Below are 57995 nucleotides of genomic sequence, written 5' to 3'. Positions count from 1 at the left end.
TTTTTAAATTAAATTAATTTTTTTTAAGGGATGTAAATTTCTCCTCCGTTACGGATTAATTTTTCCTTTCCAGTGGAGTAAAGTCTCTGCTGTGAGCTGATCGTTACCGCCCCCCCGTCCACATATTGATCAGCGGAGGCCACTTTGTCATCGTGTTGACGGCGGCAGCTGGTTTCCTTCCAGTTGTTTCCTGGTATCAAACTCGGAGTTGTTGACGAACAGCGGATCAATGTCTCAAAGGTTGTTTCAGTGCTCTGCAGGACACTGACCTGAATTCAGCTCAGACTGCACACATCTGCCCCTCCGAACGCTCACCGCTCTACCTGCTCAGGTAAAAAACTTTACTTTCTGTGAGAAAAATGCAAATATTCTGAATTTACATCATATGTCAGGAGGAAGGTTCAGTTAAATGTGCTAAAATAAAGTAAATCAAGTAATTAAGGGAGAAATGTGTTGTGTTACAGTTCAGTCTTAAACTTAAACTTCAGTCCTTTGACTTGTGGGTTTGATATTTAATCAATATTTAGTATAATTTACTGCATATTGGTGTGATGAGGCTTTTAAATCAGTATTTATTGTTCTCTTGTCTCTATTCCCTTCATATAGAGCAGGGATCTGAAACTCCGTTTCCCTGCTTCAACACACCTGATTCAGATTAAATTGACCTTTTCAAAAGACTTTACTGTTTGTTTTCGGTCGAACGTTCAATCAGGAAAACTCATTACAAATCGTTGAATTACAGGAAAAGGCGGATCAGATTGAGCAGAATTAAACTGCAGCCACAGCAAAGCTTAAAGCTTCTCTGTCCAGGATGAGGGCTGCTGATGGGCTGCTGTTTCTGGCATTCTTGCCCTTGATTTCTTTCGCCCAACGTCCGGACATCTGCAGCGCGAAACCCAGAGACCTCTCTCTGGAGCCGCGCTGCATCCACCGCAGCCCTGACCTGGAGGTCACCGAGGCTCCCGAGGACCCGCTGGAGGTCCCGGAGTCCACCAACCCCAGAGTCTGGGAGCTGTCGAAGGCCAACAGCCGCTTCGCCCTGTCGCTATACAAACAGCTGGCTCTCGGCAGGACCTCCGAGAACAACATCTTCATGTCGCCCATCAGCGTCTCCACCGCTTTCGCCATGACCAAACTGGGAGCCTGCAACCAGACGCTGGAGCAGATCATGAAGGTCAGAGAGCCTCTTTATCAGTTCCATCTGAGTCAAAACTCCTTCAGATACTGAAGGAACACAAGGTCACCGGATAGGTTTCAATCATTCAACCAAGAGCGAGTATTTATAGGTACTGTTTGCAAACCCTGACAGTCCCACCCAGAGTTAAACAGCCAGTAGCTGAGAGTGAACTGTGCTTCTGCAACCAGAAAGTTTCAGTTCAGGTCAGCGATATAATATTTTATTAATCCCTGAAAGGAGATTATGTGGCTAAAGTATAAATTATTCTCAAAAATAGAAAAACAAAATAAACTCGGGCTGCAAACAGCACGTCGGGGTATGCGTTGGACTCCGTCAAGGGTCGAGCAGGATGTGAGAATCCCAGTCAGGTGTAGTACCACCAGCAGTTTATGGCCACCAGCAGGTGGCGCTATAAGCCTGTGTAAGTTTGGTCATATGTATGCGTTCTGGATGGAGCCCAAGGGCAGCCTATGAAGTTTGGTGAAGATCGGACAATGTATGGAGAAGTTATAAGTGACTTACTTGGCCACCAGTAGGTGGCGCTATAAGCTTGTGTACGTTTGGTCATATGTATGCGTTCTGGATGGAGCCCAAGGGCAGCCTCTGAAGTTTGGTGAAGATCGGACAATGTATGGAGAAGTTATAAGTGACTTACTTGGCCACCAGTAGGTGGCGCTATAAGCTTGTGTACGTTTGGTCATATGTATGCGTTCTGGATGGAGCCCAAGGGCAGCCTCTGAAGTTTGGTGAAGATCGGACAATGTATGGAGAAGTTATAAGTGACTTACTTGGCCACCAGTAGGTGGCGCTATAAGCCTGTGTAAGTTTGGTCATATGTATGCGTTCTGGGTGGAGCCCAAGGGCAGCCTATGAAGTTTGGGGTAGATTGGTTAATGTATGTGGGAGTTAAAAGCTTCTTTGTTTTTCATGGCGAGCAATGGCCAGTCGTCGAACTTTGAGGCGTTGCCATGGCCGCACCCTTTAAGGTTTGAGAAAGATTTCCATAACTTTTAGTCCCCCATGGCTTTAGAGTAACCTGGCCAAGTTTGAAGCCTGTAGCATGAAATGTGCACGATAGCTCTGTTAGCTCATAGCTGCTGTGTTGTTGTTATTGGCGGCTATCGGGGGGCTTATAGAGGGCTTTATACACACTCGTCTACTGGGATGATGTCATCGACGCCCGCCGCTGCAGCACAGCTCATTTACTCCGGTAAGAACGTCCATCTTACTCAAAGTCGTCGTTCACGTCGTCAAAATCTGATAAATCTCCTGCCATGTTGCACAAAACTATCAGCAGCAAACTCTGTGTGAAGTTAGCCGACTGTCACAGAGCACGGAGTGAATAAACTGTGCTGCAGGGGGGCGTGTGGATGAAGTGGTCCCAGTAGAGTGCCTGTGTAGAAATCCCTCCGTTAGCTCTCCTATAGCTGCAAGTAGCCACATAACAGCAGCTATGAGCTAACAGAGCTATAGCACACGTTCATTCATTCATTCTTCTTAAAGTATTGGTGAAATAAAGACAGATAATGCCTTATTTAGAGGCTGCATCCTCTAAGCCCCGTTCACTCCGTTATATGGATCTCCAGTTATCTAAATATCTTCTGAAGGACGCCGACTTTCACCAAACTGTTCTCTGTGAGCAGATGAACGTATTTCATGCCAGAAATAAGGTTTAAAAATACCGGAGTTCCCCCTTTAAGGTTCACAAACTTGTTCAGTGTTGTTTTAAGGCTCGTTAGTTTAGTAAAGAAGAAAGCACCAACCTCTCTAAACCTGTGCAAACAAACATGGCCGACCAAATTTAAGAAGAAACAATGTCTGTTTCTACCGTCCAATGACCTCAGTTGAGCTTCCACCTCAACAAATTTGCGTTTGGCAGCATCAACAGATGCCATGATTTGGCTGTGAAATATTCCACCATAAGCTGGTTTTAAGCTACTGAAAATGGTAGAAAGGGGCTCAAAAGTGTTCATCTTGCAGCATAATGGCGACCGCCGCCGCTGCTGGTTTCAGGACGAAAACTATTCTGAGAAATTAGCTAACCTCAGGCGAAACCACGGCTACCGAAAGTAGTGAACTGCGGTATCTCAGCCCTCGATTCTCGATCTTGACCTTCAGCATAACCTCTCCGTCTCTCTGTGTGGACGGGCAGCAGCTTGCCAATGCCAAAGGCAAGGCACACATATTACTATTGCTCATACTTATCATTATTATTATTTTTCCGCTTCCGTCACGAATTTTTTCGATGATTGATTTCGAAGATCGATGCTCGAAGGCAGTTTCAGGACTGGAGATGTGCTAAAAAATTAGTTGAAAACTTCTCAATTGTTGCTTGAACTCTAAGAGACACGAAACTTTAAACAAATCTGCGCGTATTTTACACAAAAATGTAGCGATCCGGTGATTTTTGAAGTTTCTGTTTCTGTATTTATCAGACGCTTTTATCCAAAGCGACTTACAAATGAAGATATAACAGCTTTATAAAAAGCTAACAATAAGCTCCATAGAAGGAACCCAGGAGTCCGACTCTGTCAGAGGGGACAGAGCAGAGATAGGGTGCAGGCATAGAAGGAAGAGCAGAAAGATAAAGTGCAGAGATAGAGGGGGGAGGGAAGTACAAGGTAAGTGCTGGGATAGGAGATGCTCTCTGAAGAGCTGGGTTTTCAGGAGCTTCTTGAAGATAGACAGGGACGCCCCTGTTCTGGTAGCGCTCGGTAGGTCATTCCACCATCGTGGGACGACACATGAACAGAGTTTGGATTGTCTTAGGCGTGGTGTAGGAGCTGCTAGACGACAATCCTGGGACCAACGGAGGGACCCAGTTGGGACAGAAGCCTTTGCAAGAGCATTCAAGTAGATGGAGCCGTTCCATTAAGCTCTTTGTAGCTAACATCAGGGACTTGGATCTGATGCTAAGGGCAGCCAGAGGAGCTCAATGAACAGAGGGGGGGACGGGTTCTTTTAGGCCTAAGTGTTGTAAAATAGAAATTACAGCCAGTGTGCATTCAAAGTTTGTTAAAAAGATAAAATTAAAAACTTCAGCTGTGCTTCATGCTTGTCTGCAGGTGTTTGAGTTTGACACGATCAAAGAGAAGACGTCAGATCAAGTCCACTTCTTCTTCGCCAAACTGAACTGCCGCCTGTACAGGAAGAAGGACGAAACCACGGAGCTGATCTCTGCGAACCGACTCTTCGGAGACAAATCGCTCAACTTCAACGAGACGTACCAGAACATCAGCGAGACGGTGTACGGAGCCAAGCTGCTGCCTTTAAACTTCAAGGTGACGCCCGACATGAAAATGTCTCCGTTTAAACCAAAATGTCAAGCTTCACAAGTGTTAATAACTGCAGTTATTTCCTTTAGCATGATCCAGAGATGGCCAGACTCACCATCAACGACTGGATCTCCAACAAGACGGAGAACCGGATCCAAGACACGCTGCCTTCAGGGGTGGTGGACACCAACACGGTCCTGGTTCTCGTCAACACCATCTACTTCAAGGTATCTGAACACCTGAAGCTGCAGCTCAAAGAGAGGTTTTAATGTTGTTCTCTTTAGCTAAACCACTGTCACATGTACAGTCCTCTTTAAAACTCCTGATCAGCCTTAATTTATCTGTTTCCTCTGACCTTCAAAGTGTCCTGATCAATAGTTCTGCAGCTTTCTGAAGCTCTTTCAGAGTTTTTCTTTGGACATTTTCTGCTTTTTCTCTCATTTTCAGTCCTTGTTCCTGAGCATTTTCAGTGTTTTTTCTTTGTTCAGCCACTTAACTCTGAGCTATGAACCATTCAGGCAGAAAAAAGGCTCCTAACTCAAGGGATGAACCAGTGTTGTGTCGACACAGAACAGACAACTTAGCAAAGAAGCCATTTTAAACTGGATCTTTAGGCACTTTGTTACCAGCAGCCTGTCACAAAGACCCATCATTTGTTCCCATTTCTTTAGCTGCATCTATGAAAAACAGCAAAGAAAACACAGTTTGACAGACAGAAAATAGGATTTCTGCAGCAACAAGGTGATTCCCAAAGAGCTATTAGCTGAAAACTTGGCATATCTCAGCATGGTGTGCAGTGTGTCCTTAAAACATTTGAGGAAACTGGACAAGTGGAGGACAAAAGAAGAAGTGTCAGGCATAAAAAACTATCTCCAGCAGATGAACAGGATCTGAAAGTGATGTCCTTAAGAAAGAGGAAAAAATCCAGCTGTGACCTGACAGGACCTGAGAGATGCATCTGGACCTTCAGCTGATCCATCTACTGTTGGCCCAAGCCTCATCAGAAATGGTCTCCATGGAAGGGTGGCTGTCAAGAAGCCGTTCTTAAGGAAGGGAAACAGGGAGAAAAGGCTGAGCTGTGCCAAATGACACAAGAAGTGGACTGAAAATCAGTGGCAACAGGTCTTATGGAGGGATGAATCCTCCCCAGAGCCCGGACCTCAACATTATTGAAGCAGTGTGGGATCATCTGACAGAGAACGGAACAAAAGGCAGCCCACATCCAAAGAAGAGCTTTGGGATGTCCTTCAAGAAGCCTGGAGAACTATTCCTGAAGACTCCTTAAAGAAATGACAGAAAGCTTGTCTCACAGGGTTCAGGCTGTGTTGAAGAATAAAGGAGCTCAGACCAGAGATTCACTTTAGAGCTGCTGAGAACTGATAAAAAACTCTGTTTCTGCCTCAGATTCTGGATTTATGTGTAAGATAAAACCCAGATGTGTGACCTTCTGTGTGACCAACATCACGTTCTGCCTCTCAGGGTCAGTGGAGGAACAAGTTCGACAAAGACAACGTGTTCACCAGCAACTTCCAGGTCAGCGAGAGTCGCAGCTGCCAGGTCAGCATGATGTACCAGGAGACCAAGTTCAGGTACAAATATTTCCCCGACGATAAGGTGCAGCTGCTGGAGATGCCGTACCGAGGAGAGGACATCACCATGGTGATCATCCTGCCGAGCATCGGCACGCCGCTCAGTGCGGTAGGTCGGCGATAACTGATTTAAACTTGTTAAAAATGTGAATGATTAACTTTAAAAGCAGGAACCAGTGAGTTGAGCAGAATTATTTATGAAAAACTGAACTTTTAACCTTGTTATTTCTCATATTTAATTCAATTCTGCTGATAAATGTTGAGATTTTTTGTTAGATTTTTGTTTAAGGTCTTCAATAGTTTTTTCCAGCTGCGTCTCTTGGCCAAAGTTAAAATGTTTTTAAGCCTCCCTGCCCTAATAAGTTCAAGGATAGACTACAGCAATGGACTTTATGTCGGCGTCTCCCAGACTTCTCTCAGTCGCCTTCAACTGGTGCAAAATGCTGCTTTTAACCAAGACTAACAGACCTGTGCACATCACTCCTGTTCTTAACTCCCTTCATTGGCTTCCTGTCCTTTATAGAACTGATTTTAAACTTTTAATGTTTGTTTTTAAAGCTCTTAACAGCCTCACCCCATCGTATTTATCTGAGCTTTTAACTGTAACCCTGGCAGAGCTCTGAGGTCAACAAATCAACTTTTGCTGGAGGTGTTCAGGTCAAAATACAAGCCCTGGGGTGCCCCCAGGCTCTGGACTAAGCCCCCCCCCCCGAGATGCATCTTATTTCTGACCTGGGCCTCTTTAAATTTAGGCTAAAAACCTACTTATTTCAGATGGCTTTTAATACCCAGTAGTATGGTGACTCTTTTATATTATCCTATTCAATTTTGCTGTATTTTATTGCGTTTACTGTTATTTTATTGTTTTGTACTTATTCTTTTCTTTATAGAGTATAGAGTCTTTAGAGTTTCGTTCAAATGAATTAACCTACAAATCGGTTATTTTTTCGCTGTGGGTTATAATTAATGTTAATTGATCGTACTGCTGCTCTCGTGCGTTCAGGTGGAAGCGAGTCTGGACCTGAAGAAACTGAACGGCTGGTTTAACCAGATGAAGGAAACGACCGTCGCCACGTTCGTGCCTCGCTTCAGGGTGGAGGAAAGCTTCAGTCTGAAGGACAAGCTGTCGGCGATGGGGCTGACCGACCTGTTCAGTGCTGAAGCAGCCAGCCTGCCAGGTGCTTTCAGCTGATCCGCCTCCTCTGATTTCAGAGTAAAGTCCTAGAAACATCTGAGATACCGAGCAGAACCCCGAAGCTCCCAGGACTCGAGCTATCAGAGAGTGGGGAGTCATACATATGTATATATTTAAAAAAAATATAGATTATTTTTACGTATAAATACTATTTTAATTATTTATCCATAAAATTTACATTGCAACAATATAATTTCCCTTTCTACATCATTTTGGAGGCTTAATTAATGCCAATGTTTAGCGTTCATACATTTTTATTTAATGTTTTTTATCAATAAACATATTTAAATTCTGTATTTCTGTAAATATCCGTAAATATTTCTCTATAAATACTATTTTAATTATTTATCCTTAAAATTTACATTGCAACAATATAATTTCCCTTTCTACATCATTTTGGAGGCTTAATTAATATCAATGTTTAGCGTTCATACATTTTTATTTAATGGTTTGTATAAATAAACATATTTAAATTCTGTATTTCAGTAAATATCCGTAAATATTTCTCTATAAATACTATTTTAATTATTTATCCTTAAAATTTACATTGCAACAATATAATTTCCCTTTCTACATAATTTTGGAGGCTTAATTAATGCCAATGTTTAGCGTTGATACATTTTTATTTAATGGTTTGTATCAATAAACATATTTAAATTCTGTATTTCTGTAAATATCCGTAAATATTTCTCTATAAATACTATTTCAATTATTTATCCTTAAAATTTACATTGCAACAATATAATTTCCCTTTCTACATAATTTCGGAGGCTTAATTAATGCCAATGTTTAGCGTTCATACATTTTTATTTAATGGTTTGTATAAATAAACATATTTAAATTCTGTATTTCTGTAAATATCCGTAAATATTTCTCTATAAATACTATTTTAATTATTTATCCATAAAATTTACATTGCAACAATATAATTTCCCTTTCTACATAATTTCGGAGGCTTAATTAATGCCAATGTTTAGCGTTCATACATTTTTATTTAATGGTTTGTATAAATAAACATATTTAAATTCTGTATTTCTGTAAATATCCGTAAATATTTCTCTATAAATACTATTTTAATTATTTATCCTTAAAATTTACATTGCAACAATATAATTTCCCTTTCTACATAATTTCGGAGGCTTAATTAATGCCAATGTTTAGCGTTCATACATTTTTATTTAATGGTTTGTATCAATAAACATATTTAAATTCTGTATTTCTGTAAATATCCGTAAATATTTCTCTATAAATACTATTTTAATTATTTATCCTTAAAATTTACATTGCAACAATATAATTTCCCTTTCTACATAATTTCGGAGGCTTAATTAATGCCAATGTTTAGCGTTCATGCATTTTTATTTAATGGTTTGTATAAATAAACATATTTAAATTCTGTATTTCTGTAAATATCCGTAAATATTTCTCTTCAGGGCCACAGTTTTTGTTCCTTTAAACTGATTCCAGTCAAAGTTTTGACGCAAACTGTATGTTTATGATGATTTAAAGTATTTTTTTAAATAATTCTGAAGCGTGAATTCAATTTAGAGCCATCTATGTATGCATGTTGGAGTTGGAGGACATTTAATCCACTGAATAAATACAAATAATCCAACATCTTCTTTAATTCTGTCCTCGTTTCAGGGATCCTGGAGGATGGCAGTGATGGTCTCTTCATATCTGACGCCTACCACAAAGCCTTCCTGGAGGTCAGTCAGATAAAGTTCATGTAAAGTAAAAGGACACAAACATGTTTTGGTTGGTTGTGAACTCGTGGGCAGATGAGTAATGCTTTTTACATACAACTCTTCCTACGTGCTGCTTGATAAAACACGAGACTGACTTCCTCATTGCTCAAGTCCAACCTGATGTGAGTCATGTGTGAGTCGGCCATGACGCACCCGATAGATTCTTCACGATGCACTCGTGAACTTTGAATATCCAGGGATTATTTCAGCTGAGTGGACAGTTATGCTGAATGTTTAGACCCCTCTGACCCCCACCTAAAAACTGTGTAAGTGTAGGTTTATGTGCCCAAAACATCACCAAACAGCAGCCATTTTAGCCTCGAAGACTAAAATTTGCATTTGAAATGTTGCCAAAAGGTTACTGATGTCAAAATAAATCGTAATTCATCATTCAACATAGATTTTATGACACTAGGACTCAGTCTAATATGAATTTTCTCTGCAAAAAGTCTCATTTTTCTCATGACTTAAATGATTCTTTTAAGTTCCTGACATTGGCAGAAACAGGCATCCAGATAACTCCATCTACATATCATCACAATTTAACTGATGTTTGCTGAGAGACTGTGTGTAATACTGTTAAAAATGTGTTAAAATGAGTTTACATCACCAAACAGCAGCCATCTTAGCCTCAAAGACTAAAATTTACATTTGAATGTTGCCAAAAGGTTACTGATGTCAAAATAAATCGTAATTCATCATTCAACATAGATTTTATGACACTAGGACTCAGTCTAATATGAATTTTCTCTGCAAAAAGTCTTCATTCTGAGAATTATACCTAATTTGATGTCTTTAAATGAAGGCATGAGGAACACACATTTACACATAACGCTGTCATTTAGACTGATTAATGATGTTCTACATCTTTTATCTTAACATATACATTCGTGAGGTGTCTTATTCAACAGCAAAAAAACAACAACTATCCTCTTCTGTCTCTAAATGTAGTTTAGATCATAAATATTGAAAGTTTCACATTGTTTGAGGATAGCTGTGAAGTCATTTTACATTTTCTCATGACTTAAAGGATTCTTTTATGTTCCTGACATTGGCAGAAACAGGCATCCAGATAACTCCATCTACATATCATCACAATTTAACTGATGTTTGCTGAGAGACTGTGTGTAATACTGTTAAAAATGTGTTAAAATGAGTTTACATCACCAAACAGCAGCCATTTTAGCCTCGAAGTCTAAAATTTGCATTTGAATGTTGCCAAAAGGTTACTGATGTCAAAATAAATCGTAATTCATCATTCAACATAGATTTTATGACACTAGGACTCAGTCTAATATGAATTTTCTCTGCAAAAAGTCTTCATTCTGAGAATTATACCTAATTTGATTGTCCCCTCTGACCCCCACCTAAAAACTGTGTAAGTGTAGGTTTATGTGCCCAAAACAAAGGTTCATCCATTCTGTTTCACTGTTAAAAATGTTCGTCATGCCATGACTTAAAATGAGTTTACATCACCAAACAGCAGCCATTTTAGCCTCGAAGTCTAAAATTTGCATTTGAATGTTGAAGACTTGACTTTTTAATGAATTAGCAGCTGTGTTTGACAGGATAAATTGTGTTTTTTGGTTTGCAGGTGAATGAAGAGGGCAGCGAGGCGGCAGCAGCCACTGCTGTGTTGGCAGTCGGACGCTCCATCAACCTGAACCGTGAGGTTTTTCAGGCCGATCGCCCGTTCCTTCTGATCATCAGAGAATCGACTATAAACACGCTGCTGTTTGTCGGCCGCGTGGCCGACCCCTGCAACCAATAAAAACTGTCCACCAGGCGCTGCTGCCAGCAACACTGCTGCTTTATTAGTCAAAATCATCCAATTACACAAAGCTGAGTCAACATTTTACAACTCAGCAAACATTGAGAAACAATGGCTGTAAATTATATTTTTACATTTACGTGTTCATGCCGATTATACAGAGATTATTGAAATTATTGTTTGTAAGTTTTATGGCCAAAGAAGGACAAAATAAACTGTTTCTATCTCTTTAAAGCAATGTTCAGATCAAATTTGGACTTTCCAGCATCTTTATCAAACAATCCAGATCTTTTTGTTCACCAGGCATAACAAAAATGTAGTTCGATGCATTGTTCAATCATTCGAGAGGGATTTCAATTAAGAGTGTATAATGGCAGTAACACACAAGTGAGTAGTGAAGACGCACAAAGGAAACACACCAATAAGGACACGATCCCTCCTCACTCACAGCCAGTTAGCTGTACATAAGGTTTCTACCTGCAGCGCCACACCAGAGACTTTCAGAGTTAAGCTGCGATAATCAGGTAATTACAATTTCTTGGTGTATTTCAGTCTCCGCTAATTCCCATTTAAATATATTAAACATTTAAATGGGACTTTCTTACCTTGGTGTCCCTACAGAAGCAGAAAGTCTTTCAGTATTTGTGAGATTACCGTAAGATTTCTGTGTTGCCAGGTGTACGATAATTATCGGATTTGTACGATAATTTTGCCCTGTGTACGATGTACGATCAATAATCCCAAAAAAAGGCCAAATATGCGATAATTTGACCATTCTGTGAACGTGTGGTTGAAATCGGTCTGTGTCGGATGTTTTTGTGAACCCTGAAGGCGTTTCCATTTCCATGTGACAAGTTTTAAGCTAATCGTGCTTTTCTACGTGAGCTACATGCATTCGTTTGCCTCAGAAGTTCCTAACAGCCTCCAGGCCTCATGATTTGGCTCATTAGTTTCCACTCGTCATTGTTTACGGGGACATTTAGCCTAACGCACCTGCTGATGCAAAGCCGTGAGCCTGTTAGATGCTATTCAACACTGGAGTGAATTTAGCGCATCAATAGTTTGGTATTTTGGTTATGACGGGTGTACGATAATTTCCCTAAAAATACGATCATTTTATGTCTCTGGTACGATAAAACTACATTTCCCACCTGGCAGCACTGGATGGCGATGCTTTTAGAGCTCTGAAAAGGTTATTTAGCAATATTAAATGTAATATATTTAAACATTTACTGGGTAATAATTGTAACATTTAAATATTCAACATATATGGATAGGCACACATGGTAAGTGTCCAAATTTCCAGATACATAACTTTGAATATAAAAATCTCAACACTGTCCCAACTCTCTTCCATGGTTTCCCTGTCATTATTAGGAACGGTACATTGCCTAATCATTTTCTAACATCACCTGAGGCTAATGGACAGCGCAAGCGGTTCAGCGTTCCCTGTTGTGGAACAGTAAGATTAAAGATATGGAAAAGCAATGCTTTCAACTGCTCAAATGCTTCATTATTTAGTCTTTTTACATCAATTCTTCACTTCTAAAGTTACAACACAGTCGCACAGTGGTTTGTGAAGCTTGAGTAACACACTTTTTGCACATCTCGTCACCAGAATAAGAAATCTTCTAGCATTTTGTTAAAGTGAAATGAAAGCAGTGATTACTGGTTTGAAAAGGTATAAAAGTCCTCATTAGATGGCTGACATGTGTTTAAGTTACAATATTTTGACTAACGTTCACTGCTTGGTAAGGTTTAGGCATTAAAAACAGTGTTTTAGGTTTAGATATAACAAAAACTATGGCAACAATAGACAACAATGGCTACTACAAATTAGGCATAAAAATTTGTGTTTAGGTCTAGGCATAATTAACAATTAACAAGTTGTATTGATTAAAAGCTGCATAGTTAGGTTTATGCATTTAAAAAGTGTTTTTTCATTGAGAACTACATAAGCAGGTTAGGGTTAGTTCAATAAAAAAACACTTGGTTAGGTTTTAGGTACTAAAAAACACTTACTACACAGTTAGGTTTGGGCATTAAAAAATACACGTTGAGGTTCAGTCTTAAGGTTTTGGCATTTAAAATAATGTGTTTAGGTTTTGGCATTAAAAACTTCATGGTTGGATAAGGGTTAGCTATTAAAAACCACTTGGTTAGGTTTTAGGCAGTAAAAACAACCTGGTTATGTTTAGGTATTAAATTACTTTATTTTCCTTAGTATAAACCGTTTTACAACATCTATCACGTGATGCTAATCAACTTTTTCTGGCTTACTGGGTGACAAGTTCTGCCACATTAGCAACATATTCAAATGTCAAAATACGTTACTTGATGTCAAAATAAATCGTAATTCATCATTCAACATAGATTTTATGACACTAGGACTCAACCTAATATGAATTTTCTCTGCAAAAAGTCTTAATTCAGTCTTGTATGTACCACAGCTTTAAATGAAGGCATGAGGATTAATACAAATTAATACCAGAACGCTGTCATTTAGACTGATTAATGATGTTCTACATCTTTTATCTTAACACCTAAATTCGTGAGGTGTCTTATTCAACAGCAAAAAAACAACAACTATCCTCTTCTGTCTCTAAATGTAGTTTAGATCATGATCATAAATACTGAAAGTTTCACATTGTCTGAGGTTAGCTGTGAGTCATTTTACTTGGACATTTTCTCATGACTTAAACCATTCTTTTATGTTCCTGACATTGGCAGAAACAGGCATCCAGATAACTCCATCTACATATCATCACAATTTAACTGACGTTTGCTGAGAGACTGTATGTAATACTGTTAAAGAAAGAGACGAGCCGCTGCTGCTTGACACTTAAAGTGCTTTATTTCCTTTGAAGGAGATGCGACCTGTGAGTGATCTAGTGGTCATCGTGAAAGAAGCTTCTTCACATTTTTCTAAACTAATCGACCTTTGGCCTCACACCCTCCACCAACATGATTTAGCAACAAAGACATGCAACATAAAAGATCTTCACATAAAACCTTTCAGGTTTGTCTACTACAGAGCTTGTTAGGTACCTCCTTTAAAAAATGTACAGCATTAAAACGTAATTTGCTAAACTCCACCTTTTTTCTCTGACTCATTTTCTGCTTCGATATATTAGGATATACTTTGAGGAATCAACAGTTAAGAGTAATCTCATTAAGCAAATAGGTCTAAATAATTTGATTTATAATTAGGCATGTTGCGGTCAACGTTATTGGATATTCTTTATGCTAAACACTGAATTCACACGTTATAAAGTAAAAATAAAAAATACAAAGCAAGTTGCTTGAGACTGCTGATGAATAAACATGAAAACAAAGTTTGGCATTTCGTAGTAAAGCAAACACTTGATCAGAGACGAACTCGAGCCTCAACTGGCTCAGAGAAATGATGAAGCCCAGAGGAAGATGATGATGGTGAGGTTTGGCTGTTTTTCACAGTTTGGAAATAAAAGCATTAGTGAAGTGAAATGAAGAATCAACGGGGCGAAAAGTCGGATTTTGAGTAGCGAGTTACGAATTATTTCGACATCACTTTCTTCGTGAATTTATGTTCGTCTTTGTTTGGACAGCATTGTGCTCCCTTTTGTCCTTTAATAAACACTTTACAATGTGTGTATAATTGTAAACAATTGATATTGATGGTACTGGACCTGGTAGGAATGATAATGATGGGAGACGTTCCCATATTTCCAGCATTCATGTTATTGGTGAAAAGACTCAAACATTTTCTAAAACCTGAAACAAACTAGTTGTTAAACTATACGTTAAGTTCAATATTACTAACTACTATCCAGTTGTGAGGGTATAAAATATCAATTACAGTTTATTTGCTTTTGCCTTCACTTACTTCCTTTTTAGCTCTGGGTCGGATTTATCAGACCTTTTAATGAATAACTTTGCCAATGAATGCTGCGTACGAACTTCTCACCAGAATTTGGTTTGAACGCCTCCGTGTTTCAGTTAAACTACTTAATATTTAACAAAACCGTTGTTGTGGACACTGGATAACATCACAAGATCTAATGTTCTGACTTAAAACAAGGACTGATGTTCGAGAACCTCACAATGACATTTTTTCTTATTAATTTTCAGCTTTGCCAGAAAAAGAAAGTATAGCATTGCAAAAATTTAATTTGTTATCAAGTTAATGACTCATTAACGTAACTCTGATCCGACTTTTCTCCCCTGTAGATTCCCTGAGCAGGACCAGACTGGACCTGCTCTGAGCAGCTTGTTTCTGACTGTAACTGGCTTGAAATGATGTGTTTCTGACTGAGATGTTCTTATTTCTTCCCGACACCTCAGTGCAGAAAGGAGAATGAAACTAATGAAAACATGAATAAAAACAAAAAACAAGAAGAAGAAGAAGAAGGCTGATCTGTGCATCTGTGAAACTGCAACAAATCTGTAAAACTTACTACCTATAAAAAACTGAGTTAATCTGTTTGCTCCTGGAGTTTTTCACCAGGAGAAAATGTTCAGATCTTTGTGTTGAGAACTGGGCAACATGTCTGAAAAACTTAACTTTGTAAGTTTGATAAAACTGATTTTCAATAATTATTTTTGAGATATTTTAAATACAAAAAGACTGAGCCACAATTAACAGGATTTATTTTATAGAAAACATACCAAGAAATCAAAGACTAACAGTCTAAAACTTCCTAGCTGCGTTAGCTTGCAGGAAGCTAACAAGCTAACGAAATATACGATAGCTTACTCTAATAACCATCTTGACAACAGGGTAACTGAGGTATTATGTTATATAATCAACACACCCAACCTGTGTTATAATGATACAAACTGTGAGGTTTTCAAAGTGACACCAATAAATCGTGAATTCTAAAACCAAACAGAATTAACATTAGTTTGACTTTAGTTCATCCAACACGACTAGATATTTTCCCTCAACTTTTGAAGTACACAAATTATACGAGCTCAGATGTATACAACATCGTGACAGAAATTTTACTTCAATAGTTGCCTTCGAGTCTTGTTTTGCTGTTTTGAATTATGAGCTCAACATTAGTAGGTTGATTTGGATTTAGTGTGAGCCAGTTGTGACCAGTTTATACTGGTTCAGAGCTGGTTCTGGTTCTTCATAACACACTGGAAGCTGATTTAGTCCATTTATAAGCTAGCAAAATATTACATTTCTTCCAAGAAGCTGGAGGTGATTAAGATAAAGTTGAAATTGTGTGTATACTGTAGACCTATGACGTTATTTGCAAATTTATGCAGAAAATCACTTTTCAGCCGCAGTTTACACATTTAACTTAAGTCAACTTGAGGTGAAACTGATAAGGTACCAGATATCCGTACAATAACACACAACATGTCCTTGTGGATGAAAATAAAATGAAAGGTGAAGGTTAAGACTACAACATTAACACTGATCAACTAAAACTATGATGGATTAAGCTGAAACCTGCATTTATTGTGGCTGCAGTACACTTTAAGAGGTCTTATGGTTTTTAAGATTACAAATTTTTGTTCCATATTGCCCAGCCCTAGTTTCTGTGTTTTTGCCATCCTCTGCTGTTACCTACAGGGATGTATTCATTTACAGGTGAGTTTAATTTCTGCAGCGTGCAAGCTGCGCTGAGGTTTAGCCGTTAGCGTTCTGCTACGTAACGAAAGGAAAACATCCACTTGACTGAACAACAGAAGAAAGTCTGTATACCTGATAGATCCTGGTTAAGCCTGAAGTGTGAGCATAGCGGTGGCTCTTGCAGTGGGATCTGAGAGCAAAAAATCTAGTCACTTGGAGTGAGGAAAGAGCCGCTGGCTTCACTTGCATAAAAACGTTTACTGTCCACTGAAAATCTAATTCACAGTCCTGTAGAAAACAGTAACAGCCGATCCGTGCGCTACCAGCCAATCCTCCATACATCTATTACATTATTCATATACAAAAAAAACAAACATCTTAGTAGTTTAAATATGTCTATTTCTGATAATATGTGTAAATTTGTCATTGTTCAGCTTTTATAAAATGTTTTTCAACCCCAACTCTCTCTTGCTGTTAAGTGCTGAAGTAATTTTGGCGTTTCTCGGGGCCGACATGGCGATGCAGTCTGTCCTTTGGTTGCCAGGTGGTTCAACCTGCTTCCATCATCAAGCAGGTGAACTTCAACCTCCGAAGGTTTTTTTTCTTCTTTTTTAAAATGTTATCTTTAAGTCCAGCTCCTTGGTCTGGCTACTACATCCATCTGGTCTGACAGGGTTCTGGCTCCTTCTCCTGTTGGTTTCTGATCAATGTGAACTCCGATCAATCTGTCATCAATGAAGCACTGTCTCTACTGCACTCTCAGTTAAAACAAATGTATTCGGGTGTGTTTAGAACCATTCACTGTTTACAATGTGTTGCACTGAATATGCTTGCCAGTACTAATCAAAAAGGTAGTAGTGAGTGTGTCATTACAAAGTTATTTCTAAAACAGCCTTTAACATAACTTTGATTTAAAGAGGCTAATTACTTAGCAAAACTGACATAAAAGTGCTAATTCACTCTGTCTTCATTGTTTAAATACAAGTCTCTTGTTTTATTTCATTAGTTGTTGGCAACAACAGTTGACTACAGCTTGTAAACTTGAAAACACTAATTGTTGAAAAACAGGGAGGTTTAGGCATAAAATGATTTATCATAGATTTTTAAAACACCTGAAGCTGTCTATTATAATATTTTTCTCAAACTACTCCTTCAAAAAAATGAGCCAAGTGTCTTACAAACAGTAAGTCAGTTAGCAAAAGAGTATACAGCAACAAGTTACATCATTACTCAGAAAAATTTACGAGCTAACTAGCTTGTTAGCTATGATTCCAGTTGCGCTAGCCGACGATTCTAGTCAGCTACTGCAAATTTAACAAATAGTTAATATCAGAAAAGTAATATTAGCCAACAACCTCACAATTGTCAAGTAAGTTAGCCAGTGAGTAAAAGCTCCGAATCACTAGCATACGTTTTGTTAGCAAGATAATAAACTCAGTTAGCCTCTAAGCTGATTCTCCGTTTTGAAGTTTGCAGTTTTTGCCAATTCTGACATTAATATCGGTTGGTGTCCAACTGATGTTAACGTAATGGTGATTTTCTTTGTTTTACTAAGCAAATTTAACACTAACTGATGTTAAACAGCCAACAACAATTAATCAGCAGTAGTTAAATATGTTAGCTGATAACTATGTTAGCTACATTAGCACTGGGGGTTCTTGTTAGCAAGCTTTCGACCATAATTCTACTAATGTTACTGTCTTGTGTGTTTGCTGGGTGGGGGGTTATGTATATTTGCATATAGAAACGTCTATAATATAGTTTGATAGGTGCACTCCTGATAGCTTTAAACTGCTGTGATACAACTATTATTAAAAGTTCATTTTCAGCTCGCACCAAAATGTTAACGCCATTGATCATTACAAAATAATACATAATAAATCTGAAGAAAAACATTTAGCCTGGAACCTATTGTTAGTTTTAACTTCCCTTCGTTGTTGACAATGGGAAATATTTGAGGATTATGCGGTTATAAGCCACAACATTAAGACCACAGACAAGTAATGTGAAAAGCATTGCTTAAGTTTAGGTCCTGGCATTCAAGTGGATGTTAATTTGGCAAAAACTTCCCAAATCCAAATCTCATTAGCCAAGTCCTGATAAATAAGATAGGAAACCTGGGGAAGATTCACAATAATTGGCACATGGTTTTAATGTTGTCTTGCTTTTTGGTGTACATAATGTACTGTAGTAAATTATATAAACAGGCTGAACTGAAAGAGACTTTTGAAGTGGAGTGCAGTAGATTTAATGCATCATTAACTGTGACAGCTGTTTCTGGTCGGGTCTGGACACTGCTTCCTCCTCTTTAAGCTTTTGTCCTCCATCACACATTGTCAGAGCAAGAAATTTTATGTGAAAAACAAACAAAAGAAAAAAAAACAATAAAGACATGCTTGTTTATAAAAATATCTGAGAAGACTGACGGAGATCTCTGTGTGAGTGGATCAGAGTGCCCCCTGGTGGTGGCGTGCTGTGCAGCAGCTGTATTGCGTAGTGATGAGAGGTAATTGAGCTGTGTAGCTTATCTGAGGCTGTACACTGTCCAGTTGCTGTACGTTTGCTCGGTCAACATCCTGATCCCGTCTAATCTACAAGATACAAGATACTGAAGTGTAACTGCCAATACTCAAAAGTTATTCGGAAAAATTTGTTTACAGCCAAATTAGCTAACCCAGTGTGATCGGAGTTCCTATAAAGATGATGTCTTCAAATATCCCGTTTTAAAAGCTCCAAGCTTTTCCTAATATATATATTTAGCTCGCATTAAACATAATAGCAGCATATTTTCAGAATTTTGCTTTCTTCTTGACAGATTTGGTCATTTTTGTGATGGACGATGAGATGAGATTAGCCTGAAGAAATCTCAAAATGCGAAAAACAGTTTTTGAGCTTTCCAAAGGAAATCAACCGAATCAAGCACAATGTTAAAGAACAAACAAACTCCAAAGTTTGACATTGTGGAAGGCGACGATTAATAATTTGCTAATTTATTTAGATATTTAGAAAAAAATTGCACCTAATTTAGAAGAAACAGAAGTAAGGCGTCAACAATCAAACTATTGGGAAACCATTTTAACAGTGAAAGGGAAAAAGCTCATTATTAGCTCATTTTGGACTCCTACTCATCCAACATTAGCTGCTTTTCTTGATTTTATCTTACTGTTAACTGAATATTTTGGAGTACTGCCTCGACAAAGCAGACATCTGTGGCCTCCCGAATATGGAAATGGGTTTTTAAACCTAATTTTTCACTAAGTTTTACACTTTATGTCCTTGTTAAAGCCACTAGTTTTAACATCCGACAAAACGAGACATTTGAAGTCAACATCTTGGACTCTGACTACATTTTAGACAAACAGGTTAAACTCTAGCTTGTGCTCTTACAGCTTTATAAACTGAATGAAATGTCGTATTTGTGAAACTGAGGACTACAGTTGCCGTGACATCTTCTATGAGGTATGTAGTGTGAAACTGTGTAGTAAGAGACTTAATCTGTCTCGAAATGGGACAAATGACAGAAAACGTGACTAAAATCAGAAATTCCGATCACACTGGAATTCAACTTTTACGGTTGAATTTTCACACTGAACCGCTTTGTGCAGCGAAAGATCTTCGCCACTGTGGCACTTAAAGAGCGAAAGGATTGTTATTGTTATTATCATTAACCCGACTGCTCCAGATTGTCTCAAGGCAAATACAAAGGATTTGAACCGTTAAACTGGCACTGAGTAGTTTGGCAAAGTCTCCACCAGACAGAGTGTTGTGATGCTGCATTGTGAACCTGTAGATATAAAAGTAGAAATCTGTAACATAAACTAGACGGAGGAAAACGAGAACCACTGAACTGTGTGGTGTATGAGGTTGTTGGAGTGTGTGGCATTTCTTCATTGTAGCTTAATCTTTTCTGTTTGGTTAGTGAAGGTAGATGCGGTTTAAAGCAGAAAAGTCTCGTTTCGGACTCTGAGGTGTCCGTTGACTTCAGGGAGTTCGGCATCCTGTTGGTTTCAGGTACAACAGGATCAGACTGGCGCTTAGGGTCTGTCCCCCCCACCCTGACCTCAACCTTACCCTTCTCCTTCCACTGAGGTCAGTCAGGCCCTGTGGTAGAGACCGAGGCTTGGGGACCCTCTCCATAGGGGCCTCCACCACTGCCGCTCCCACCGCCGCCTCCTCCACCTTCGGGTTCCTCCTGGCTGGGAGATGCCTCGTCGCTGGGGCCTCCCCTGGATGTGACGGAGGCGGTGGTGGTCTCTGGAGAGGCGCTGTGGGCCTCTTGGGGGGCACAACCTGGGTGGTTTTTGCGGAAGTGTTGGTTGAGGATGGCCTGGAAGGGGAAACTCTTTCCGCAGACGTGGCAGTGGAAGGGCTTGTTGCCGGTGTGCTTGCGGATGTGGTACTCCAGCTGGTCTTTGCGGGTGTACTTCTTCCCACAGATGCGGCAGACAAACGGTGTGATGCCCATGTGCAGGCGCATGTGGCGGTCTAAGCTTCCTTTCTGGTTGAAAGACTTGCAGCAGTAGATGCAGGTGAGCCGAGGGTTGTAGCGGAACCAACGGTCTCCTACCTGCTCCCTCAGGTATTCCTCGTATCCACCCATATCAAAAGCTGCGTGCTCTTCACCCTGAAGGGTAAAATAAAATGTCACTACAGCTGAAACCAGAAAAAACTGGATGAACCGACTCATTCTCACTTTAAACATAAAGGTATGACCTTTAGAATCCATTGGCAGGAATTAAATATATAATTTACAGTTGTGTTTTAACCACCTTTATATTGAAATGTGCTGTAGAGATAAGAAACTAATCAAAAACAGTCTCCAGAATTGGTCTTTTACATTTTTCACTGCCACCGTAATTTGTCCCAGATCATTGGCCTCAGATCAGCTGAAATACTCAGAATATTTAAGTCCAGGTTGAAGAAACATCTATTTTCAGCTGCATTTGAATAAGCTTGAGTTTCAAAACAGAATCATATTTTAACTACTGATTTTATCTTTCATATATATCATTTTATTCTGATTCTATCTATTGTTCTTATTTCTTTCTTTTGTTTAAATTTTAAATCATGCTTTTTATTTCTTCTGTTTTAATGTCTTTGTAAAGCACTTTGAATCACCTTGTCGTGGAATTGTGCTATACAAATAAACTCGCCTTGCCGAGAGACTGTAAGGATTGAACTAGTTGCATTGTATAATTTCGCCACTAGATGTCCCTAAAGTCACGGTGAACAAGTGAAAAACCAAAGATAAGTGCATTGAAAAAAGGAAAATATGATGGTGTGTTTGTGCTAGCGGGGTAGTTCTGGTGACATTTCAACAGAAATTAGCCACTATTTGTCCAGCACGATAAACACGTCTCAGCTTCCTTTCGTTCTATGCTAACTTCCTTCCGTTCTCTGCTAGCTTCCTTCTGTTATCTGTAAGCTTCCTTCCGTTCTCTGCTAGCTTCCTTCTGTTTTCTGCTAACTTCCTTCCATTCTCTGCTAGCTTCCTTCTGTTCTCTGCTAACTTCCTTCCGTTCTCTGCTAGCTTCCTTCCTTTCTCTGCTAGCGTCCTTCCATTCTCTGCTAGCTTCCTTCTGTTCTCTGCTAACTTCCTTCCGTTCTCTGCTAGCATCCTTCCGTTCTCTCCTAGCTTCCTTCCGTTCTCTCCTAGCATCCTTCCATTCTCTCCTAGCTTCCTTCCGTTCTCTGCTAGCGTCCTTCGGTTTTCTTCTATCGACCTTCCGTTCTATGCTAGCTTCCTTCCTTTCTCTGCTAGTGTCCTTTCATTCTATGCTAACTTCCTTCCGTTCTATGCTAACTTCCTTCCGTTCTATGCTAACTTCCCTCTGTTCTCTGCTAGCTTCCTTCTGTTCTCTGCTAGCTTCCTTCTGTTCTCTCCTAGCTTCCTTCCGTTCTCTGCTAGCGTCCTTCCTTTCTCTGCTAGCGTCCTTCCATTCTATGCTAACTTCCTTCCGTTCTATACTAGCTTCCTTCTGTTCTCTCCTAGCTTCCTTCTGTTCTCTGCTAGCGTCCTTCGGTTTTCTTCTATCGACCTTCCGTTCTATGCTAGCTTCCTTCCTTTCTCTGCTAGCGTCCTTCCATTCTATGCTAACTTCCTTCCGTTCTATGCTAACGTCCTTCCGTTCTCTGCTAGCTTCCTTCTGTTCTCTGCTAGCTTCCTTCCGTTCTCTGCTAGCGTCCTTCTCAGCTAACAAGCCAACTGATTTACATTAAAATGCTAATGTGAAATGTTCCCTTGTGTTTGTTCCGATCAGTGGACTCGATATGTGAACTGGCTGCTTTCTGCTGAGATGCTGTAGCATTGACGTGCTAAGCTAACTGGCTTTTACAATGGACGCACTGTACAGTATTTTCTCTTTTCTTTGAAATGCTCCCAAACTTTAGATATCTTTTGCCTTTTTCTCAGATTTTGCTCCTTGTTGTTTTCTCCGGTTTCCTCCATCAAATCAAGCTGCTACAAACATTGTGCGACAGTAATAACTGTCCGTGTGAAACAGGGCGACCGCTGAGCAGCACATGTTGGAGTTAAACGGCGCATCGAAGCAGATAATTTGGATCGAGGAGTTTCTGTAATTTACAGAATACTCTGTAACATAATTATCTTGTTTGGAAACTGTAGCTCATTCGAAGTGCTGTCACAGGTACTTATTTATAACGTGTTGATAAACCGTTCTCACCTGGTTGGGTTGGTGAAGGAGCTACAGTGTTCCTACCTGTGAGTTCGGCTGTCGCAGCTCGTCCGCCCTGCTCGGAGACTCGCTCTTCGCCCTCTGACGCTCTGTGAGGACGACCACGCTGCCGGTGGGGCTGAACCTGGCGCATAAACACACATCATCAGGGGTCTACTGACGGGCGTGTGACAGTCGGAGGCGTCATCGAAGGGACTCACCTGTCTGTCTCGCTGAAGCTGGAGGACGGCTGTGCGCTGCGGGCCCCCAGCGGCCCCGTCACCAGCGTGCTGCGTCCGGATGTGTCGATCATCACAGTGGTCCCCTCTTCCACTGGCCCCCCTTCCTCCTGATGCTCACCAGCTCCGATCCACTCCTCCATCCTCTCCGTTTTGATCCTGACTCCGTCCATTCCACCGCCCTCCTCGGCGCTGCCGCTCCTCTCTGGCTCGCTGCTCGTCTCCACGTACCACTGACCGGCCCGGTTTATGCGGAGGATTGGCTCTTTGCCCACTCGACTGCTGGTGGCCCCGGGACCCTCAAGCCCGCTGTGTTCCACTGTCGGCGGCGGGCTGAGGGGCTCCTCTGCTGGGCTGACCGCTTCACACGCCTCGGCGCCTCCCCGCGGTCCGAGCAGCCGTAGACCCCCGTGATGACCCGCTCCTCGCACCACAGCCTCCAGGGTCCTGCTGCTCCTGGAGCCCCTCACCTCATCCTCCTTGGACTCCTCGTCCAAGTCTGCCAGGCTGATCTTCAGGTGGATGCCCTCCAGGATCTGCGTGCAGCGGTCGATGATGTGCTGCATCTGCAGGAAGCTGGCCGCCGTCAGGTAGCTGATGATGTCAGCGAGCTGCAGGCAGAGGCGGCCAGTGTAGCAGAAGGTCAGGAGCTGCTCAAACACACACGGGTTGCGGATAACCGTCAGCGACACGGTGCTCATCTGGCTCAGAGACATGTGGTCACGGAAGTACGGCGAGCTGGCGGCGAGGACCACCTTGTGCGCCCGGAAGCTTTGGCCCTGAACGTTAACCACGATGTCGCAGAGACGGCCCTGAACACGCAGCTGGTTCAGGTGAGACAGGACTGAGTTACTGAAGTCCGGGATGTCCAGCTGGATGCTGCCGGAGCGCTCCATGCTGCAGCCTGCAGGGACCCAGAACCAGACCAGAACCGACCAGAACCGACCAGCCCGTAGCACAGTCTGTGGATAAAAAACATTTTGTTTGTCACATGGTTGAAGACCAAAGTCATTTTTGTTTTTAACCTTTATGATGTGGACAAGACAGCATGTTATAACAATCAATGTAACCTAAAATTTAACCTCTGCTTCCATCTGGATTTTGGTCTCATCAGGTGTAAACAGGTCGGTTCTGGAGTAGCTTCACATATCAGGACAATAACAATAACAAGAAAATCTGGTGTTAAACTCAGTAAATCGAATCCAACCTCAGAGTTACAACATGTTACCCTGTCGGTGTCATTATTTATGGAACAGAAACTGAGACAAAACACAAAAGCAGTGAGTGAAAAACTAAGTGAACCCCTGATCCAGCAGACTCTGACTGGACCATTGCAACACCTTGATTCTTTTCTTTTTCCCACATTCTGCTGTAGATCTGCTGCTGTGTTTGGGATCTTTGTCCTGTTGATGAGCCAGTTTCAGCCCAGCTTTAGCTGTGGGACAGATGGCCTCACATCTGACTCTAGAATACTTTGGTATCCAGAGGAGTTCATGGTGGACTCAATGACTGCAAGGTGCCCAGGTCCTGTGGCTGCAGAACCAGCCCAGATCATCAGCCCTCCACCACCGTGCTTGACAGCTGGTATGAGGTGTTTGTGCTGATATGCTGTGTTTGGTTTCCTCCAAACGTGCTGCTGTGCATTAGGACCAAACATCTCCACTTTGCTCTGGTCTGTCCAAAGGACATTGTTCCAGAAGTCTTGAGCTTTGTTCAGATGCAGCTTTGCAAACCTAAGCTGTGCTGCCATGTTCTTTTTAGAGAGAAGAGGCTTTCTCCTGCAGCCCTTCCAAACAAGCCATCCTTGTTCAGCCTTTTTCTAACTGTGCTGTCATGACCTTTGACCTTTAACATGCTAACTGAGGCCTGTAGAGTCTGAGATGTAGCTCTGGGCTTCTTCACCTTGGGGTGAACTTGCTGGGACGTCCACTCCTGGGAAGATTGACAGCTGTCCTGAATGTTTTCCACTTGTGAATAATCTTTCTCTCTGTAGAATGATGGACTCCAGATAGTTTGGAAATGGCCTTATAACCCTTCCCAGACTGATGGGCAGCAGCAGCTGCTTCTCTAAGATCATTGCTGGTGTCTTTCCTCCTTGGCATCGTGTTAAACACACACCTGAAAACTGACAGAACTTCTGCTTTTATAGAGCTGCTCACACTGACTGATGATCAGTTAATCAGAGCATTGATCAGCAGCTCCTGGCTGCTGCTTACCCTCTTAGTTCCTGTGGAACCAGGAGGGTTCACTTAGTTTTTCACACACTGCTTCTGTGTTTTGTCTCAGTTTTTGATCAGTAAATATTGACGCAGTGTGATATTTCAGGTGTTGTTTTGCCTTAGTTTAAGACCCGAAGAGGACCTGATTGGTTTCTAATATCACTGAAAGGTGTCTTTTCTTTTTCAACCAGATCTGAAGTCACAGAATTATTCTGATCTGGTTCAAACTGATGAACCAGATCAGGATGAAGGTACCGGTTTCAATCTGACAGGTCACAGAATTCAGTGGGACACCTGCTCCAGTCTGACAGCGGCACAAAGAACCAGATCGGAACCAGTTTGCCAGGTGTTGCAAGAGGAAAACCCAGTTTGTGTCAAGGGACCGGTGAACCTCCAGGTGTGCAGACGGACTCTCACCTGAATGAGGGGACAGGGGGGGTGATCGGGTCTGGTTTGAGGATGCGGTGCTGTCGGAGCTTCAGTCCTGCAGGTCGCTGTGCATCATTGGCAGGACAGTGGATGACACTGGCTCGGCTCGGCTTTGCTCAGCACGGCCCGGAAGGCTGCAGCTCCACCCGCCGCTCCTCCAGGCTGCGGAGCTCCGCGGCTCCGGCGGCTGTCGCGTCGTGTTCAGGGCCGGTGAATGTCAACTATTCTCGGCCTCCGATCAGTCAGCAGCCGCTCTGCCGACATTCTGCTGGAAGTCTGGTTCGGTTCAGTGTCGGACCGCTGCTGCGGCTTCTCATCTTCCTTTTTCGGGGGACAAGGGCCGAGGCTGCAGGAAGGAAGGAGAGGAGTAAGAAAATACGCGCGGCATGATGGGAAACGTAGTTCAACTTCGAAGAGCTACTCTTCTCATCGTGGGAGCCATTAGACTACATTTCCCAGCATGCATCTGTCAGAAGGGGGGTCATGGTGGCACCTGGGAGTTTGGCAAAGTGGAATACTTCAGTAAAAGTACTAATGCGAACACTGTGGTTAAAAATACTCCATTACAAGAGAAATTACCGCTTTCATCGTCCTAACTGTTGTTATGAGAGTAATTCAAATGTCAAAATGCTGTTTGTGGCTAATATGCAATAATCTGAGAGTCATATGATTGTTATTAGGGAAGCATTAATGAGATATTATTAAATTCAAAGTTAACCCGAAGAATTAAATAGTTACAGTTTTATTAAAACATGTTCAAACATAGATATATATATATATATATATATATAAATAGATATATACAACATAGATACATCCTTTCACTGTCACGTTTTCTGTTGTGATCTTAAAGGAGAACTCCGGTATTTTTAAACCTTATTTCTGGCATGAAATACGTTCATCTACTCACTGAGAACAGTTTGGTGAAAGTCGGCGTCCTTCGGAAGATATTTAGATAACTGGAGATCCATATAACGGAGTGAACGGGGCTTAGAGGATGCAGCCTCTAAATAAGGCATTATCTGTCTTTATTTCACCAATACTTTAAGAAGAATGAATGAATGAACGTGTGCTATAGCTCTGTTAGCTCATAGCTGCTGTTATGTGGCTACTTGCAGCTATAGGAGAGCTAACGGAGGGATTTCTACACAGGCACTCTACTGGGACCACTTCATCCACACGCCCCCCTGCAGCACAGTTTATTCACTCCGTGCTCTGTGACAGTCGGCTAACTTCACACAGAGTTTGCTGCTGATAGTTTTGTGCAACATGGCAGGATATTTATCAGATTTTGACGACTTTGAGTAAGATGGACGTTCTTACGTAAATAAAGATAAGGCATTATCTGTCTTTATTTCACCAATACTTTTAGAAGAATGAATGAATGAACGTGTGCTATAGCTCTGTTAGCTCATAGCTGCAGTGTTGTTGTTATTGGCGGCTATCGGATCATCCCAGTAGACGAGTGTGGAGAAAGCCCTCTATAAGCCCACCGATAGCCGCCAATAACAACAACACTGCAGCTATGAGCTAACAGAGCTATAGCACACGTTCATTCATTCATTCTTCTAAAAGTATTGGTGAAATAAAGAACGTCCATCTTACTCAAAGTCTTCGTTCACATTGTCAAAATCTGATAAATATCCTGCCATGTTGCACAAAACTATCAGCAGCAAACTCTGTGTGAAGTTAGCCGACTGTCACAGAGCACGGAGTGAATAAACTGTGCTGCAGGGGGGCGTGTGGATGAAGTGGTCCCAGTAGAGTGCCTGTGTAGAAATCCCTCCGTTAGCTCCCCTATAGCTGCAAGTAGCCACATAACAGCAGCTATGAGCTAACAGAGCTATAGCACACGTTCATTCATTCATTCTTCTTAAAGTATTGGTGAAATAAAGACAGATAATTTTATATATTCTCTACTGGGACCACTTCATCTTCATCTTCATCTTCATCTTGCTGATCAGGTGCCCCCGCTGGTGACACCTGTCAGTTTTTATTGTTTGACAACATCAGAAATATGGGTCAAAAAAGGAGAAACATAGTTTTTTATTGCACTTGTGTTCACATCAGATCCTCTGACTCTGTACATCACTTTTGTTCTGTTCCTAGTTGCAGGTCTGGCCGAGCGAAAGGCTGCTGTTGGTCACCTGGATGGTGACGTTTCCTCCGTTTGCGCCAACAGTCGCCCAGCTGCTGCCTCGGAGCGCCTCCAGCTGATCATCACTCACTGAGACTTTGCAGTCGACCAATGAGGCGACTCTGCTCGCATCTGCAAGCATCAAACGCACCAATCGGAAAATGAAAGCTGCTCGTCGTCATATTCGTGTCCAAAGACGATCTGCTCTGGGTTTCTAAAGTTCGATGTGGTCACAGAGTCAGCTGGGGCCGAGCCCCCTTAACCCTTTAGGCGCCAGAGGTTTTTTTTTCGAAAATCCTTGATTTTGACAAATCAATTTCAAAAGGCTTAAAACTGAAAAAAAAAGGCTATATCTTAAAACTGATAGGAGATAGAGACTTTCTGTAAACTAGAGAAATGTTAAGGATGACCCAAAGTTTATGTAGGAAGCAAATTGACACACCTAATTTGCATATTATGACGTCATGGGGTGGCGGCCACCTTGGATTATAGAATTTTTATGAAATTTTCATGTTTCAATGATGAAACTGAGCTGAGCCCTCGAAGCAGTCCTGTTGGACAGCATGTCACATGGTAGTCTTGTAATAGAATTAAATAGAAATGGCCTCTTACCAAGAGGTCCTTCTGTGTCACAGGGACAACAGAAATAACCGATTACATGCAGCACTTAGCCGTTAGTCTCATAATGGTCACAAATGTGCACAGTTTGTGAGTTCGAATCTGCACACAAATCACAAAGAATTCGAACTTTATAACTTTACACATTAAAAACTGCACAAATATTGATGTTTTACTGTCAGATTTTCACCCTCAAAGTCACAGATACGATCATTTTCATGTCTGAAAAGCTTCTTGTTTAAGGGCAGCTGGAAAACTAGGATTTGAATCCTAGAAATAATCCAGAAGTTGGAAAGACATTTTTCTCTGAGACAAAATAGCTCATCACCCCTTGATTATAAAACATAGACCTTCATTTACTTTTTACTAAAGATGTGATAAAGACATGAATGTGTTTGAGCTGTAAACATTCGATCTTTGCAACCTTACCAACTACAAACACCGTCAGGTGGTTGCTGTGCTCAGAGCGGATGTAGCGGTGAATGTCCGGGTCATACGTGCACGTGATGTTGAGAGGAAGCAGCAGGGAGGGCTTCTCCCAGATGGCCAGCTCCTTGCCGGTTATATTCCTGCTGCAGGAGCCCTGTGTGAACTCATACTGACCTTTGTAGAAAATACACTTGGAGAAAGCCGCGGGCGGTGAGCAGATGACCTCGATGCTTTCAGGGTGTGAGACAAAGCGGCGGCTGATTGAGAGACTGGGACTGGGTCTGGTACCTGCAGGGGGAACCAGACAGGCTTAATGTCTAAATAGATAAAAAGATCTAACTTGAAGCCTGTCTGGGACCTTGCATAGCAATATGGACTCTAGTTTTAAAGGTGACATATTGTGTAAAACTCCTTCTTCCTGCTCCTGGGAGCATATATCAGGGCGTCTGAAGTGTAAAACTCCTTCTTCCTGTTCCTGGGAGCATATATCAGGGCGTCTGAAGTGTAAAACTCCTTCTTCCTGCTCCTGGGAGCATATATCAGGGCGTCTGAAGTGTAAAACTCCTTCTTCCTGCTCCTGGGAGCATATATCAGGGCGTCTGAAGTCACCAGCAGGTGTAAAACTCCCCAAAAACACAACCCTGGTATTTATTTAGTTCCCCTTTGTATGAAAGTTCCTCATTTAACGAGCCGTTCTGAGTCCTTAAGTTGGCCCCGCCTCCTCTGCTAAGCCCCGCCCCCTCACATCCACCCTGCTGGACGGATGAAGCCAGCTTCTGGTGGAAATTTTCTGCTGTCAGCTGTACTGAGGAGCATGCATCTTCCATCCAGCAGCAGCCTCAGAGGATATAAGAGCCCAGTGGATAAACTATATCTGAGGCTAATGTTCCAGCAGAGTTAGCTAAAGACTGTGAATGTGCAGCAGCCACTTTTCATCCCACTGCTTTAACAACTTGGTCCAGTTCAACGCTGGACTGAAGGAACTGAGCCACAAAGAGGATCAGTTCCAGCTCTCAGAGCCTGAACTTCAGAGCAGGGAAATGGAAGCATCTGAGAAATAACTCCTCATGGTTTATTTACTGATTTATTTCCTCCTTTAGCAGCAGCTAACGCTAGCAGCTAACGCTAGCAGCTTAGCTAATGAAGATGGCGTACACCAACTTCTAAGGAGTCACTGCTGTTCCTTTCTGAAAGATGAACATTATTGTTCCCACATTACTTGTTAACTGAAGCTGAAAACAGACTCTTCTGCTTATACCAGCAGGTATTTTGACCAAAGTATGTCTCATTCATTTCAATAAGACCTCAGAAAAACGTGATAAGTTGTTAAAAAAAGACTGAATATGTCACCTGTCGTCCCCTTATTGCGGGAAATGAAGATAAAAAGTCTGTAAAGTGGTTTTCTCACCCCAGACGATCACATTCTTGCTGTCGCTGGACACTGAGGTGTATTCCTGGAGCCTGTAGTCACACCTGATGGAGATCATGCTGCCCACCGGATGCTGTCCCAGCAGCACCTTTGACGACAGGTGGAAGACGCAGACGTATTCAGTGGCTGTCATCACCTTGAAGGGGACGTCAGAGTGTTTTCTGAACAGGCGACAGTCTCCTCCTCTGTAGTCAATGGGTAGCGTGCAGCTGACATCCAGTGACTCTCCTTCTGTGATGTCGTTGGTGCTCATCAGAAGACTTGGTTTGTCTGAAAAAGGACAGTTTTCACTTTGTTGATGGAAAAAAAATCAGGTTTATGACCAGTTTATTATCCTTAATTCAGATATTTTAAATTTCCTTACCTCCACCAACCGAATTGGCCGTTAATTTGGCATAAACACGATCTTTCTTTTGTCATTTTGGCCTTAAAAGATGCAGTAAAAGCACAATTTCTGATCAGAAAAGACTTTCTAACCCTGGTGGAAAATAAATGTACTAAGTTTAATACATTTTATCAAACTTACTCATCCTAAATTAATGATTAGTCAACTTGGAGTTCACTATTTTGGAACAACTAGTTTTGTGCTCAGTATATTTTTGTTGTAATTAAAATTGCAGGAAAGCAGAATTTAAAGTGCATTTATTGTACTTTTATGAGTTAAAGTGGAACTTAAATCGTACTTAGTATACTTAAGTATATTTCTACTAATTTATATGCTTAATTAACATTTCTCTCAATTAACTTAATAATATACTTTGTTATTACTGTAAGAGTTGAAATACAAGTGTAAAAAGTGCACTTTGGCTCAAATGTCTATTAGAATATCATAAAACTTAAGTGCATTCAATTGTATATTAATATTAACTGTAATAATTCTGAGAATACAACTTTATTATATACAAACATGAATAAATAAATACACTTTACACAGATGAAAGTTAAATTAACTAAAAGTATATTTTCTTTTAATATTTTTCAATGAAGTGAACTACAGTTATTTTGTGTGAAAAGTGTTTGAATGAAATTATTTAAATGTTTACATCAGAATACTTCAAATTAAATCAAATGTATTTATTAGATACAGTTTTTAAAAAACGCAGCAAAGTGCTGTACAGAACATAATGTAATAATAAAACTAACAACAACAATTAAAACCTTAGAAAAATGACTTCCTTACAGAGTGAGAAATAAAACAAAAAGGTATTAAACCTGCTAAAATTATTAAATATATCTTAAAGAAAACAAGTCCTTAGATGTGTTTTCAACGCTTTTTAGTTAATTAAGTAAATCTGAAGAAGATTTTCCAACATGGAAACTTGACTCACCTGACCAGACGTACCTGGCAGCAGCCGTCCAGCCTGTCAATCAAACGGAGACAAACAGGAAGTCGATGCAGGATATTTGGTAGTTAAACAGATGTTTCTCAGCTCTTTTATCAGGTGAGTGAAAACGTTGACTCACAGCTTATTTATTCATTCTTTTTAGCTTATCTTTTTATTTTAGTCAAAGATTTTAAAACCACATAAGTGGAATAAATTGAGTTCAGTCTGAGAAATGTTCATGTATTGGTGCTGTGTTCCTGCCTTGCTTCATTCCTGCTGGACAGACAGAAGTTTTATTTTGGTTTAGGTGACTTTATGAAGAACTATATGTTCTTCAGTGCTGTGGTGTGCCACAAGGTTCGATTCTTGGGCCCCTTCTTTTCTCTCTTAATCTGCATCTTTTAGGCTCTATTTAAACATGGGAAATATATATGTTCTTCAGTGCTGTGGTGTGCCACAAGGTTTGATTCTTGGGCCCCTTCTTTTCTCTCTATTTAAACATGGGAAATCCTTCCACCGCTATGCAGATGACTGTCAAATTTATATCCCTTAAAAGTGTGATACCTCTTACTCCATCCAACTGTTATTATCATTCTGCAGATGGTCCAGAACGCGGTGTCTGGTCTTGGATCAGCCTAAAAGAACACATCCCCCCTCTGTTCATTGAACTCCTCTGGCTGCCCTTAGCCGCCCGCATCAGGTTCAAGTCCCTGATGTTAGCTACAAAGAGCTTAATGGAACGGCTCCATCTACTTGAATGCTCTTGCTTCTGTCCCAACTGGGTCCCTCCGTTGGTCCCAGGATTGTCGTCTAGCAGCTCCTACACCACGCCTAAGACAATCCAAACTCTGTTCATGTGTCGTCCCACGATGGTGGAATGACCTACCGAGCGCTACCAGAACAGGGGCGTCACTGTCTATCTTCAAGAAGCTCCTGAAAACCCAGCTCTTCAGAGAGCATCTCCTATCCCAGCACTTACCTTGTACTTCCCTCCCCCCTCTATCTCTGCACTTTATCTTTCTGCACTTCCTTCTATGCCTGCACCCTATCTCTACTCTGTCCCCTCTGACAGAGTCGGACTCCTGGGTTCCTTCTATGGAGCTTATTGTTAGCTTTTTATAAAGCTGTTATATCTTCATTTGTAAGTCGCTTTGGATAAAAGCGTCTGATAAATACAGAAACACATTAGAGCGCCTCAATGACATCAAACCTCCATCTGAACCCTGCAGATGCACAGCCACAGACGCACATTTGTTGTCATGCTTTAGCCGACAAAAGACACCTCCACAAGCTACCAAAAATGTAGATGTAGAGTATGTAATGTTACAGAACCTGACAAGAATCAATAGCTTTTTAAATATGTGACAATACAACAACATTAAATGTTCTAGTTTATCTGTAATAGTTTCACAGTTTCTGAAGGATCTGACTATTTTTTTTAAAGAAATATACAGTAAAAGAACTCGGTATAGATATCTCCTCACACACCAGATATTCACATTAAAACTCTGTTTTTTTTGCCTTATATTGTGTTTACATCTAAGTTTGAACATCTTTTAATAAAACTGTTACTATTTCATTCTTCAGGTTAACTTTGAATTTAATAATATCTCCTGTGAGTCACACACTGTTTGCAGGTTATTATTTCTGATTTATTCATTTCGCGCCAGCATTTTATTGTTGTTGTTTTTTTAAACCAACAGTCTAAACATCAAAAATAATCCAGAATGAATCTTTTCCACTTGATAATCATGGTTTTATCTTTGATAAAGTTTTAATTTGTTTGGATTAATAAACTAAAATGCAGCTAAAAGTCGAATTATTCTCTAACTTAATAATAAATCCTTCCAGGAACATGAAATAAATACGAACTCACAGCAGAGAAACAGCGTGAAGAGCAGAATCAGATCCATCTGATGAAGTTCGGAGCGACTGATCGGATCCTTCTGTTTACTTATTAACTCCTCTGACACTCAGTTTACTGACCGGCCGGTTGTTTGTGAGGCCTCAACATGTCAGTTCAAGCACAAAGTCTTTTCCTCAGTGATTTTTAAACTGCTATCAGCTGCTGAGTCTGTATAAGTCCGCGGTGACGTCTGCAGATGTCTTCATCTGTCTGATCAATGGTCCAAAACTCTAAAGACTCACTGACAGAAAAGGTCTGGAGACATTATGTCTCTCAGAGGAAAAAATGCCTCAACTCTGGTTGGGACAATAAGCTCCACCCCCTCTTTCTGCTCACCTTCCTGTCTCTGACAGATAAAAAACAACTAAACCTGACAAAACCTTAAACAAATGAAGAATAAACTGTCCAGTCAAAACATCTCAAGGTCCAGAAGAATTTAAGCTTCTTCTTCTCACATATAAAGCTCTTAATGACCGAGCTCCATCACATCTTAAAGATCTCACAGTTGGATATTTCCCCAACAGAGCACTTTGCTCTCAGGCTGCAGGTTTCCTTGTGGTTCCCAGAGTTTCTAAAAGCAGAATGGGAGGCAGAGCCTTCAGTTATCAGGCCCCTAAAAGCAGAATGGGAGGCAGAGCCTTCAGTTATCAGGCCCCTAAAAGCAGAATGGGAGGCAGAGCCTTCAGTTATCAGGCCCCTAAAAGCAGAATGGGAGGCAGAGCCTTCAGTTATCAGGCCCCTAAAAGCAGAATGGGAGGCAGAGCCTTCAGTTATCAGGCCCCTAAAAGCAGAATGGGAGGCAGAGCCTTCAGTTATCAGGCCCCTAAAAGCAGAATGGGAGGCAGAGCCTTCAGTTATCAGGCCCCTAAAAGCAGAATGGGAGGCAAAGCCTTCAGTTATCAGGCCCCTAAAAGCAGAATGGGAGGCAGAGCCTTCAGTTATCAGGCCCCTCTCTGTGGAACCAGCTGCCAGTTTGGCTTCAGGAAGCAGACACCCTCTCTACCTTTAAGATCAGGCTGAAACTTTCCTTCCTGATAAAGCTTATAGTTAGGGATGGCTCAGGTGAGCCTGAAACATCCCATAGTTCTGCTGCTATAGGCCCAGCCTGCTGGGGGAGCTCCCATGATGCACCTCTCCTCCCTCTGACATCATTGCTGTCATTAACTTGTGTTTCTCTCTCTCAGCAGGTGTCTCTGGCCTGGTGTTACGCTGCTTGTTGTCCCCTCTTTCCTGTCCTCTCAGCCCCAGCTGGTCCAGGCAGATGGACCCTTCCTGGTTCTGGTTCTGATGGAGGTTTCTTCCTGTTAAAAGGGAGTCTTTTCCTCCCACAGTCGCCTCGTGCAGCTCAGGACGGGGAATTTGATCAGAGAGAAGTTTCAGTGCATTTTATAATGTGTTTAGATGCTTTAATTCACAAACAAATCTGCAGGAATGATGTGAAGAATCATGACGGAGCAGAACCTCAGAGGTGTCCAACAGCTCATCAAACAAAAAGCAAAGAGGCCCGACTGTTAAACTGATCAGTTTTGGCTTCGGGTTCTTCTGTGAATCAGCTGTGAGAAGTTTTCCATGTTATAAGAAGGAGAAGACCTTCGTTTTATCCTCTTTGTTGCACCGTCTGCTGAAGTCGGATGAAGCTGCAGTGACCTCCTGAGACCACAAGGGGGCAGCACACTCCACACCTCCTCTGAAGACGCTGTCTTCTGTTTTCTTCCAGTGTTTGTTTGGTGCTTTTTCATTATTTTAAAGATTCAAACTTTACATTTTGTGATCAAACTGAAACAAGGAAGCATAAAGACACCTAAAAAAATTAATAAAAATCAACATAATGATGCTGAATTTAACTTAAACAGCTGCCCTGATGTTGATGGAAATGACATCTTTACAGTTATTTCACATTTATTCAGCCTTTAATATCAATAATACATCCATGTTCTGTTTGTGGTGAATGTTTCTGGCCCAGTTCTGGCCTTCTGTCTCAGAACTATCAGACAAATTAATTTCAAACCTCCTTTGAACCTTAAATCGACGTCCAATCAGCCGCCAGAGTTTCCGTTCTGGTTGTGTTTTAGTCTGATGGGGGAAAAGTGTCAAAGCCAATCAATGCTTACACATCTCAGATGAGTCTGGATCCGTAACCATCAGCTCACCTTGAACTGGACCTCCAATCAGAGGAGGAGCTTTTATTTATATCCATGTCTCCCTGTGGGCTCAAACACAGGGGGTCAGAGGTCATCAGCTGGGACGATGGCTGAACCTCATTAACAGCGACAGTCAGAGGCGACACACAAGCTGAGGCCCAGACAGCTTTATGTGTTTCCCTCTGAACCGGGACTTATTCCACCCAAGGGGGCTTTAATGGCTGGGGAGGGGTACAAGGTACATTTATTGAGATGTTTAGGTCATAGCAGACAGTTTGAACCTAAGATATTTCGTGTTTCTCAACCTTAACTGTAACGCATTCCTAAAAAATTGGGATGGAGGCAATTTATGGCTAAAAATGAGATTTAAAAACCACGATCTGGTCCTAAAGCAGCCTCCATGACAGGCTCTGAGGAGCAAAGATGTTCAGAGGAGCTCCAGTTTGTGTTTAAAACAATGTTCCTCAGAGAAAGACTGGAAGGGATCTGCATATTTCTGCCTCTACAGAGCAGAATATCATTAAAGCATTCAGGGAATCTGGAGGAGTTTCAGTGTAAAGGACGAGGGAGCAAGCCTAAGCTGGACCCCGTGACCTCTGACCCCTCAGACGCCGCATCAAGAACCGTCCTTCATCAGCAGCTGATAGAAGCACATGGACAAGGGATTACTGTGGAAACCTTTGTCAAGCACCACAATACAGAGCTCCATTCACAAGCTTTACTGTGCAGAAAAGAAGCCTGATGTTAACCTCGTCCACTTCTCTGGGCTCGGAGGCGTCTGGGATGGACCGTCACACGGTGGAAACGTGTGCTGTGGTCAGACCCATCAGTATTCCACATCTTTGTTGGAAGAAATGGAGCAAAGAGCAAAAGCAGCATCCAGCCTGCTGTCAGCAACCAGTCCCTGCAGCCAGGCTCTGTGATGGTATGGGGTTGGATCAGGGGGCAAAGCTCATTTCCACTTCTGTGACGGCAGCATTAATGCAGAAAAGCTCACTGAGATTTTACAGCAACATATGCTGCCTTCAAGGCCACATCTTTTCCTGGGACGTCCCAGCATTGTTCAAGCAGACCATGGAAAACCACATTCTGCCACAGTCCAAAGGCCTGGCTGAGGAAGAAGAGGTACGGGTGCTGGACTGGCTGCCTGCAGTCCTGACCTGTCCCCAGCAGAGAAACAACCACCCCCCCGCCCTGCTGCACACCTTAAGACCTGTTTAAGGAAGAATGGGACAAAATAACAGCTGGAACTCTGCATCACCTGGTTTCCTCAGAGTCAGAATGGCTTTAAGTGTTGGCAAAAGGAAACAAAGTGGGAAAAGATTCACTGTCCTGACCTTTTTTTATGGATTCAGGGTTATTACAGTGTTATTGTAAAAATAATCTCCTCTTATTGAGTGGATCTGAGTGCTTAAAGTCATCAGTTAAAACAGAATAAGCAGCTGAAAGTAGAGGATAGAAGTCAAAATAGCTCGAATTAATACATAAAATATATAAAGTATGCACATAAAAAACTAAACGTAGTTCATGAACGGTGGAAATATTCAGCTTCAGAGGCTATAAATGAACAAACTGGTGTTTAAACTACAACTTTATGGTATATTTTCTGACTCATAATTCATATTTTTTTTCCCTTTTCTCTGATTTGTTTTTATTTTGCCTATTTTTAGGCATTTTTTGCTCGAATTTGATGGTGTTTTTTCACATATATTTAAAAAAAAAACAAACACAGAAACTATGCAAATATGTGTTAATTTCCTCTGCTTTTTACAATTATTCTCTTTTATTTCAGTTTTATTTGAGTTTATTGAGTTCCCTGATTTTCAGGATCTTTTCAGACTCGACTGGTTCAGACACAAACTGCTTGTTTCTATTTATTTCTTTATTAAGTTCTAACAAACAAGCAAACATTCAGGAGTTAAACAGTGCAGACAGACAGAGTTCAGGCTGGACCTTCAAACAACTGTTTGAGAACAAATAAAAAGGAATTAATTGATTAATCAATCTGCTCCGGATAGAGAATGAGCACAAGTTACACGGCAATGGAAGCTTATTCTTTCCAAAAATTGTGTTTTTCACAGGAAACTCGCTTCCATTTTAACTCTAAATCAATCGATACAGACTTCAGTCTGACTGTTTAACGCAGTTGTTTTATTTTTGGAAGGAATGGGCTTCCGTAGCTGCAGCACGGCCAAACAATCCTTCCTCCTCTTTGATATAAATTAATCGACTACGCCGACGTCACAACAACAGCGACACAAACAGGAAGTAGAAAACACATTCTGACCCACAGTTTCTACAACTTTACACCATCAACTTTTTACAAAAAACATCAGAAACACTCGTGAATTCAGAGCTCAGCTGCAATCAAACATCACACAGCAACAAAGAGGGTTTTTATAACTGATTTAAACCTGACCTGATCGGTTGATCGACAAGGAATTGATCGTTTACGATACTGATGAGCGATTAGCTTGTTCTTTTGGAGAGTTTTGTTTTTTAATGCACATTTAGTCACATTTAATGGGTCGGAAACAATGTGTTTAGGATTGAATTGATACAGGAGATCCCATCCTTTTCAGTTTATGCATTAAAGACCTTCCAGATGTTGGCCTACAGATGTTTGCTGTTGTTCTTGTTTCTGGTAAAAACCCGTGACGGCGTTGCTGAAAAGCTATAATCAACATTTAAAGGGTCGGAAACAACGTGTTTATGGTTTAATTGAGACAGGAGATCCCATCCTTTTCAGTTTATGCATTAAACACCTTCCAGATGTTGGCCTACAGATATTTGCTGTTGTTCTTGTTTCTGGTAAAAAAAAACCTGTGACGGCGTTGCTGAAAAGCTATAATCAACATTTAGTCACATTTAAAGGGTTGGAAACAATGTGTTTATGGTTTAATTGAGACAGGAGATCCCATCCTTTTCAGTTTATGTATTAAACACCTTCCAGATGTTGGCCTACAGATGTTTGCTGATGGCGCTGTTGTTCTTGTTTCTGGTAAAAACCTGTGACGGCGTTGCTGAAAAGCTATAATCAACATTTAGTCACATTTAAAGGGTCGGAAACAATGTGTTTATGGTTTAATTGAGACAGGAGATCCCATCCTTTTCAGTTTATGTATTAAACACCTTCCAGATGTTGGCCTACAGATGTTTGCTGTTGTTCTTGTTTCTGGTAAAAACCCGTGACGGCGTTGCTGAAAAGCTATAATCAACATTTAAAGGGTCGGAAACAATGTGTTTATGGTTTAATTGAGACAGGAGATCCCATCCTTTTCAGTTTATGCATTAAAGACCTTCCAGATGTTGGCCTACAGATGTTTGCTGTTGTTCTTGTTGCTGAAAAGCTATAATCAACATCTTGTAAAAAGTATCAGCTTGGTTGTCAGCAAATAAAAACAAACTTTAGCTGTTTTTCTATCAAAAAGCAACTCTTTAGATATTAAGGAAAAATGGGAACTGGAAATGAAAGTTGTTATTGGAGATGAAATGTGGACGGAGTCATAAAAACACTCATAGCTGTAGATTAATGATGAGATACTTCAACAGACCTTCCACTACAGCCAAATATGAGAAAAATAAATCTACCACTGAATCCATTAGAGTATAAACTGGGTTTGACTCCAGGGGAAGTCCAGCTGTTACAGATGTGTGGCAGGGAGAGTGATAACCCTGGGTTGGCTTCAGCCTCTGCCTCCACTAACGAATGTTTATTTAATGGAAAAGATAACGAGAAAAGTTTGTGGAACCATGGATTTGGTTAATTTGGGTAATTTCTCACTTTGTTGGACGGATGGATGAAGTGGTAACAGCTGGAGTTCCTGGTTCCAATCCTGGCTGTGTGGAGTTTATGTTTTATCCAAAGCAACTTACAGGCAGGCAGGTCAGGGGGGTCTTGCCTAAGGACCCCTACTGGAGGTAACACCTTTCATGCAGGGTATTTGAACCCAGGTCTATGCTATCACTATGCTATCACTATGCTACCACTATGCTATCCCTATGCTACCACTATGCTATCACTATGCTATCACTATGCTATCCCTTTGCTATCACTATGCTACCACTATGCTATCACTATGCTATCCCTTTGCAACCACTATGCTATCCCTTTGCTATCACTATGCTACCACTATGCTATCACTATGCTATCCCTTTGCTACCACTATGCTATCACTATGCTATCCCTATGCTACCACTATGCTATCACTATGCTATCCCTTTGCTACCACTATGTTATCCCTATGCTACCACTATGCTATCACTATGCTATCCCTTTGCTATCACTATGCTACCACTATGTTATCCCTATGCTACCACTATGCTATCCCTTTGCTACCACTATGTTATCCCTATGCTACCATTATGCTATCACTATGCTATCCCTATGCTACCACTATGCTACCACTATGCTATCCCTATGCTACCACTATGTTATCACTATGCTACCACTATGCTACCACTATGCTATCACTATGCTATCCTTCCTGCCACCGTCCAAAAACATGCAAGTTAAGTTAATTAGTGAAAATTAACTAAATTAACTAATTAATTAATCTAAAATTGTCCCTCGGATGGTCGTTTGTCTCTATGTGGATGTCCAGGATGTACCCGCCTCTCGCCCAATAAGCAGGATAGGCTCCGCCCCCCCGCAGGTATAGAAAATGGATGGATGGATATATTGATTAAAAAAAAATCTGTTTCTTTCTTAAATAACAGTCAAATATAAGTAATTATTCATTTCTCAATAGTTTTTTTGTGACTTCAAGTGTTGTTTTACCTCAAAGAATGATGCTGCCTTGAGTTTTGGATCCTTGTAGCTATGGTTTGGCTTCCATCAGTGTTCCCTTGCCGTAGATATTTTGTTCCCTCAAAATAAGTTCTCTTTTGTCTAAAAGTAATACTTAAATGTTCCCTTTCAAATTATTATATAATGGTAAGATTTGCACCCTTTAGCTCACTTTAGTTTGCTGTAAAATTCCTTAGTTCCCTTCAAAGGAAGCTTTACGATTGCATCAGCGTTCCCTTACAGTCATTTTTCATTTCTCTCAGAGCACATTTTGCTTTCTAACAACAAGGTTTGTCTTCTATCACAGAAAAACTTACATTTTCTTGCAATAACTGTTTTGTTCCCGCTAATTAAGTTAAGTTTTCTGTTCCCTCACAGCATTTTTTTTCTATTTCCAGCTTTAAATTTGGTCTTCCTTTGCAAAAAAAGCTTGTTTTTGTCATGTTGGAATAACTTTTCTGTTCCCTTACAGAACATTTTATTGTTTAGAAGTTTTTCTTTTATAGCCTTCACAGTACTTTTGTGTTACATTGTCATATTTTTTTGCTCTTTCCTTGCAAAACATTTCCATTTTCTCTTTTTTATTGTTTTATTGTTTATGTTTTCTCATAATAACCTTTGCAAAAAAGCTTGTTTTTGTCACCTTGGAACAAGTTTTCTGTCTCCTACTTTCTCTAACTCTGTCCGGGGGCTTAGTTTTGGGGGGTGTCCATTTGGCAAGTGGACCTTGAATTGGATTGGTCGGTTTGCTGAGACGCCAAGTTGTTCCTCGTCTGTTGTGTTTTGTTTTAAGTGTTACTTTTTATCAGCATAATCTCAAATAAAATCAACTGAATATTGAACTAATTTAGCAGGTAACATTTAAACGTTAAGATCTGAACTCTTAAAATGATCAGAAACTGCCCGACAGTCGACTGTTCGCCGAAACAGTCCCGGATCAACTCGATGACACTAAGATCCATGCATCCATCCATTTTCTGGGTCCGGGTCGCAGGGGCAACAGTCTAAGCAAAGAACCCCAGATCTCCCTCCCTCTTTCCAGCCACCTCCACCGGCTCTTCCAGGGCGAGTTGTTCCCAATCCAATCAAGAGATACTGTCCCTCCAGCGGGTCTTGGATCTGCCTCCTCCTGGTAGCTCCTCCCCCTATCCCTTCAGAGGTCAACGAAGGTCAACTGGTAAATTTAGTAATTTAGCAGAAAACTTAGTGGCGACTTAAATTCTCACCAAAATGACCATCTAATATTGAGGTTTTTAACTCGATCAAGTACTTTCTTTACTTAGTAAAATAAACTGTTGTAGCTCAGGAGCAACAGCAACCATTTTTAGTCTCAATTTTGACATTTCCACCTGTTTTAAATATTGTTTTCGCTCATTTTGTAAAGGAAATATTGGATAATTTAATTTCTTCCTAGAAAATGGTTAAATTTGTTTAAAAAAATCTACGTTTCGGGGGCTAAAATCCAAAAAATGTACGTTTCAGGGGCTAAAATCCACGTTTGGTCGAGTGAAAAGCAGCTGAGGTCTGAATTCAGAGGTTTTTAAAGACAGTGGACAGAAAAAAAAAAACACATTTCCATGAATTAATTTGTATTTCTTAAATATTTGATGGCTGTGTGTTTAAGCGCTACATGTTCTAGTTGTTCTTAGAGGGTGAGTATAAAGTCCGATTCTTCTATGAAACCTTCTATGAAGCTCAGGAACCTTCACGATGCGCCGAAAGGCGTCAGGGGTTCACTACGGTTCGGTCGTGTGTGTTGTTCAGCGAAATGTTCTGCATCACGAGGACGTTTGGGGGGGGGGGCCACGTTCTGGTCTGACCTGGTTCTGAATGGAGCAGAACCGCACTGATCCACATGCAGAAGGTCAGATGACGTAAACCGGAGCGGCACGTGCGATCCTCCTGCAGCTGACTGAAGGTTGTGAGCTACAAACAGAATGTGGACTTCCTCTAACTCGCTGGTTCCAGTTTAACCAGTTTGGAAGTCTCCATATGTGCTGAGAGACCCGATCAGCTGAGGGTTCGTCTCCTGTACAAACACAAACTCCCCGTCAGAGTTTAGGACGATGAGGTGACGTTCCCCGAGGACACTGCCGTCGTCTCTTTCGGCGAGTACTCCGTCTCCTCCTTGTTGGGGTGGGAGGAGTTATCCGACTTGCTGCGGCTGAACTCCGCCCCCATTATCGGCCCCGTGAACTTGGCTTTAGGCCGGAGGCAGGCGGTGCAGCACATGAGCGTCTTGAGGAACGCTCGCCGCATCTCGTTGCTGGTCAGCGTGTAGATCAGCGGGTTCATGGCGGAGTTGAGGACGGCGAGCGCCAAGAACCACTCGGCCTTGTAGAGGATGGGGCAGCTCAGCGTCTCGCAGGCCACGTCCAGCAGCAGGAGGATGAAGAGCGGCGCCCAGCAGGCGATGAAGCAGCTCAGGACGATGATGACGGTCTTCAGCAGCGCCAGCGACTTCTCCGAGCTCTTGCTGTTGGCGCTGGTGTTGCCGCGTCCGTTGGAGACTTTGCGGAAGACGAGTTTGCGGCTGCGAGTGCGCACCAGAGCGTAGATCCGGGCGTAGAGCACCACGATGGCCATGAGGATGATGCTGAAGACGGTGGTGCAGAACAGGATGTAGGTCTTGTGGTAGAGCGGCAGCACGGTGGAGCACTGCGCCATGCTCTGGATGCAGTTCCAGCCCATCACCGGCAAGCCGCCGAGCACCGCCGCGATCATCCACACGGTGCTGATGAGCAGGAAGACGCGACACGTGTTGCCGTTGTTGTGCAGCTTCATCTTCAGCATGGTGAGGTGGCGCTCGATGGCGATGGCCAGCAGGCTGAAGACGGACGCCGCCAGCGCCACGAACATGCTCCCCTCCCTGAAGAACCACTGCGTGGGCGTCAGTTTATAAGTGTTGGCGCCCGACAGCAAGATGTTGGCGGTGTAGACGACGCCGGCCAGCAGGTCGGACAGCGCCAAGTTCCCAATGAAGTAGTACATGGGCTTGTGGAACTTCTTGGTCCTCCAGATGGTGGTCAGGACCAGGATGTTCTCCAGGATGATGAAGCAGCACACGATGATGAAGACAACCGAGTCGGCCTTCAGACCCGAGTCCTGCTCGGGTTTGCGGAACTTTCCGGTGTAGTTGTAATGCGTGGCGATCAGGTCGGAGTAGCTGGGCTCAGCCATGGCCTGCAGCTGCAGCAGGAGTCCAGCAGGGGGCGCTGCGTCCTCAAACTTCAGTCCTTCATGTCAGGTGGTCGCCCTGAGGAGGAGCAGAGAGAGTCCTGCTGCAGGAGGAGGTCATGGTCCTGCAGACGGAGGCGAGAAAGTCTGTTCATTAGCAAATTAAAACTCTCAGACTGAACAACAGAAGCAACATTTGAAGCCACAGATGAACAAATCTCATCCCGTCAGACTCCATAAAACATCTTTCAGATTCTGTCAGACGACTCAGAAACTTTCTCTGTTTCTAATCAGCAAGAAACACGTCTAAAAAGCTCCTAAATCCAAGTCAAATCAGCTTTTAAAGCCAAAACTGACGATTTACTCCCTAAATTCACACAGAATTCAATACAAAGCATCAGTGTGAGAGCTGAAAAACACTTTAAAACATTAAAACCTTTGAGGAAAACACCAACATTAACAGCCTCAAAGGATTTAGGATGAAATCATGAACTAATCGGACGCAGCAGCATGTTTTAAATTAATTTACAACAGAAACACATAAAGAAGAGCAACATTTTGGCATTTTGGAGCTTCCGTACAGTCAAAAATCTCCAGAAATTCATCAAACTGATCCAGTAAAACCAGAAACTTTGAACGGATTTCACTTTCAGGGACTCAAACTCACATTTTCAGTCCTTTTTAAAAACCACTCATCCAAAAAACTCATTTATCTCAAACAGATCATTGGCGCCACAAACACAATTAATACGTTTGTATCTGCAGAAAACGGAAAGTCGACCCTGAAACATATGAATTTAATTCACTTTAAGGACAGAAGTCTCCTGAAATCTCATTTAAATTCACTCAGGAATCATCTAAAGTGTCATTTTTAAGTTTTAAACGGAGAAAATTAGCGCTCACACTTCTTTAAAGACAGAGTTTCACCTCACAAACTGTTTTATTACAACAGAAAATATATTTTCCGGTTGTTAAAGTGTTAATTTAAAGTTTTCCGCTGCCTGCCCTGTTAAATCTGACGGTTATTTCGTATTTAAAGTCTCTTAAAGATTTCGTTTTAAACGTAAAATCAGGATTTTTCCCATCAGACTTACCTAGATTCAGCTCCGTTTTCTCTGCTCCTCAAACATAAAAACGACTTCACGAAGCGCGACTTTGGTTTTTATTTTAACTCAAACGAAACGTTTCGATTCGGTTCTGGTGAAGCTTGAAGCTGATTTGACAGTTTTCACAAAGTTCTGAACAAATATGAAGGTTTTTTTTTACCTTTACAGTCAGAGTCCGGAGGAAAACAGTCCGACAGCAGAATGAAGGAGGGCAGAGACACACGAACACACCGAAACACACGCGCACGCACTGAGGAGGAGGAGGAGGATGAAGATGCTGCCCTCCTCCTCCGTTTTTCTTCAAATTATTCATCGATGTTTTTTCATTCACAAAAAAAAGAAAGACTTAATTCATTTTAAGGTTTTGGACAAAAACGCCTGATTACTGAACAAAAACTGAGACAAAACACAGAAACAGTGAGTAGAAAACTAAGTGAACCCTCCTGGTTCCACAGGAACTAAGAGGGTAAGAAGCAGCCAGCTGCTGCTGATCAATGCTCTGATTAACTGATCATCAGTCAGTGTGAGCAGCTCTATAAAAGCAGAAGTTCTGTCAGTTTAACACGATGCCAAGGAGGAAAGACATCAGCAATGATCTCAGAGAAGCAGTTGTTGCTGCCCATCAGTCTGGGAAGGGTTATAAGGCCATTTCCAGACTATCTGGAGTCCATCATTCTACAGAGAGAAAGATTATTCACAAGTGGAAAACATTCAGGACAGCTGTCAATCTTCCCAGGAGTGGACGTCCCAGCAAGTTCACCCCAAGGTGAAGAAGCCCAGAGCTACATCTCAGACTCTCCAGGCCTCAGTTAGCATGCTAAAGGTTAAAGGTCACCCCAAGGTGAAGAAGCCCAGAGCTACATCTCAGACTCTCCAGGCCTCAGTTAGCATGCTAAAGGTTAAAGGTCACCCCAAGGTGAAGAAGCCCAGAGCTACATCTCAGACTCTACAGGCCTCAGTTAGCATGCTAAAGGTTAAAGGTCACCCCAAGGTGAAGAAGCCCAGAGCTACATCTCAGACTCTACAGGCCTCAGTTAGCATGCTAAAGGTTAAAGGTCATGACAGCACAGTTAGAAAAAGACTGAACAAGGATGGCTTGTTTGGAAGGGCTGCAGGAGAAAGCCTCTTCTCTCTAAAAAGAACATGGCAGCACAGCTTAGGTTTGCAAAGCTGCATCTGAACAAAGCTCAAGACTTCTGGAACAATGTCCTTTGGACAGACCAGAGCAAAGTGGAGATGTTTGGTCCTAATGCACAGCAGCACGTTTGGAGGAAACCAAACACAGCAGATCAGCACAAACACCTCATACCAGCTGTCAAGCACGGTGGTGGAGGGCTGATGATCTGGGCTGGTTCTGCAGCCACAGGACCTGGGCACCTTGCAGTCATTGAGTCCACCATGAACTCCTCTGGATACCAAAGTATTCTAGAGTCAGATGTGAGGCCATCTGTCCCACAGCTAAAGCTTAGAAAAACCATAACTGAGCAAAGGTGTGTTTATTTTCTTCGTTGACTGTATCTGTGCAGAGGATATGATGCAGTTTAATGATCCATTCAAACAACTAGAAGTGATCACATATCAGTATTTACACCAACTTGGTTCTCAGTCTGTCATCCTGCTAAAATAACCTTAAAAAGAATCAAATACAGCAGAAATATCTGTAACACAAACACAGGACCTGGGCTCCTCAGTGTTTCCAGTAATCTGTTGATTCCGCTCTGATATGAAGACAGAAGCTTTGCACAAATTCACAAAATGACAAAAACAAAAAGTTGTAACAGCAGAAATAAATATATGACTGTGTTGTTAAATTTATTCAGATTTATTCAGATTTTGCTATTTATATTCATACACAAATATACACAGAATTAAACCAAATGTCCTTCAGATACCAAGATTTCTTCTTCTTTTTCAGATGGTTTTTATTTGTTGTTTCCCCAGAATCTGAGAAATCTTTCAGTGAAATTTCAGGAGACTGTTTTAAAGGTAATTTAAGGTCCAGACGAGTAGTTTTTGACCTGTATTTACCTGTATAAACGCACAGAGCATTTAGCAGGATTGTTTTGTGCTCTGACAGGTTAGAAACTCCTGGAAATAAATTCCCACCAGGCTTTGATGCTCCAGGATGGGAAGTCAAATCACTGCAGGGCACAAAAAACCTCACACCTCTGAGGACTGATGGTGTTTCTGTCTTTATTGGATCTGTGGGATGTCTGTGCTGTGACCTCACTTCCTGTTCCAGACCTGCAGGTCAGCTGGTTTTACTGGAACTGCTGGATGCTGATGGCTGAAGTCATCCCTGTTGTCTGTACGGATCAGAATCTCACGGGGAAACACTGGAAATACATCATAAATTCAGTGGGAATGTGGAGATAATGGTGGCTGATGATAACTTTCCTGTTATATTTCCTTTTTTATGTTCTGGGCTCTCAATGAGAAGAGCCCAGAGAATGAAAAAAGACTCAGATTTTAGTGTTTATCTAGTTTCAAAGTGGAAGGTTCAGTTTCGGACTAAATTACATTAATTCATTTGTAAATGCGACCTTTGAGGAGTCCTGGAACAAAACTGGGAAATATTTTGATTATTCAGGCATCAGCATCAAATTTAAGTGACATCACAGCAGTGGGAGAGTGATTCTATTCTGGAAACATGCTAACGTCTTAATAAATGGACGATACTGTTTATTTCCTCATATTTCCAGTTAATGTAGATCTGCTGCTGTGTTTGGGATCTTTGAGGTTTGCAGCATTGGTTTCTGCACAGCTCTCTTAAGGTCCCACCACAGCATTTCAGTCAGGCTGAGGTCTGGACTCTGACTGGACCATTGCAACACCTTGATTCTTCTCTTTTTCACACATTCTGCTGTAGATCTGCTGCTGTGTTTGGGATCTTTGTCCTGTTGATGAGCCAGTTTCAGCCCAGCTTTAGCTGTGGGACAGATGGCCTCACATCTGACTCTAGAATACTTTGGTATCCAGAGGAGTTCATGGTGGACTCAATGACTGCAAGGTGCCCAGGTCCTGTGGCTGCAGAACCAGCCCAGATCATCAGCCCTCCACCACCGTGCTTGACAGCTGGTATGAGGTGTTTGTGCTGATATGCTGTGTTTGGTTTCCTCCAAACGTGCTGCTGTGCATTAGGACCAAACATCTCCACTTTGCTCTGGTCTGTCCAAAGGACATTGTTCCAGAAGTCTTGAGCTTTGTTCAGATGCAGCTTTGCAAACCTAAGCTGTGCTGCCATGTTCTTTTTAGAGAGAAGAGGCTTTCTCCTGCAGCCCTTCCAAACAAGCCATCCTTGTTCAGTCTTTTTCTACCTGTGCTGCCATGACCTTTAACCTTTAACATGCTAACTGAGGCCTGTAGAGTCTGAGATGTAGCTCTGGGCTTCTTCACCTTGGGGTGACCTTTAACCTTTAGCATGCTAACTGAGGCCTGTAGAGTCTGAGATGTAGCTCTGGGCTTTTTCACCTTGGGGTGACCTTTAACCTTTAACATGCTAACTGAGGCCTGTAGAGTCTGAGATGTAGCTCTGGGCTTTTTCACCTTGGGGTGACCTTTAACCTTTAGCATGCTAACTGAGGCCTGTAGAGTCTGAGATGTAGCTCTTGGCTTTTTCACCTTGGGGTGAACTTTGACCTTTAACATGCTAACTGAGGCCTGTAGAGTCTGAGATGTAGCTCTGGGCTTTTTCACCTTGGGGTGACCTTTAACCTTTAGCATGCTAACTGAGGCCTGTAGAGTCTGAGATGTAGCTCTTGGCTTTTTCACCTTGGGGTGACCTTTAACCTTTAACATGCTAACTGAGGCCTGGAGAGTCTGAGATGTAGCTCTGGGCTTTTTCACCTTGGGGTGACCTTTAACCTTTAGCATGCTAACTGAGGCCTGGAGAGTCTGAGATGTAGCTCTGGGCTTCTTCACCTTGGGGTGAACTTGCTGGGACGTCCACTCCTGGGAAGATTGACAGCTGTCCTGAATGTTTTCCACTTGTGAATAATCTTTCTCTCTGTAGAACGATGGACTCCAGATAGTCTGGAAATGGCCTTATAACCCTTCCCAGACTGATGGGCAGCAACAACTACTGATGTCTTTCCTCATAAAACTTGAAAATGTACTTTTTTTCCATATGTCCTGCGGTGGAGTCTTACTGGCACCACATTGCTGCTGGACATGTGACCAGTTAGTTCCCAGTTTGTTGAAAACGGAGCTGAGATGAACAGAAAGTGTCGGGGGGGGGGGGGGGGGGGGGGGGGGGTGATGGGGGTTGTGGGTAACAAAGGCCTCTTTCCTCGGCGCTGCTGACTGTATTCAGGATCTGCATAGCTGAGCGTCACCATGGCGACGGCTGGAGGGGAATGGGAGCCGAGCAGCAGAGCAACTCCGACAGCGAAGGACAGAAAATAATCCACCTCCAAACTCACAGAAAGAGAAATAACCGGCTGATGCGAGTTAGTTGTGAAGCAGAAGCCTTAAAGAAGTTAAACTTGACATGAAGGTGGGGATAAAACGGGTCCTAATTCTTGACTCAAACCAAGATTGATCGGGAGTAACTTTGAGCACTAAAGTGTTCGTGGTCTTGTATCTTCTCTGGTTTTAATTTGGGTCTCGATCAGTTTTATTTTCTCCTTCTGATCTGAGTCTTGTTCGTGGTCCTGAACCTCGTCTCCATCTTCCTCGCCGTCGGTCCTCTCGGGTCTCTAACTTTCTGCTGCAGTGAAACTTTAACTGCTGAACATCTGCAGCCTGTAATTATGGTTTGGACTGACTGAGTGTGTGTGTTTCGGCCTTCGTGTATGTCTGTTCAAGTGTGTGTGTGTGTGTTTGAGTGTTTAACAGGAAAGCATTAGCCAACTTCTTCCTCTCTGACTTCCTGTGATGTGATTCGTTGTTTCCCTGGCGGTGAGGAATGTGGCAGCTCGCCATCGCTGCCCTCAGAGAGAGGAGGGGGACGAGATGGATGTTTCTGTTGTTTAAGAGGAGAAAACTCAGAAAGTTGAATCTTGTTTCAGGGTTGTTCATCTTCATGTGTGTGTATTTGTGTATAAACAACGTTGTGGGGACATGTTTCTGTTAAATAAAACTATGTTGAGAGGACCTGAGTGCATTCTGGGGACGTAATGAAAGTTTAATGGATACGGTTGGATTAATATTACTTTTGGTTCCAGTCTTGGTTCTGTGTTTAGTTCTGGACCAACTGATGTACCCGATCTAATTATTGATTCTTAACTTGGTCCTTCGGTTGACTTCAGCCCATTTTTGGTCCTTTATCGTGCCTCTAATCTTTTAGTCCACGGTAGTGTAAACAAAACTTATTCTGAAACCATTAAGTGTTGCCATTCCAGTCCTCGCTTTGGCCTTCAAAGAGATGTTTGAGGGTTCAGACTGATTCAGAACGACAGAGTAATGGTGGGTGCATTAAAGCAGCCATGTTTGCTGCTTTGCTGCATATCCTTTACTCACGATGACTGCTTGAAGTGGGCGACTGATGACATCACCAGGTGCTGAGTATCTTCTCAGGTGATGCTCTCTGAGCCTCCACTGCAGCCACCTTCAGCTCCTGCTGTTTCCTGCTGGGCTCATCCTATAAAGGGGAACTCCGGTATTTTTAAACCTTATTTCTGGCATGAAATACGTTCATCTGCTCACCAAGAACAGTTTGGTGAAAGTCGGCGTCCTTCGGAAGATATTTAGATAACTGGAGATCCATATAACGGAAGTGAACGGGGCTTAGAGGATGCAGCCTCTAAATAAGGCATTATCTGTCTTTATTTCACCAATACTTTAAGAAGAATGAATGAATGAACGTGTGCTATAGCTCTGTTAGCTCAGAGCTGCTGTTATGTGGCTACTTGCAGCTAAAGGAGAGCTAACGGAGGGATTTCTACACAGGCACTCTACTGGGCCCACTTCATCGTGTGAATAGATGAGCGTATTTCATGCCAGAAATAAGGTCTCGGTTTAAAAATACGGGAGTTCTCCTTTAAGTTTCTCCTTCAGCAGATAGAAGCTCAGCTGGATCTGAAACAGCTGGATCTAAGTCAGCTGACGGGCTCGGCCATGTTTCAGCTCTGAGAAACTCTGGTGCTGCTCAGCAGGATGTTTGGATCATTATCTTGTTGCAGGATGAAGCTTTGGAGGCATTTATTGGAACTGGAGCAGATCAGGTGTTTCTATCCAGCTCAGAGTTCATTGAGAAGCTGCCTTCAGCAGCTCCATCATCAGTGAAGATAAGTGAGCAAAACCTGTGGCAGCAGAACCTGTGGCAGCCAGACATGCCCACGCCATCACACCCCCACCACCGTGTTCAGCAGAGCAGCTGCTATGCTGTGGATCTTGGTTCCTGTTGGTCTCCACACTTTCCATCACTCTGATGCAGGTTCTTCTGGGTCCAGACTGTCCAGAACACCTTTTTTCCAGAACTCTGCAGCTCCTTTCAGGACTTTTTGGCAAACTGTGACGTGTCCATCCTGTTTCTGTGGCTAACTAGCGGTTAGCATGTAGCAGTGGCTAACTAGCAGTTAGCATGTAGCAGTGTAGCCGCTGTGTTTCTGTTCATGAAGTCTTCTGTGGACAGTCGTCTCTGACAGAGACACACCTTCCTCCTGAAGATGGAGGCTTCTTCTTCTGTCTTCTTTGGCCTACCAGAGCGTTCTTTCTTCTTCACGATCTTCCAGACAGCTGATGTTGGTATTCCTAAGGTTTGGCCCATGTCTCTGATGGTTTATTCCGATTTTTCAGCCTCTGAACAGCTTCTTTGACCTTCATTGGACAGCTTCTCTCACACCTGAGTAACCACATAGTCCCACAAATTATGGACCCTGATTTTAGAGGATCAGAGGGGGAACTCGGAGAAACTCTGTCCCGAACATGATGGCGGGAGCTGTGTTCAGTTATTTATCAGACTCATCTCAGGGGGCTTCACAGACCAAACACACAACAGGAAACAGAGTCCATGTGGTTAATCTGTGTGGTGTTTCCAGCTCTTTGGTGTTCACCACAAACAGTGAAGCAATGACTTCAAGGCCTGCCGAGTACAGCTGCTTGGATCTGTTCATCGGGTCTGTTTTCAAAGTAAACACTGAGGATGGTCACCAGCGCACAAGCCTGCGGTTACAGAGAAACAGAAGCAAAGACACTGGTTTAGGGTTTGAAACAGTCAGATATTTCCTTTATTTATGGTGTTTAACATTAATTTTGTATTGCTGAACAACTCTGACATTCCCACAGAACTCAAGGCTAAACACAGTGTGAATGTTCTCCTTCCCGGATCCAGAATGAGTCGTGTTGACGAAGCACTGCCCGGTTGTTTAAGGCTGGGCGGAAACCCCCTCATGTTCAAGTTCAAGATACTCAGTCTGAGAGGAGTTGAATGAGTTTTTACTGCTTCTGGATGTGCTTCGTTACATTTTCAGCCTGTTTACAGTCTGATTTACAGTCTTTTTTTTCCCATTTAACGTCATTTTCTTGTTCCAGACTGTAGATGACTGTTTTGGGTTTGAAGCAGGAGGTTAAATGAGAGTAAAAGGCAGAAATCAATACCAGTATAAATGATTAAATAACTTCCATAGAGAGCATCTGTGTGCCCACAGACAGCCACCGCAGATTTCCTGTCAAAGTGTGCTAATTCATTAGATTTATTCTCAGAATATCAGTTTCCATATTTTGATTTTATTGTTATGTTAGAAAAACAGCAGTGAATCAATTAATTATATTCAGATTTAAAACAAAAAATCTTATATATTCTCATTAATTTTCCAAGAATTGCTTTATTCTCTAAATATGCTTTTTGTTTCTTGCAGAATTTTTACTCTTTTTTAAAGTTTTTTCACTTTTTCTCCGTGAATAGCAGATAAAATTATGATTTCAGCGCCACTAAATAACAATTATTTGTTCAATTGTATGAATTCATCTTGCATTTAACAACATACAATCTGTAGAATTTAATCAAAAATGCAAAATTATTAACACTTTTTACCTTCCAAAACCTTCTAGAAATTAATAAAATTAAATCTTTCTCTAAATAAACAGATAATAGATTAAACATATTAGTAATATTTAGATTTTTACCTTTAAAAATGGCTATATATTGACATTATGCAAGTAAATCTTTATTAAAAAACACTTTTTATCGTTTTTGCATCAATGCAAATTTCAATAACAAATTTTTGTTTTGATTGATCAAATTTAGAATCAATATTTCAGATGGAAAATATCTTGAAACTGTGCTAAATTCAAGCTAATTCAATTCATATCCTAAACTTCCTCCTAAAATACTTTGGAAACCCAAAACACATCAGAATGAAGTGTTCACCGAAGAGAGATTTAACAGATTTAATGTCATATTTCTAATTTACGAGTGAAATAAAAATGTTTTTGGGGCACTTTTCTCCCCCCTGAAGTTATCCGACCATCGACCCAACGTTACTGCTCCTGTCTGACCAGCACTCTGTGATTTGAGTTGTGTTTAACCAGCATTTGAAATGTCTCTCATGACAGAGAAATAAGCTCTTGATCTTATTATCATTGCAGCCTTTCTCAGGGTGACGTCGGCTGTGGTTTCAAAGCAATCTGGAGCTCCGCCTCGACTCTTTTAACCTGTTTTCTGCCCTTTCTAAACCCTCCCAGCGAGTTTCTGACCTTGCAGTTGGAGTCGAGATGCCGCTTTTTGGGTATTTCTACACTTTTTGATCGCAGTAAAACCTTATTTTTTTTGTTTTGACATTAGTTGGCTCCTCTCTGTCGTGACGCTGCTGTGGAACCGATCAGGACTGATGTGATTATAGAGGAGGCCGAGGCTGGATGTCCCAATCTGGAGGGGTACAGGGGTCACCGGGTGGTGCGTAGGTGGTGCACGGGGGGGTTCTGAGGCCTCTGCAGCACATCGGGGTCCTCTTAGCATTCAGTAGAGCGCTCATTAGACATGCAAAGCTGCAGTGTTGGAGCTGTGGGCCTGAATGAGTCGCCTTTGTCCTGTAATTGGAGATGGTTCTGTGGGAGCTACAAAAAGAGAGCAGGGCCTCCTCACCCTTTCCACTTCTCTCTGATTCATCCTGTCCTCCCTCCTTACTCTGTTTTGTAACTTGTTGCATAAAGATTCAGCTTCCAGTAAAATTTCCTTGTTAAATTACAAGCTGGAGAAACAGTGAAACATCAAAGACGGGGTGAAGTCTGCCTGCAGCAGCTTTATGAACACACAAATGTACAAAATCATCATCAGAGAATGACGAAACACCTTTTGAAACAGGTAAATATTCTGCTTCGTGGTGCTGCAGATGGACCGTTGTGTAAGTCTTTGAGTATTACAAAGATGTGTTCAAATGCTGCTCAGTTTGGCCTCTCTTTACTTTAGTGGAAGTAAAATGTTCCTGATCAAACAAAAAGAAACACATTTTACAGTCTACTCGATTATTCTCTGTTAGTTTTTGTTCCCTTACAGTGAAAGATCAGTGTTCCCTCGCAGTTCATTTTTCTGACTTCATAGTTAGCTTTGTTTTCCCTCATTATTTGGTTCCCTGAACACATTATTTGTGTTCCCTCGCAGGTGATATTTTGCTCTCCAATTAAGTTTAGCGGGCCCTAAAGTAACACTTGTTTGTTCCCTTGAAAGTGCCCTAAAAGTTTAGTTTCATCCCACAAAAAATGTCGTTTACATGCAGGCCATTGGATCGGATTAAAGGCTAAATTACAATAAAACTGAGTTATTCAGCTCATGGAGACACCTTAATCTGAGAAGAATCGGATGGAATTAAGACCCCGAGATAACTCGATCCAAACGTGCACTTAATCCTAATCTGAATCGATCAGTCAGTGCGTTTACATGCAGGCAATCGGATCGGATTAATGGCTAAATTACAATAAGACTGAGTTATTCAGCTCATGTAACAAGCTTAATCCGACAAGAAATCGGATCGGGTTACTCACGATCGAATTCAGACCCCGAGATATTCGTTGCACAGACGTTGTCTTTAAGATACTTAAATGGGGATTTTGTCAGATGCGGTTTTAAAATCATGATTTTATTAGAGCAGAGCGACAGTTAGTGCGGTTACATGAGTGCCATCGGATCGGATTAATGGCTAAATTACAATAAAACTGAGTTATTCAGCTCATGGAGACACCTTAATCTGACTAAGAATCGGATCGGATCGGATTAAGACCCCGAGATAACTCGATCTGAACGTGCATGTAGACGCTTTATAGCTAACTACGATTCAATGAAATCCAATTCATTAGAATCGAAATTATTCCAATTCACACAGAGCTAATTCAAAGAAAGTAGCCGAGCTGAGGAAACCAACTGATTGCACTGAAATTACAATAAAACTGAGTTATTCAGCTCATGGAGACGCCTTAATCTGACTAAGAATCGGATCGGATCGGATTAAGACCCGAGATAACTCGATCCAAACGACAAGACGACAGTGGATCGGATCGAGCGTTCTGAGCATGCTCCAGATTTTTTCCCGCGATCGTCACCCGGAAGTGGAAGGAGACGATATTCCTGTTGTTGTCGTCAGAAAGAAAGAAACAACGCGATGGAGAATGCGCCGTTGTGCATCGTCTGTGCCATAACCAGCTCATCACAGATGGAGAGGGACGCAGCTTCATCTCGCTCTGCGTTCGCCATCTTTCTGAATGCCTGAGTTTGTTGTTGTTGGCGGTGAAGACGTCAACAGGAAGTGGCTCTATTAGCGATAGCTGAAATGGGGACAGCGCCACCTATGGTACCGGGGTATGATAGGTGGCGCACGGGGTTGCTCTTTCCTTGCAAAACATTTCCATTTTCTCTTTTTTATTGTTTTATTGTTTGTTTTCTCATAATAACCTTTTCCCCACTGTATGCTTATGTTCCCAAACGAAAAGTTTTCTTTAGTTTGAATGCAAAACAACCACCAGATTCAGTTTCCTCCAAACATTTAGTTTAAATGTCACTGTTTAGTTTCAGGTTTACAGGTGATAAATTAAAAGCTTCAGGTTTAAATTTAGTAGGTGACCACAAAGAAGTACAGGCTACAAGTTAAGTTTTCTGTTCCCTCACAGCATTTTTTTCTATTTCCAGCTTTAAATTTGGTCTTCCTTTGCAAAAAAAGCTTGTTTTTGTCACCTTGGAGCAACTTTTCTGTTCCCTTACAGAACATTTTATTGTTTAGAAGTTTTTCTTTTATATTCTTCACAGTACTTTTGTGTTACATCGTGAAATTTCTTTGCTCTTTCCTTGCAAAACATTTCCATTTTCTCTTTTTTATTGTTTTATTGTTTGTTTTCTCATAATAACCTTTTCCCCACTGTGTGCTTATGTTCCCTAACGAAAAGTTTTCTTTAGTTTGAATGCAAAACAACCACCAGATTCAGTTTCCTCCAAACATTTAGTTTAAATGTCACTGTTTAGTTTCAGGTTTACAGGTGATAAATTAAAAGCTTCAGGTTTAAATTTAGTAGGTGACCACAAAGAAGTACAGGCTACAAGTCAAGTTTTATCTTGTACCTTTGCCTTCTGTGAACAGGCTTCTATTTTCTGTTGTGACCTCTACACAGACTGCATCCTTCCTTTTAGATGAAAACTGATGAAATGTGAAAGCAAACAACCCGTTAAACTCATATGTTTCAGGGCCTCAGTGATCAGAACAGACACAGCTGTGATCAGAGCCATAAGTAGAGCAGCAGAAACGCCCCAAAGAGATAAAACCGGGATCCAAATCATGTCACATCTCAGCCAGAGGGCTGTGCAGAGAGCCAACGGTTGCACACTGCATATCTCCACATTGACCATATTTACTGATTTATAGCTGAATTATAAACCACAACCACAGCAGAGCCCAAAAAGAAGCGAGACAGCATGCCCACTCCAGCTTCCTGTTGTTTCTACTGGAAACATGGATTGAGACAAACTGGAACAGAATATTTAGCAGGCAGCATACAAGTTGTCCAGCCTTCCATTTTCTGTACCCGCTTAATCCAATTTGGGGTTGGGGGGGGATACATCTTGGACATGTCGCCAAACATGGATGTTTTTGGACGGTAGGAGGAAGCTGGAGAACCCACAGAGAACCCAAGCAGACTCCACACAGAAAGAACCAGCCGGGAATTGAACCTGGAACCTTCTGCTGTGAGGCGACGGCGTCTTGAGTCACTCCTCATTTCTTTACATTTCCCGTTAAACAGGAAATAGTTTAAATGATTTACTGAAACATGATGAAACATGGATATAAATCCAGAATCTGAGTCAGAAACAGAGTTTTTTATCAGTTCTCAGCAGCTTTAAAGTGAATCTCTGGTCTGAGCTCCTTTATTCTCCAACACAGCCTGAACCCTCTGAGACAAGCTTTCTGTCATTTCTTTAAGGAGTCTTCAGGAATAGTTCTCCAGGCTTCTTGAAGGACATCCCAAAGCTCTTCTTTGGATGTGGGCTGCCTTTTGTTCCGTTCTCTGTCAGATGATCCCACACTGCTTCAATAATGTTGAGGTCCGGGCTCTGGGGAGGATTCATCCCTCCATAAGACCTGTTGCCACTGATTTTCAGTCCACTTCTTGTGTCATTTGGCACAGCTCAGCCTTTTCTCCCTGTTTCCCTTCCTTAAGAACGGCTTCTTGACAGCCACCCTTCCATGGAGACCATTTCTGATGAGGCTTGGGCCAACAGTAGATGGATCAGCTGAAGGTCCAGATGCATCTCTCAGGTCCTGTCAGGTCACAGCTGGATTTTTTCCTCTTTCTTAAGGACATCACTTTCAGATCCTGTTCATCTGCTGGAGATAGTTTTTTAGGCCTGACACTTCTTCTTTTGTCCTCCACTTGTCCAGTTTCCTCAAATGTTTTAAGGACACACTGCACACCATGCTGATATATGCCAAGTTTTCAGCTAATAGCTCTTTGGGAATCACCTTGTTGCTGCAGAAATCCTATTTTCTGTCTGTCAAACTGTGTTTTCTTTGCTGTTTTTCATAGATGCAGCTAAAGAAATGGGAACAAATGATGTGTCTTTGTGACAGGCTGCTGGTAACAAAGTTCCTAAAGATCCAGTTTAAAATGGCTTCTTTGCTAAGTTGTCTGTTCTGT

The 57995-nt window shown here is 41.8% G+C and overlaps 4 protein-coding genes across 10 annotated transcripts; 1 reads left to right on the top strand and 3 right to left on the bottom strand.

Annotated features, from left to right (window-relative positions):
* Window positions 1-222: 222 nt before the first annotated feature.
* Window positions 223-10989, top strand: serpinc1 (serpin peptidase inhibitor, clade C (antithrombin), member 1). The gene is made up of 8 exons (XM_072388888.1): window positions 223-331; window positions 743-1174; window positions 4243-4458; window positions 4542-4679; window positions 5932-6150; window positions 7045-7219; window positions 8881-8945; window positions 10579-10989. The coding sequence occupies exons 2-8, from the start codon at window positions 812-814 to the stop codon at window positions 10753-10755; spliced, it is 1353 nt and encodes a 450-aa protein (XP_072244989.1). The 5' UTR covers window positions 223-331; window positions 743-811; the 3' UTR covers window positions 10756-10989.
* Window positions 10990-13590: 2601 nt separating this feature from the next.
* Window positions 13591-26944, bottom strand: zbtb37 (zinc finger and BTB domain containing 37). 2 transcript variants are annotated; one of them, XM_072388886.1, is made up of 5 exons: window positions 26793-26944; window positions 25871-26228; window positions 23217-24196; window positions 23041-23140; window positions 13591-20945 (listed from the first exon to the last, which is right to left on the bottom strand). In XM_072388886.1, exons 3-5 carry the CDS (start codon window positions 24128-24130, stop codon window positions 20412-20414), a joined length of 1548 nt encoding a protein of 515 aa, XP_072244987.1. In that variant the 5' UTR covers window positions 24131-24196; window positions 25871-26228; window positions 26793-26944; the 3' UTR covers window positions 13591-20411. The 2 variants fall into 2 exon arrangements, with proteins under 2 accessions (XP_072244987.1, XP_072244988.1); XM_072388887.1 differs by lacking the exon at window positions 26793-26944 and having other exon boundaries at window positions 23041-23134; window positions 25871-26769.
* Window positions 26945-27911: 967 nt separating this feature from the next.
* On the bottom strand, window positions 27912-34040 carry LOC140311494 (uncharacterized). Of its 3 annotated transcripts, none has more exons than XM_072388879.1 (5): window positions 33697-34040; window positions 31824-31856; window positions 30475-30765; window positions 29241-29354; window positions 27912-28151 (listed from the first exon to the last, which is right to left on the bottom strand). In XM_072388879.1, the coding sequence occupies exons 1-5, from the start codon at window positions 33731-33733 to the stop codon at window positions 27988-27990; spliced, it is 639 nt and encodes a 212-aa protein (XP_072244980.1). In that variant the 5' UTR covers window positions 33734-34040; the 3' UTR covers window positions 27912-27987. The 3 variants fall into 3 exon arrangements, with proteins under 3 accessions (XP_072244980.1, XP_072244977.1, XP_072244979.1); XM_072388876.1 differs by having other exon boundaries at window positions 29067-29354; window positions 33697-34036; XM_072388878.1 differs by lacking the exons at window positions 31824-31856; window positions 33697-34040 and adding an exon at window positions 30860-30949 and having other exon boundaries at window positions 29067-29354.
* Window positions 34041-38715: 4675 nt separating this feature from the next.
* Window positions 38716-45179, bottom strand: s1pr1 (sphingosine-1-phosphate receptor 1). Of its 4 annotated transcripts, none has more exons than XR_011916904.1 (3): window positions 45100-45179; window positions 40342-43958; window positions 38716-40290 (listed from the first exon to the last, which is right to left on the bottom strand). XR_011916904.1 is itself a non-coding variant. In XM_072388874.1 (2 exons), the coding sequence occupies exon 2, from the start codon at window positions 43834-43836 to the stop codon at window positions 42715-42717; it is 1122 nt and encodes a 373-aa protein (XP_072244975.1). In that variant the 5' UTR covers window positions 43837-43958; window positions 45100-45179; the 3' UTR covers window positions 38716-42714. The 4 variants fall into 4 exon arrangements, 2 of the variants coding, with proteins under 2 accessions (XP_072244975.1, XP_072244976.1); XR_011916905.1 differs by having other exon boundaries at window positions 38716-40180; XM_072388874.1 differs by having other exon boundaries at window positions 38716-43958.
* Between the last annotated feature and the right edge of the window lie 12816 nt (window positions 45180-57995).

Source organism: Leuresthes tenuis, unplaced genomic scaffold (genome assembly GCF_036924035.1).
Source record: "Leuresthes tenuis unplaced genomic scaffold, fLeuTen1.0.hap1 SCAF_7, whole genome shotgun sequence".
Classification (NCBI taxonomy): domain Eukaryota; kingdom Metazoa; phylum Chordata; class Actinopteri; order Atheriniformes; family Atherinopsidae; genus Leuresthes; species Leuresthes tenuis.
The sequence above is the reverse complement of the archived record's forward strand: the minus strand, read 5'-3'. Positions and strand labels throughout refer to the sequence as shown.

What these genes read in the sequence shown, in the direction of transcription:
- s1pr1 (XM_072388874.1), bottom strand. Translation starts at nt 43,836, where the DNA reads ATGGCTGAGCCCAGCTACTCCGACCTGATCGCCACGCATTACAACTAC.
- LOC140311494 (XM_072388876.1), bottom strand. Translation starts at nt 33,733, where the DNA reads ATGGATCTGATTCTGCTCTTCACGCTGTTTCTCTGCT. An exon ending in CTTCACGCTGTTTCTCTGCT is followed by an intron (nt 31,857 to 33,696) that starts GTGAGTTCGTAT and finishes TTTGATTGACAG; the next exon opens with GCTGGACGGCTGCTGCCAGG. An exon ending in TGCCAGGTACGTCTGGTCAG is followed by an intron (nt 30,766 to 31,823) that starts GTGAGTCAAGTT and finishes GTCCTTTTTCAG; the next exon opens with ACAAACCAAGTCTTCTGATG.
- zbtb37 (XM_072388886.1), bottom strand. Translation starts at nt 24,130, where the DNA reads ATGGAGCGCTCCGGCAGCATCCAGCTGGACATCCCGGACTTCAGTAAC. An exon ending in AGCTTCAGCGAGACAGACAG is followed by an intron (nt 23,141 to 23,216) that starts GTGAGTCCCTTC and finishes TTTATGCGCCAG; the next exon opens with GTTCAGCCCCACCGGCAGCG. An exon ending in TGCGACAGCCGAACTCACAG is followed by an intron (nt 20,946 to 23,040) that starts GTAGGAACACTG and finishes TTTACCCTTCAG; the next exon opens with GGTGAAGAGCACGCAGCTTT.
- serpinc1 (XM_072388888.1), top strand. Translation starts at nt 812, where the DNA reads ATGAGGGCTGCTGATGGGCTGCTGTTTCTGGCATTCTTGCCCTTGATT. An exon ending in TCAACACCATCTACTTCAAG is followed by an intron (nt 4,680 to 5,931) that starts GTATCTGAACAC and finishes TCTGCCTCTCAG; the next exon opens with GGTCAGTGGAGGAACAAGTT. An exon ending in TGAAGCAGCCAGCCTGCCAG is followed by an intron (nt 7,220 to 8,880) that starts GTGCTTTCAGCT and finishes TCCTCGTTTCAG; the next exon opens with GGATCCTGGAGGATGGCAGT.